At 45.0% G+C, this 71,414-nt stretch overlaps 3 protein-coding genes across 5 annotated transcripts; 1 reads left to right on the top strand and 2 right to left on the bottom strand.

Annotated features, from left to right (window-relative positions):
* Positions 1-959: 959 nt before the first annotated feature.
* FOXC2 (forkhead box C2) lies at positions 960-2,650 on the bottom strand. The gene has a single exon (XM_063141013.1). The coding sequence runs from the start codon at positions 2,583-2,585 to the stop codon at positions 960-962; it is 1,626 nt and encodes a 541-aa protein (XP_062997083.1). The 5' UTR covers positions 2,586-2,650.
* A 6,449-nt stretch (positions 2,651-9,099) lies between these two features.
* Positions 9,100-25,098, top strand: MTHFSD (methenyltetrahydrofolate synthetase domain containing). 3 transcript variants are annotated; one of them, XM_063141205.1, is made up of 8 exons: positions 9,100-9,218; positions 11,737-11,840; positions 12,157-12,270; positions 14,003-14,116; positions 15,196-15,286; positions 17,354-17,466; positions 18,651-18,776; positions 23,525-25,098. In XM_063141205.1, exons 1-8 carry the CDS (start codon positions 9,188-9,190, stop codon positions 24,023-24,025), a joined length of 1,194 nt encoding a protein of 397 aa, XP_062997275.1. In that variant the 5' UTR covers positions 9,100-9,187; the 3' UTR covers positions 24,026-25,098. The 3 variants fall into 3 exon arrangements, with proteins under 3 accessions (XP_062997275.1, XP_062997276.1, XP_062997277.1); XM_063141206.1 differs by lacking the exon at positions 12,157-12,270 and adding an exon at positions 12,005-12,118; XM_063141207.1 differs by lacking the exon at positions 14,003-14,116.
* Positions 25,099-39,198: 14,100 nt separating this feature from the next.
* FOXF1 (forkhead box F1) lies at positions 39,199-48,923 on the bottom strand. The gene is made up of 2 exons (XM_063141047.1): positions 47,966-48,923; positions 39,199-39,669 (listed from the first exon to the last, which is right to left on the bottom strand). The coding sequence occupies exons 1-2, from the start codon at positions 48,921-48,923 to the stop codon at positions 39,512-39,514; spliced, it is 1,116 nt and encodes a 371-aa protein (XP_062997117.1). The 3' UTR covers positions 39,199-39,511.
* Positions 48,924-71,414: the final 22,491 nt, after the last annotated feature.

Raw genomic sequence — 71,414 nt, 5'->3', positions numbered from 1 at the left:
GGTTGGTTCAGAGTGGAAACCTATTTTACAAAAATAAACACTTAAAAAGAAATCACCCAATCATTGTTTGTTTGTTCTCTCTCTCTCTCTCTCTCTCTCTCTCTCTCTCTCTCTCTCTCTCTCTCTCTCCTTTTGAAAGTATCAAATACTTTTAAAATGTGGGGGGTTCCCCCTCTCTCTGTCTCTCTACCCCCCTATCCATAAAAGTTCATCAAGGGGGGGAAATAAATTATTCATATAAAAAAGAATAACTTTAAAAGGAAATGACTTCTTTGATGTGTGTGTTTTCTACACAAAACTCAAGAAATGCACTTATAATTCATTTGGCAGTTGGAAGTAGATGGACAACATTGGGGGGGGGGGGGCAGGAATAATCCAGTGAACGCAACTTTAAATATTATATTAATGGCTCTCCACATAAGCCTGATTCGAAATCCACACATATTTACAACGCAATAAACAGAACAATCCCCCCACTGAAACAAAAACAAAACCCAACACCAGGACATATATTTTTATATAATGCATCTATAATAATTATTATTTTCCCCTTTCAAAATCGCATAAATGCTCATTGGGGAACTGGTGATCCACCATAACTTAACATTGCCTGAGATCACCAATGCAATATACATCGAAGTTTTTTTTGCCACTGTCTTGACTAATCTATTGGATTTTATTTTTCCCTTCCCTTTTTTCCTTCCCCGCGTAGAATTAACTTGAATGGAAAGAAGAGCAATAAAAACAAAACAAAAAAAGTGGGGGGGGATTTTAGGGTCCATAAAATTCTGTTGACTTTTTTTGGTGGTTGGGGGGGGAGTTAACCTCTTTCTTTCTTTCTTTCTTTTTTGCCCCAGTCTTTTTGTTTTAATAAGAGACCGTTCCGCACCAGGCGCGCTGGCGCGCAGCTAAATTCCTTCTAATCAGACTGAAGCGTTGCATTAAACCGGCGGCGCAGATCAATACTTAGCGCAGTCATAGGAATAGGGGGTGGCGTGGCGGTAAATGGAGGGCGCCGCTCGGTAAGGGATCTGACAGGTGGAGTTGGTGCTCACCTGTTGCTCGGCCAGCGCCGTCGAGGTCTCTAGCCCCAGCCGGTGAGTGTTGAACATTTCCCGGGCGTTGGGGAAGCTCTGCTGCTGAGCCGCGCCGAACGCGTGGCCCGGGAGGTGGTGGTTGATCTCCGAGCCGTGGTTCAAGTACCACGAGGCGGCGGCGGCGGCGGCAGCAGCTTGCCCGCCGCCGGCCTGGTGGTGGGCGAGAGGGGAGTGGTGGTGATGGTGGTGGTGGTGGTGATGCTGGTGGCTGGGCGTGAGGGTCCCTTCCTGCTGCTGCTGCTGCTGCTGCTGCGGCCCCGAGGCTAAGTTCATGGTGGCCAGGGGCGAGGAGGTGCCGTTGGCCGGCGGCTGCTCGGACAGGGAGGCCGCGGCGGCGTCTTCCAAGGTGGCGGGCGCACACATGTGCGCGTTGCGCTCGCCCGTGTACAGGCTCATAGCGCGCATGCTGCACTGGTAGCTGGCCCCCGCCGCCTCGCCCAGGCCGCCCTGGCTGCAGGCCTGGCTGTAGATGGACGAGGCTTGCGCCTGGGCGTAGCCCAGGGGCAAGGAAGGCACCAGGCCGGCCGGCCGGCCCCCGACGGCGGGGCTGACTTCGCCCGGCGGGGAAGTCCGCAGGGTCATAATGTTCTCCACGCTGAAGCCCGACAGCCCGTTGGTGGCGGCGGAGGAGGAGGAGGCGGCCGGGTGGTGGTGCGGGTGGTGCGGGTGGTGGGGGTGGTCTCCCGGCAGCGAGCCCTCGGTGGACACCGACGGCGTGGAGGCCACGCTGCACGGGCTGTCCTGCAGGGCGCTGCCGCTCTCCGGGCTCAGCGTCTCCACTTTGGTGATGATGGGCAGATCCGGGGACGAGGCCTCGCTTTTGATCACCACCTTCTTCTCCGACGGGGCGGCCGCCGCCGAAGCAGGCGTCGGGGCGGCGTTGCTGCCGGGCGCGTCCTTGGCTTGCTCCGCGGCCTTGGCCGACTCCTTGAGGTGCCGGTCGCGGAGCGCCTCGTCCTTCTCCTTGGAGACGTCTTTCTTCTTGAAGCGTCGCCGGCGTCGCAGGAAGCTGCCGTTCTCGAACATGTTGTAGGAATCCGGGTCGAGGGTCCAGTAGCTGCCCTTGCCGGGCTTCTTGTCGTCGCGGGGCACCTTGACGAAGCACTCGTTGAGCGACAGGTTGTGACGGATGGAGTTCTGCCAGCCCTGCTTGTTTTCCCGGTAGAAAGGGAAGCGGTCCATGATGAACTGGTAGATGCCGTTCAAGGTGATCTTCTTATCCGGCGCGTTCTGGATCGCCATGGTGATCAGGGCGATGTAGCTGTAGGGCGGCTTCACCAGGTCCTTGGGCGCCGTGGGCTGGTGCGGGTGGTAAGGCCCGTACGAGCGTCCCATGCCGGCCGCGTACTGGTCGGGGTGGCCCGAGTAGACCCCCATGGAGCCCGCCATGCTGCCGTAAGTCCCCGCCGTCCGATAGTAGTTCTGCTCGCTCAGATAGGGTACCACCCCCAGGGCGTTGGGGTCCGAGACCGAGTAACGAGCCTGCATTTCGGCGTCGGGGTCGGTTTTTCGCCTCTCTCCAAAATGATCCCCCCAAAAGTCAGATTAAAACAGACCGGATTTGGGGGGGGGGAGGAGAGAGAGAGAGAGAGAGAGAGACGAAGAAGAAGAGGGGGCGAAGGGAAAACACAGCCCCCTCCGTCGGGCGTCTCTCGGAAGACCAAATCGCTGTTCCAAATCTCCGCAGGGTCGCCTTCCTTTTTAAAACCAAGACACCAGCCCCATTTTCCTTTAATGTTTGTGGGTTTTTTTGGGGGGTGGGGGCAAAATAGTTGAAGTTTTCCAATCTCTCGGACTGCGCTCGCTCGCTCGCTCCTCTGTCACTTTCAATAATAATAATAATAATAATAATAATAATAATGATGATGATGATGATGATGATGTCTGCGGAGGTGCTGTTGGAACCAAAGAAAAGGGCAGGGGAAAAAGAAGAAAAATGAAAAGTCGACGGCCCCAAATAGAGATGGATGGATAGGGAGATTCTGGCGAGTGGAAAGGCGCGGAGGGGGCCCCGGCCAAACCCCCGCAAGCGGCAGACGGAGCCGGAGAGCCGGGCGCCGGCTGGGGCGCTCCCAAGCGCTGCTGCTGCTGCTGCTACGCCGCCGCGGTAGCGCCGCGTCGTCTCCCGGGCGAAAGTGAAGCCGAGCGAGAGCGAGAGCGGCAGCGCGTCAACAAAAACAACCGCTCCGAATCAAAACAAACTGCTCCGGCGGCGGCGGCGGCGGCGCGCGCGCCACTCCGGAGCGGTGCGCGAAGGGAGCCTCCGGGAAGCCCCGCGCGAGGCGCACTCCCCATCTAGAGAGCCGCGGCTGGGGGAAAGTTTCAAAAGTTCTCTTGCTGAAGGGCAGTTTTTACTCGCCGCTGGCCACGCCCACGCCCTCCGCTCTCGGCCAATGGCGGGCGCCCTCGGGCCCGGCCCGGCCAATGGGTGAGCCGGAGGAAGGCGCCATGAGGACACCACGACGCCGGGGGAGGAAAAGCGCTCCGAGGAGTCGGCGGCCCGGGGGCAGCGCCGGGGCGTCGTGGGGACCCAGGAGAGAGGGCTTCGTGGGGGTGGCGTGGGGTGGCGTGGGCGAGGAGGAGAGGGGGCCAAGGTGCGAGCCGCGTCAAAGCATTTCTTTTAAAAAGTTTCTGTGTAATATATTTAAAAACAGAAGTAAAACCAGTCAAATTTGAGCCCCTAAATCCGAATCTAGACGTATTTTTTTCTGCATGCTTTAATGTCAATTTCTAGAAGAATTTCCTTTTCAAAACATTTCGCTTTTAAATGCAGCCCCACCGTCATTTCTCATAGAACTACGACCACTAATAGTAGTAGTAGTGATACAAATAAAAATAAAGCGTGGCCTTCATCGGCTATTTTCTCTCTGTTTAAATTAAGGAGACCTTCGGGAGCACAGGCTGGGCTGCCAATTTGTTTTGGTGCTCATCGCAGGGGTGAAGAAGATAACAGTCCCCAAACGGTTTCCTTGGCCAACTCCATTGGAATGTCCCTCGGTTTTGTTAATGGGGTTTTAGGGATCTCATTGACACCTCGGTTCTAAACTCATTTAACACCTCAATCCTAAATACCCGGAATTAAGTTTGGAGGGAAAGAAGCGTGGTCACACGACTGGGGGTCCGGAGTGTAGTTCTGTGAGTTTCTTACAAGTTTTAATTAAATGTTCTACAGAACTTCGCAGATACTGAGTTTAATTTAAGGGTGTCGTTTATTATTATTGTTGTTGTTGTTGTTGTTGTTGTTGTTATATTGGCTTTAAACGGATTTTGTTTAAACCAACGAGTTTCTTCTGTTCCACACACCACACACAGAAAGAGACTCATTTCCCCCTCTAATTATTCCATTAGAGCCCATCAGACTCGGTTAATTAGGAACGCCAGCCTTTAGCCTAGGTGTGATCTTTCCGTATTTCCCGACTTGGCTAGAACCCCGTTAACTTGGCTATGAATAAGAATTGCAAAAGCAAACGGGGGCAGAAAAAAAATACAATTCTGCTTTCCTCCTTTGCCATTTTTTTTAAAACAACAACAACACAACGAAAAGATCCCACGGGCGATGTCATTTTCAAAAACAAAATTTCAAACCTTTTCATGTATTTATTCCCCCTCCTCACTTTTTTTTTTTTAATTTAGATTTTTGCTTCTGCAAACTTTCTGTCCCGGTTTTGAAATGAATGGTATCGCGTGGGGTGAGTATGTGTGTGTGTGTGTGTGTGTGTGAATTGAATGTTTTCCAGTGCAATCCTATTCGAATCTTCTCAAAAGTTCAACAGGATTCACCCCCACAGGTAAGTGGGCATTGGACTGCAGCCTTCCGATGCAATTCCTCTGAGAGTTTTACTCCGAAACAAGTCCCACTCCGATTAAGGGGGCTCAATTAAGCATGCACAAGTTTGCTTTCTGAAGCAACAGGGAAGGAGATGGTTAAACAGATAAAAAGAGCTGGTGATTATGGAATAGTTCGTTTTTATTTATTTATTTCTCTCCCCCACCTTCCCCAATGCTGTTTCCCCGGCGTTTTTTTTCATCCCGATCTGAGTTTGCTAGAAGTAACTGCTTTTCAATCTAATTGACTCAGTCTAACGTGCTTCCTCTCCAACGTAGTATGCCTTTAGAGTGCAATCCAATATGTGTCTACTCAGAAGTAAATTCCATTGAGACTCACTTCCAAGATAATGGAATAGGATTGCAGAAATTAAAAGAAAGAATCCCTTGCATTGGAAGATAACCGAGGACTGAAAAGGTTGGGGGCAGAAAACCTGCTGGCGGTGGACTTTGGTGGGGTCATTTGTGAATTTATTTGAAAAGGGTGGAGGTGGGAAAATCACAGAACATAGACAACCCTCCGGTATAAAATCCATAAAAGAAAAAAAATGATAGCCACTTCCAAGGAAACATCAAGGGAGACGTGCCTGAAACATCAGTCGTTTGAAATTTGATGACCATTTGCCTCGTGAAGAGGGTAGAAAATGAAAGGTTGGAGAAATTTATTTGGGAAGACAATTAATAAAATACCAACTGCCCTCCCATCCACCCCTTCCCCATTTTCCAGAAGTCCTTCTGGGAGCTTTCACAATACAGAAAGAAAGAAAAAGGTGTTAAGAAAATTTGGCGTATTAAATTCAACTCAAAGAATGCCAATATCTGAAACATTCTTGAAATAGCCTCTTCATATTTCTGTCTTGTTTAACCCAGTAAACAATCATAATTAAATCCAATTTTCCTATATCTGATTGAACGTTGACCGAAAATGTGTCGTACTGGATATGGTTTGGAGGTATTCAGGCAGGGGATTCAAACTGAACCTATAGCTATAGAGAAACTGGATCTCGTTACACCTCTAAAAGTATTTTAAAGAACATAAGAAATGCCCTGATGCTGGATCAGACCAAGGGTCTGTGTAATTCTGTTTACACTGGGGCCAACCAGCTGTCAACCAGAGACCCACAAGCAGGACATGAGTGCAACAGTACCCTCTCACCCATGTTCCCCAGCAACTGGTGTTCATAGGCTTACTGCCTCTGATACTGGAGAAATTGGAAAGAAAGAAAGAAAGGGAAAACCTCCTTCCGTTTGGGGATGATTGATCCTCTCCACCCTCTTGTGTCCTGCTGAAGTTTCTGGATCAAAACTGTTTATATAAGTTACCAAAAAAAAAAAAAAAAAAAGTAATCATTTATGGCTTCCCACTAAATAATACACACGTACAATTCCCCCATCTTTAAATTAACAACTGTTTTATTTTTCTGCATTGTTTGGGCACTTATTCATTTTAAAATGGCACCATCTAATTGCCTTTTTTAAAATAATAGTAATAATAATAATATAATGGAAGGGATATCATTTAATGCAGGAGCTAGTTTTTAAAATCCTGGTAGCAAGCTTTCCAGTTTCACAGAGCGCTTCTTCAGGCTTCAAGATTCAGATCAAAATAATTGTAAAAGATGTTGCATTGGTAAAGTAGCATTTACCTTTACATAGATCGTGTCCTCTTTTCCCTTTTTAAATATTCTAATTCCTGTAGAGTCTTCGGAGATAATGATGCACTATCCTGTCATTGTTTGTTGGAAAAGACAAACAGTAATAATGCCTATTGGTTTTTCCCTTGAAATATCATCTCGTCTATATAACGCTCACTCCAGGCTCACTCTCTGGAGTATGGTGCCGTCTATAGGCCAAAAGGGTGAATTAAAAACTGCCCCGGAAATACCTTCGGTCTATGGAACAGCTAAAATGGAAGCAGCGACACCTTGTGGACTAACCGCAACAGTGCATATGCTGAAGAATTTGACCTTTCCCACCAGCGCACCACCCACCCACTCTCTTTTCTATGAAAAACGGGAATATTTTAAAACAGAGGTTGACATCATTTGGCCCTCCAGATGTTTTCACCTACAACTCCCATCAACCCTAGCCTGCATAGCCAATGAGGATGGATCATGGGAGTTATAGGTCAAAACTTCTGGAGGGCCACAAGTTGCCCATCCCTGATATAGAAGCCATGAAGGGCTACTGCACCTTTAGTTAAAACTTTCTTTCCCAGTAACTTCAGCCCTTTTTATCGCTTCCCGTTCAGCGCAGATAGGGAATGTAGTGACAAATTAATTAATTATTAACTTATTTTTAGAATTAAATAATGATATTTGGGGGGGGGTTACAATTTGCTCATTCAATTTTAAAAGGGGGAAAATAGAGCCAAGAACTTCAACATTTAACAGATGCAATCCTAGATACCCTTACCTGGGAGTATGCCATATTGAACACAATGGGACTTACTTCTGAGTAGACATGCCTATGATTGTGGGGTTAAGGGGTGCAATCATATTCACTCAGAGAAGAAGTCTCATTCATCTCAGAGAAACTTGTGTCTGTTCTACCAAGGCATCTTCTGTGTTGCCAGATTAATTCCAGAGGGGTAGCTGTGTCAGTCCACAACCTGTACAGAACCTGTCACCCTCCAAACGTTTTGGATTACAGCTCCAATAAGCCCCAGCTAGCATACCCAATGATTGGCGACAATGGGAGTTGTAGTCCAAAACATTTAGAGGGCACTAGGTTGTCAACCCCTTTCTTCAGCACTACTGTTTTCTTCTTACTCATAGGAAAACGGGGTGGTTTGTCATTGCCTTCCCCAGTCACAGTTACCTTTCCCCCAGCTAGCCGGGTACTCATTTTACCCAGGATGGAAGGCTGAGTCAACCTGAGCTGGCTGCCTGAGAACCAGCTTCTGCTGGGATCGAACTCAGGCCGTGGGGAGCTTCAGAATCCAATATAAACTTCTCCTGTTAACTTTCAAAGCTTTTCACGGTCTAGCTCCTTCCTATCTCTCCTCTCTCATCTCACACTATTGCCCCGCTCGTGCTCTTCGCTCCTCTGATGCCATGTTTCTCGCCTGCCCAAGGGCCTCTACTTCCCTTGCTCGGCTTCGTCCATTTTCATCTGCTGCCCCTTACGCCTGGAACACTCTTCCAGAACATTTGAGAACTACAAGTTCAACCACAGCTTTTAAAGCTCAACTAAAAACTTTTCTTTTTCCTAAAGCTTTTAAAACTTGATGTTGTGCAGACTTCTACTGTTACTTTCTACTGTTAGTTTTTCCCTACCCTGTGCCTGCTTACCCTACCCTGTACCTGTTTGCATTCTCTTCCCCTCCTTATTGTTTTACTATGATTTTATTAGATTGTAAGCCTATGCGGCAGGGTCTTGCTATTTACTGTTTTACTCTGTACAGCACCATGTACATTGATGGTGCTATATAAATAAATAATAATAATAATAATAATAATAATAATGATTGATTTCAACTCATGCAATTAATCCACTATTTTTCTAGACACAGAAAAAAAGTCCCACAACTCCCAGCATACCCCATGCTGGGATTTGTAAGACTTTTTTTCTGTCTAAACAGGCATAGGATTGTGCCCTTTGGATGCAATCATATACATACTTACGTAACAGTAAGTTTCACTAAATGCGCTGAGGGTTACTTCTGAATCAGTATGTACAGGATAGCATTATAAGATTTATTTAATTGGGTGTTGTTATTTGTTATTATAGGGGTGTCAGGAAAGCCACTTCTGCTGAAAGCCTATCATAAGAACATAAGAAATGCCATGCTGGATCAGACCAAGAGTCCATCTAGTCCAGCACTCCGTTCACTCAGTGGCCAAACCAACCATCGGCCAGAGATGAACAAGCAGGACATGATGCAACAGCACCCTCCCACCCATGCTCCCCAGCACACAGGCTTACTGCCTCAAATACTGAAGATAGCACACAACCCTTTAATATTCTTTAATATTCTTCCCTTTAACATTCTTCCACTATTGGGAATCACAGATGGTCCGCCTGCCTGCCTGCCTGCCTCCTCCCTCTTGTCCCGTTCTATCCGCTCTGGAATTTGAACTGCTTGTAGCCATTGTCGCTGCTGCTGCTGATCCATCGTTCAGTACTGTCCCTTCCCGGTTACCGTAGTCAATGCGAAACACGTGGAGCAAACAGCAGCTGGATGCAGAAGGAGGAGTTACAATGTAACTGACTAGAGGGAATTCGCAGGTTCTGTCTGCTGGTGCTGCCAGTAGAAGCGACGGATGGAGAGCGGGGAGCAAGTTGGCAGTGCCGGTATTTTACTGTTACTATTACGACAGGGAGGAGGAGGAGGAGGAAGAAATTGCTCGCTGGTAGAGTCCTTGCCTTGCATGCAGAAGGTCTCAAAGCTTATTCCCGAGGGTCAGGGTGGTAGTCGAGATTTCTTCCTTTCTGAAACGCTGGACAGCCTGCCCAAACACAGCATTCCCAAGCCCTAAACAACTTGGGACCAGGATACCTGAGAGAGCGCCTTCTCCCTTACCAACCTGCCCGGTCACTGAGGTCATCCGAGGCTTTACTCCTAGTGGTTCCACATAGATCCATCCTCCGATTGGAGTCCAACAGGGGCAGAGCCTTCAGTGTGGTGGCTCCCCCTCCTGTGGAATTCCCTGCCTCTGGAGGTCAGGCAGGCGCCAACCTTATACTCCTTTCGGCGCCTCCTGAAAACATCTTTATTCCAAGAAGCCTTTCTTTAACATGCAGCCTTTGATTTCTGATTTCTGCTTCTTTTTAAATTTTGTTTTAACTGTTTTCTTCTGTTTTTATTTTCATTTTACCTTGTACACCGCTCCGAAATTTTTCAATGAGGAGCGGTATATAAATATTCTAAATTATTATTATTATTATTATTATTATTATTATTATTATTATTATTATTATTATTATTATGGGTGAGCTCAAAGGACAAATAGTCTGATCTGGCTTCCTATATTCCGATGAAAGGGTAAAATCCCACATATATCCTACTTAAAGTAGGCCCATTGAAATGAATAGGACTTGTTATTATTTATTTATTTATTTATTTATTGTGTTTCTATACTGTCCAATAGCAGAAGCTCTCTGGGAGGTTCACAAAAGTTAGTCCCATTCATTTCAATGGGTCAGTTCTAAGTAAGACACGGGTTGGATTGAGGGGGGGGATTCTGGGAGGAAAGAAGGGAATGGAGCCCACCTGGTTGTCATTACTGATTCTTCCTATACAGACTTAGGGAAACCAACACTACCTTGTTTAGGACCAACAAAATACAGAGAACCAGCTTTGGGGTGGGGGAGATGTGGTAGCAGGTTCTAGAGAAAGTAGTGTTCATGTACTCTAGAGCAGAGGTAGGCAGAAAATCGGTCTCTAGTTGTGTTGGACTTCAACTCCCAGAAGTCCCCTGCCAGCATAGCCAATGGTCAGGAATGCTGGGAGTTGGAAGTCCAAAAGGTCTGGAGAACCACTCTTTGCCCACCCCTTCTCTAGAGTCCATAGTAGCAGGTTGTTCTAGAGTCCTTCTGGGTAGCAATAATTGTGCCAAGTAGCACATTTCTGTGCCCCTTCTAATGCAATGGAATCTTTGGTAGTGGCTATTATTATTCTCACAGTGGGGACAAAAACGAAAGGAGCAGTAGATTAATCTGCAACAGCAGTGGCGCTGGGTAGAGTTCAAAGGAAAAGCATTTCCCCTGAAGGATCACATGTGTACCTTTGGGGCTGCATTGGATTTGAAGCTGTCTGTGGAAGCACAGACAGTGGTAGTAGCCGGGAATGCCTTTTACCAACTTTGGTTGGTACATCAATGATGACCCTATTTAGGGAAAACAGAGCTAAAGCCAGATCTGAACCTTGTGTCAAATCATTACGATCCTATCATGGTAACACTATGGGCATCACCAGTTGAATGTTTTAGTGCACAATTACTGGGCACTCATGAATTTTAGTGGGTCCTATTCACAACGTTGTCTGCGTGCTGCCTTCTTTGTGTGACAAAAAACAACAACCCACCTCATCAAGTCCAGGTGTGTGTTTGTTTTTAAAAGGACATTGCTGCTATCTCCTGCTGTGTGCAGGAGAAGCAGCATGATAAAACGGCCCACTGAATGGGCACATTGTTTACTTCCTCTTTCGAAAGAGGAATTAATGAGGGACAAAAGCGTGGGTGGAGAAGTAATGGTAAAGCAATGCACTTTTGCCTCGTGTGATGATGCGCTATATCCCTCTTGCCCACTTATACCTCGTAAAAGATGCAATGACATTTCTGGGCCTAATTGAAAGTGCTGTTTTTAACATTTAAAGCCATACATGGTTTGGTTCCAGCTTATTTGAAGGACTGCCTACACCCTGATGAATCTGCCCATGTGCGAAGATCGTTCTTGGATGTCCTGCTTGCTGGTCCATCTTTAAGATCTGTAATGCTGGTGGGCTGTAGAAATAGGACCTTCCCAGTGGTGGCTCCTGTTCTCTGAAACTCCCTCCAAGAGAGAGGGAGGTAGCTGGCTTGATCTGTTCTTATTCTTTGTTTTTAATATTATTATTATTATTATTATTATTTATTACTATTATTATTGTTGCTTTTATTAGTGCATTTTAAAATTGGTTTCAAAACTGAATTTATGATTTCATGAACTTGTTATACATATTTAGAGCTGTTTATGTTTTATTGTATACCACCTTGGGAAGCCTCCAATCTTGAAAGGTGGCAATTGAATGCATGAAATACTTGTCAACTGAAAAATCTACTTGTGTGCATATATCTTGACTGTTACTCTCCTCTTTCCTGCCTTGTGTAAGGAGTTTCCAAGTGGGACATCCGGCATAAAATTTGGGATTACATGGAAGCAAATAACTTGGCTGATTTCCCAAGACCTGTTCATCACCGGATCCCCAATTTCAAGGTATTGTGGTATTCAAAGCGCCCCCAAAATGGAAAATTAAAAGTACAGGATCTCCTATTGGACAGCAGTTCCTCTGGAACTGTAGCTCGGTTGCAACCCACCAGCCTTGCATGCAAAAGGCCCTAGGTTCAATCCCTGATGCGAGATCTGTCTTGCCAAAACAGGCCGCAACTTGTGCTTCTGCACGGCTTCCAGATTTGCAGGCGTTCCAAAATGCCAGAGTTGTTAAAGTCAACCCCGACGCCCCCCAGAAGAATGTCCGCTTTTTAATTCTGGAAGTGAGTATGCCGTGTTCCACCACTTTCTCCCCTCATAGGGATCTTTCCAGATGAATGGCTCCATCCAAGCATGCGATGTGTTTGATATAGCTGGGGAAGTGAAAGTAGATCCCGACAAACCCCTAGAAGGGATCCGGCTGGCTGTGCTTCAGGTAACCAGATCTTCTCTCACTGAGGGATGTTCCATATGTTTAGCCCTGGCTCAGATTTAAGTATATTAAGGAGCTCCTGCAGGACCAGACCAAAGGTTCTTCTAGATCTGCCTTCTCCAACCTGATGCCCTCCAGATACATTTATTTTATTTAAAGTATTTTTATCCCACTCCTAAGCCAAAAAGCCTCCAGAAGTGGCTTGCATGTAATCAATCAAACTAGAGAGTCCCTGCCTAGAGGCCTTCAAACTAAAAAGGCACGACATGCAAGGAAAGAGCGATAGTGAGGGAAGAGGTGGAAAAAATAAGTAGTCTTTCAGCAGAGCTGATGGAATGGCCCTCCTTCCCCCTCTCCTCCATAAAGCCTGCTGGAATGGCTGCTGCTGGTGATAGTTGAGGGAAAGGGAGCAGTCATAAGGGAAAACTTCCAGCAGGGCTGGGGATTATGGGAGTTGCACTCCAACACGTCTGGAGGATACCAGGTTGGGGAAAGCTGATTTTGTCCCACGGTGACCAAGCAGGTGCCCCTGAGAAGCTCATAAGGAAAAGCTGGGGACAGTGGCCGTGTGCTGTTTTTCTTCTCCTGCAACTGGTATGGAATAGCATACTGCCATTGAACTTGGAGGTTGCATGCAGCCATTAGTTGATAAATGTGACCCTTTTCTGGGAATTTGTCTAATCCCCTTGTAAAGACCCTCTAAAGATGCAATCCTGTGCATATTTGGACAGGGAAAAAGTCCTACATCTTCCAGCATGCCCCCCCACCCATACTGGCTTCGATGGCTCTAAAGAGGAATTAGCCAAATTCATAGAAGGAATCATAGAATCAAGCAGAGTTGGAAGGTGCCTACAAGGCCATGGAGCCCAACCCCCTGCTCAATGCAGGAATCCACCCTAAAGCATCCCTGACAGATGGTTGTCCAGCTGCCTCTTGAAGGCCTCTAGTGTGGGAGAGCCCACCACCTCCCTAAGTAACTGGTTCCATTGTCGTACTGCTCTAACAGTCAGGAAGTTTTTCCTGATGTCCAGCTGGTATCCATCTGTTGGAAATGGGCAGCGACACTTGTTGGTTGTTCAGAAGGGATTAACCTGCTTAACTTTCCTTTATTGGTCTTTATTGGTCTAACTAGTTCTGCCCTTTCTTCCCTCCTATATCTTGACCACTTCCCTTCCAATCTGGTTCTGCTCCTCCCTTTTCCTTATCTCTTACCATCTTGCTCTGTAATGAGGTTTTGTCTTCTTCTTTTTTTATTATCTCTAATAGTAGAAGTGTATGCTTTGTGTATGCTTTTCACTTAGAATAAAGCTATTATTATTTTCTTTTTTTATCTTGACTATAAGACTTAACAGACTGTTTATTGCAACTGTCTATTGAATGTTTTTAATTTTTGTGAACCGCCCAGAGAGCTCCGGCTATTGGGCGGTATAGAAATATAATAAATAAATAAACTCCTGTCTGTGCGCTCATTGAGCTATCCGGATATTACCTACACCATCGCCCCTTTCATGGGGCAGTGAGTTCCATCAGTTAATCAAGTCTTGGGTAAAGAATTACCTTTTGCCGGTCCTAAGTCCTAGCACCAATCACTTTCCTTGGAAGACGCATTCTAGCAAAATGTCTCTTTTTTCACCTTCTTCCCCTTTGTGGTTGAGTGCTCTAAAGGAAAGGCACTGTCGATAACCCGCATCCTGATTTGTAATTTGTCGCTCTTCCCTGACTCTTCTTCTTGCAGGCCAGGAAAACGCTGCTGGTGCCCACCCCTCGGCTGAGAACAGGGCTGTTCAACAGGATCATCCCTCCCCCTGGAGCAACTAAAGAGATCCTAAGAAAATGCGCCACTTCTCAAGTGGGAATTGGAAAGGAGGGCTGTGGGGGAGATGGGAGGGATTTGGTTTTGCAATTTTAGGCCTTAGCTAGACCTAAGGATTATCCCAGGCAAATGGAGGGGTTGTCCCTGCCTGCTCCCGGGATCCCCTGTGTGTCATTTGGATGCACAGGAACAATCTCGGGATATAGGCCTGGTCTAGCCATGGCCTCAGACTGTCCTTCCAAAACCATTTTCAGGACTTGACCTGTAAGGCATCCGTGAGAGCAGCTAGAAGAACGTAGAGAAGTGACCGACATGGGTTCTGCCCATTTGCTGGATCAAGCCAGGAAGTTCTCAACTCCGCCACATCACTTGATTTGTAGCAGCGGACTTGGTCTGCCAAATACCATAATATGACGCTTTGGTGCCCTCTAGTGCTGAAATGGTTAAAGGTCTTAAGTGTTATGGAAAATCTTTTCCCATGGGGTAGGATAGTTGCTGACACGTTTAATTATTTATTGTATTTATTCTGTTTTAATCTGCCCAAATAACAAAAGTTCTCCAAGCAGATTACATAAAGATAAATAATAAAATGCAATGAGGAGGTGGATGCAAAATGAGCATTCACAACAGCAATAATGAGGCTAACAAAAAGATCCCACCATTGCTGAGCTAATTAACACTTGCCAAGGGACAGGAAACCATTATCATGATTCAAGCCACAGGTGCTAGCATTGAAAATATATATATATATATATATATATATATATATATATATATATATATATTAAAAAAAGTTGCATTTTAACAGTTTCATACTGGGGCCTCTCTTTAAAGTTCCTTTCTTCAAGAGTGGGCACTTTCAAGTCAGCAAATGGATGAAAAAATGTGGATTAATTACTGAGGTAGGGTTTGGGATGGGATTTCATTCAGCCCCAAGTCCCAAAACTTCTCAGAATGTCTGAAGAACACCTTGGCAGGCTCCCAAAAATTGAACAGAGCCAGCTGTTGTGCGTGTAGAAGGTTTCTGATCTCTTTCAATAGACCAGGCGGGGATTTTTGGCTCGCATTTCTTAACTGCTCTCCTTCCCCTGCTCAATATTGCTTTTCTTTTTCAGGGTGTTAGGGATTACAGCGTACCTGTAGGGTTAGATGCGAAGGTGCACGTGGATCTGGTTGTGGTAGGATCAGTGGCTGTTTCTGAGAAAGGTATGTGGCACAAGAACATGTGATGCTGATATCAGCCTGGAGGGGAATACTGAAGGTTGGGTAGCTGCAGCACTTCTAACATTGGGCTCTTTCAGACAGGAGAAAATCACGTTTCCTTACCGTTGCTCTGCTTCCTGCTTCTCTTCCGGGACAGGGATGAGCCGAATCATACAGGAGGGGGGAAAGGGAAGCAGGCAGCAACCATGTGGCCCATTCAGTTTAGTCGGACAGCACCCTCTAGCGGGCATTTTGTAGCCAAACGTCTCCAGCGCACGCATGGCAGGAAATAGCGACTAATTTCGCTATAGCTCAGAAGGGTCGCATTTTCTTAGGATTATTTCATAATTGAAAAATGGCGGGCCGAGCAGGAGATGTTCAGGAGGATCACTGCATCATCAAAATGACCCGCGAACAATCGTGAGTGGCCAAGTCATGAACGTGCTGTAAAACGCTCATCTGAAGAAGTTCGTTGAAACCTTGGTACGTGGAGCTGCGGCAAAGAGCCATGCAGGGCCAGCATCAAGGGTAGGCACGGTTGGGTGCTTGCTGTGGGCCTACACCCCAGCAGGGGGGCCCTGACAAGAGCCCCTGGGACTTGCCCTGCCTCTTCATCATTGCAATTCGCTTGTTTATCTCCTCTCGCTCCGGACCAGAGAATGGTGGTGGTGAGAAGGAGGAGGGGGAGATGCCATGGCGGGCTTGCTCCCTGCCTGTCAAGCCAGCAAGTGGCAGCCGTGATGAGTGATGGGAAAGCGGATGAGCAGCAAGAGCAGCTAGAGACAATAGCGGTGAGAGGATAGAGGGGGGGCATTCAGAGTCTCTTCCACAAGCGCTCTCCAAAAACTGGAGCCATGACAGGAAAAGTGGACGTATGAAATTTAGCTAAAGGCAAAGTCAAACTCTGTGACTTTTGGTTTGGTTCTATTTCATATTTCACAAAGCATGGCCTGCTTTTATTTCATGTACAAATCAGGGACATACGGAGCACTATTTGTCAAAGCCGCCCCTCTGATTATGCGAGGAGACAAACAGGGTGATCCTATGCATGTCTACTCAGAAGTAAGTCATAGAATCATAGAATAGCAGAGTTGGAAGGGGCCTACAAGGCCATCGAGTCCAACCCCCTGCTCAATGCAGGAATCCACCCTAAAGCATCCCTTACAGATGGTTGTCCAGCTGCCTCTTGAAGGCCTCTAGTGTGGGAGAGCTCACAATCTCCCTAGGTCATTGGTTCCATTGTCGTACTGTTCTAACAGTCAGGAAGTGGTTGATGCACACTGCATATACTCAGGGGCAATCCCCACCCCACCCCAGGCTTCTACCGGCACCAATACATGATGCCCTGGCCCAGCCTTCATGAACCTGGTGCCTTCCCGATGTTTTGGACTGACTCCCATTAGCCCTAGCCAACATGAAAGGTGTTCGTTGGGAAGTCCTCCCAGGAAAATGTGTAATGGACTGAAGTCTAACTATAATTTGTTATTATGAAGAAAACCTCTAAGCAGCCAATGAATTCCATATATATTGTTGTTTATTCGTTCAGTCGTTTCCGACTGTTCGTGACTTCATGGACCAGCCCACGCCAGAGCTTTCTGTCGGCTGTCGCCACCCCCAGCTCCCCCAAGGTCAAGTCTGTCACCTCCAGAATATCCTCCATCCATCTTGCCCTTGGTCGGCCCCTCTTCCTTTTGCCTTCCACTTTCCCTAGCATCAGCCTCTTCTCCAGGGTGTCCTGTCTTCTCATTATGTGGCCAAAGTACTTCAGTTTTGCCCTTAATACCCTTCCCTCAAGTGAGCAGTCTGGCTTTATTTCCTGGAGTATGGACTGGTTTGATCTTCTTGCAGTCCACGGCACTCTCAGAATTTTCCTCCAACACCACAGTTCAAAAGCATCTATTTTCCTTCGCTCAGCTTTCCTTATGGTCCAGCTCTCGCAGCCATAGGTTACTACGGGGAATACCATTGCTTTATATAGATAGATAGATAGATAGATAGATAGATAGATAGATAGATAGAGATATTCCTTATTGTCATTCTGTCCTGTGGATGCTCCCTTTCTCGCTGTAGGCTGGCGGATTGGGAAAGGCGAAGGCTTTGCAGACATGGAGTATGCCATGATGGCCTCCATGGGAGCCGTAAAGGAGGATACAATCATCGTCACAGCTGTTCACGACTGCCAGGTAATGATTGCAGTACAGAAGAAGGCGACCGGCTTCCTGATTGGGACAGCCATGATGGTTCATGGGTGCACCGCTCAGTCTGAGCTGGGAAGCAATTAAATAAATGAGCTCCAATTCCCTGGGCCAAGAAGGGAATGGTGACTGCTTGATGGAATATGCAAAGTAAACCCTTTCCATAGTTAAATTCTGCCAAATTCTTGGTAGTGGTCAAGAGCCAAGCACGTGCTTTGTAACCCAGCAGAATGGAGCCCCATTCTACACAGAAACGGGGTGTTTGATACCCCCCTCTCTGCCAGCAGACTGTTTTGCTGCAAAAATGGCAATTCTGCTGGGAGAGAATTACAGTGGTAGCCATTTTGGATGGCCCGTGGACACCTCTCTTTGCGCTCACAAGGTTCCCTGGTTCTAATCTTATTTCTTCAGTGTGTTTTTTAATTCATTTCCCCCCAACTGGTATGCTGTAAAGCCAAATGCTGCCTTCTAGCACCACCTTTCTTTGGATTCAAAGGAGAAGTTATTGTTATTGCATTTATATTCCATCTTTTTTTTACTCCAAGGAATCCATGGTGATATACATAATCATCTCCATTTTTATCCTCACAACAACAACCCTGTGAGGTAGTCTGAGCTGAGAGTCTGTGACTGGCCCAAAGTCAACCAGTCAGTTTCCATAGAATCATAGAATAGTAGAGTTGGAAGGGTCCTACAAGGCCATCTAGTCCAACCCCCTGCTCAATGCAGGAATCCACCCTAAAGCATCCCTGACAGATGGTTGACCAACTGCCTCTTGAAGGCCTCTAGTGTGGGAGAGCCCACAACGTCCCTAGGTAACTGATTCCATTGTCGTACTGCTCTAACAGTCAGGAAGTTTTCCTGGCCGAGTGGGGACTAGAACCCGGATCTCTCAACTCCCAGTCCAACACTTTAGCCACTATGCCACACTGGCTCAGCCCTCCCTTGCTCTTAAGGTCCTTGGGCAAATTATTTTTATTTTAGTCCCATCAGTTTGCCTTCTGAGAAATGAGTGTTTAGTGGCTGGCCATGGGCCCCCGCAGCAGCCATTTTGTGAGAGCGCCCACAGCACCCTTCAACATTTCCCAGGTTGGGGAACCCTTCAGCAGTGCCTGATGGCCCTGGTATGGAAGCAACCTATGTACCAGTATGATTTCTCCTCCTTCCACTAGGTGGTGGACATACCAGAAGAACTGCTAGGTGACCATGATCTAACTGTGGATTACATCCTTACGCCAACAAGAGCTATCAAGACGGGGTGCAAGCGCCCGAAACCTCGAGGGATCCTCTGGCATGAGGTAGGATGCCTCTGCTGCAGGCCGCTTGGAGCGACCAGCAGTTCGGTGGGTGCAGAGATCCGCCTTTCAAACGTGTCTCTCGGAATTTGCACGGAGCGGAGCACTGTGTAAACGAACATGTCATTGTCGGATGTGGAAACAAACTTGGAACATATTATTGAATTACTATTTGCAGAGCTGCAACGTTTTAATCAGTTGACGAATTAGATCAAAATTAGCACTCTCTGTGCAGCCCTGTGGAAGCCCCATCCGTTTTCCCCGACAGCTGATGAATTCGTCTGGGGAGAAAAAAGCCTGCTCTAGTAGTGCCGGGAGAGTGATTCCAATTGGGGTCAATGGGGAGGGAGGAGCCAGGTTTTCCCATTGCTAATGGAGGCAGGAAAGCAGCAAACCCGATGTGGGGGGGGGGGGCGTCACTGAGGGGGAGGCGGAGACTTTTAAAGTCTGTTATATCAGAGGTGGGCAGAAGGTAGATGTCCAGATGTTTTGGACTTCAACTCCCAGGAGCCCTTGCCAGCCTGGCCAATGCTCAGGAATACTAGAAGGTGACATCCAGAACATCTGAAGATCTACATTCTGTCCAGTAATTGATTTTAAAAACTGTTAGAGCAGCCTTCCTCAACCTGGGGCGCTCCAGATGTGCTGGAATACAACTCCCAGCTGGCTGGGGCATTCTGGGAGATGCAATCCAACACATCTGGAGCGCCCCAGGTTGAGGATGGCTGTGTTAGAGGAAGGGTGCAATCCTATGGATTTTTGGAAAGAAAAAGAACTACAAAACTCACCTTTTCCCAGCCAGCCATAGCAACTGTAGGACTTTTTTTCTGTCTAAACATGCATGGGTTTGCAAATTAATCAATTAAATGTATTTAAAATCAACTTTAAAAGGTGTGCTTACTTAAATCAGTCACAAGCTACTTGCAAAGAGGTGTAACAATCACACAGAGGCAAAAAGCACACCTTGGTCTTAAGAGGCAAGCCCATTTCTCGTAGAATCATAGAATAGCAGAGTTGGAAGGGGCCTACAAGGCCATCGAGTCCAACCCCCTGCTCAGTGCAGGAATCAAGTGGGAAACTCTCTTCCGAAAGGGTGCTGGCTGCAACCAATCAGAGCCCTGATAACGCAAGTGTCCTTTTTGCCTCTGTGTGATTGTTACACTTTGTCCCAAACAGCTCTCCAATCGTCTTCACCGCAAAACGAAAATGATAGAAGATAGCAACACACGTACAGAAAATGCAGCTAACATGATCAAGGGTACTGGAGCATCTCCCCTACGAGGGAAGGTTACAACAGCTGCAATTGTTCAGCTGGGGGGGAAAGGAGGCTGAGGGGAGACAGGATAGAGGTGTACAAAATGCTGCCTGGTGTGTAGAATGGGGAAAGGGAGACGTTTTCTCCCTCTCTCAAAATATCCGTTTGAATGCCCATCTAACACACGAATACACATGGCCATCAAATGGAGCTGGGAGGAGCATATGAGCATCAAGTCCAGGTCTAAAATCGCAGATGTATCATTGATTGTACCGTGACTGTTCCTCTGGTGTTACCGTTCTTGGGCTCCTTCCATCTCTTTGGGGGGCTTTGATCTCTCGCCCCACCCCCCACGCTCTGGTGTCGGAATTTGGCTTCCATAAATTCTTTCTCGGCCATCTCTTGATTCTCCTGCTTCTAATCGCAAGTGATCTCTGCCAAGATCTGGCAGAGTCTGCCCCCCCCCCCGCCCGGCCCCCTAGGGACCCTTTCATCTCAGTGCCGCTTTTGACACTTTGGCAGACAGGGCTGGCCTGTGGCGAAGGCTGTTTATCAAAACGCTGCTTCCTTCTGCATTTCTTCACCTATCAGAGAGAGGAAGAGATGAAAGCCTGCAATCTAACCTGGGACAAAGGAGAGACCCCCTTTCTCCTCCAGGGGCTGCCATCTGTTCCCTCGATTTGAAATGACCCTTTTTAGCCTGGCACTGTTGTCTTCCGGGTGGGACACCCTCCGAGAGACCCCGTGGAAGAGCAAGGCGATAAGCATAATGAGCAAATGGTCATCCCCCTCCGCCCCCCCCCCCCCACAGCAATGTTAAAAGGCGAAAATCGCTGCGTGAAAGAAAATAAGAGCTATGCTAGATCAGGCCAACCCGATGCCCCAGTGGGAATCCCACAAGCAAGGCAAGCTTCCTGCCCATGTTCCCCAGCAACTGGTGTAGACAGGTACACTGCATCTGATACTGGAGGTAGCACATAGCCAAAATGATTAGTAGCCATTGATAGCCTTCTCCTCCAGAAAATTATCCAATTCCCTTTTCTTTCACCATCCAAGGTGGTGGCCATCACTACACCTTTTGCCAGCAAATTCCATACTTCAACTATAATAATAATAATAATAATAATAATAATAATAATAATAATAATAATAATAAATTATTTATTTGTTACCCGCCTCTCCCTCTGGATCGAGGCGGGGTACAACACAAATACAAACACCATAAAATACATACAACTAATTCAAATGTTTTAAACCAGTGCATCAGTAAAAGCAGCACATTATTTAAAAAGGCATCTTAAAATTCCGCTGGGGAGGCCTGCCGGAGGAGATCAGTCTTTATGGCTTTTTTAAATTCCGGAAGACTGTTAAGTTGACAAATCTCTCCCCGCAAGCCATTCCACAAACTGGGAGCAGCAGAAGAAAAGGTCCTCTGGGTAATAGTTGTCAGCCTTGTTTTTGTTGGCTGGAGTAAATTGTTCCCAGAGGACCTGAGTGTGCAGGGCGGATAGTACGGGATCCTGCAGGTAGCCTGGACCCAAACCATGTAGGGCTTTCAATGTGATAACCAACACTTTATACTTTGTTTGTATACTTTATACAAACTAATTGGCAGCCAGTGAAGAGATTTTAAGACTGGTGTAATGTGGTCACCCCTAGGTGTACCAGTGACCAACTATGTGGTGTGTGAAGAAGTCCTTTCTTTTATCTGTCCTGCATCCTCCGCCAATTAGCTTCATGGGATGACCCTGGGTTCTAGTGTTATGAGAAAAACGTCTCCCTATCCACTTGCTTCACATGCCTGCACTGGTATCCTATCTCCCCTTCCCTTTTTTCTAAGTTAAAGAACCACCAAAGTCCTGGTCTTTCCTCCTAGGGGAGTCATTCCAGTTCCTTGGTCATTTATTTTTCTTCTGCTAACCATAGAAGAGCTTGAAGTCAATGTTTGTTGGACCTGACAGGGTTGCAGGAGGAGAAGACCTCAGAAAAAAGTGGTGAGGAACAGGAGAGAGGGTGTCCACCGACAAAGCACAGCAGTGAATTCTTCCCGTTTTGGAAAGAAAAAGACTGTTGTGATTTGTCTAAATAAAGACTCCAAATACATGTATGAATTAAATCTGACTTGAGAAAGGAGAGGCGCTTTTTTTTCACTGAGTCCGAGCCTGATCAGTTATGTGAAAACAGGGAAGAAAACGTTTGGTCAAATTAGCGTGGAGTTTGTCCATTTCACAAAGAAACTTGACGAAAACCAGCAAACTGTTCTAAATTGGGGCTCCAGGGGAAGCAGAGCAAAAATGGCGTCAGCCCATTGGCACGTTTGACACGTTGACGTCACCGAAGGTTCTCCAGAGGGTGGGTTGCGCGGCTGAGCCTGTGGCGCCTTCTCACAAGTTGGCAAGGGTGTCCGTTCACACACAGACATTGTACGGCAGTTGGCTGAGAACTCTGCAGTTTTCTCACGCTGCAAACGATTGACCTGAGAGCGGCGATCCCGTTAGTCAGGAGATAGTGTGGTGTGGTGGTTAGAGCACTGGACTAAGACTGGGGGGAAGCCACGTCTGAATCCCCATTTGGCCATGAAGCTCACTGGGTGACTTCAGGCTGGTCACCGCCCTTCAACCTAATCTACCTTGCAGGATTGTAAGGAAAGGAGAACCGTGTACAACAGGGGAGTGGAAACATTTCCATTTCAGAGAAACCCTCAGGGGCCAAATTACAGCGGTGAGCGGGGTCAAAATATCCACACAGTGTAGCTCAAAGCTCTTCCTGCCAGTAACTAGGCCTTGAGAAGTGTTTCAACCTTTTAGGATGGGGGGAAATTGCCCCAAATCCAGGAAACTACCCAATGATTGGTGGATGAGGGAAAGGCTGGAGGAAGAGGCTACCTTCTGAGAGCCCCAGAAAGCTCCAGGAAGATAGAATGGTCTCCTGAGTCTGAGAACATCTGTGAACATCTCTATGATCTCCTTTGAGGGAAAAAGCAGAATATAAATTAATGAGTAGTACTATTTATACAGCACATTTATCAGTGGATATGGTGCATTATTATTATTGTTGTTGTTGTTTTCCTTCCTTTGAAATTGCAACAGAGAAGGTAAGAGAAGGCAACTGAGATGAAGGGGGTGCATCATCTTTGACAAATAGTAAGCAAATGATGTGTAGGCGAGATCATTGGCAGGACTGGAGATCTCTGGGCTTACTAATGGAAGAGTAGGGAGGCCCATGGAGGCAATTGGTGGGAGGGGGACAGGAGGGGGAATCCAATGAGGCCATCCTAATGTGTTTGTCTCCACACAGCAAAAACAGGCCAATGTACTGCAGTATTTGTTGGGAGTGTGTAGTACTTCTCAGCAGCAGCTTAGTCTTCTCAGATGTTAGATGTCTTCTGTGTATCTCTTGTCATTTGGTGATGACTGGTTCTCTCTCTCTCTCTCTCTCTCTCTCTCTCTCTCTCTCTCTCTCTCTCTCTCTCTCTCTCTCTCTCTCCTCATTTTAGATCAGTCATGAAACGCTTATAAAAATCCCCATTCTCAAGAGCCTTCGCTACAGAGAGAAACAGGAAGGCAAGGACGTCATCCTCAAAGATGAACAGCCAGATGTTCCAGTTGCTGACAAGCCAGCAGCAAGAGTAGCCAGGAAGAGTAGGCTGGAAAGTCCTGGGTTGCAGGGCGAGACTAGCCTGACCCCAGCGAGCCCAGGGAATGAATCTTTAGTGGGGAAATCAGACCGACCTGATGCACCTGCCACTGTGTATGTGGGTAACATTGCTCAGGGAACCAGAGTGAGCGAGCTAAAGGATGCCCTCAGAGAGCACCGCGCATCTCCCACGCGGCTCACCTGGCACGGCGCACAACACCAAGCGTTTCTCAGTTACGACAACAAATCTGCAGCCGATGATGCCGTCGCGGCTCTGCAAGGCTTAAGCCTCCGAGGTAGCCCCCTGCGAGTTGAACTGGCCAGGAACCAGTGCAGTAGAAGGGCACACAGACCCCGCTAGGTGGAGGAAGGAATAGGACAGCTGCCAGTGTAGCAACCAAGCAGAGTAGTGCAGCCACCGGGTTCCCAGTGCTTGGCAAAATCACTTGTCCTTAGTCTGTTCCTACAGAGGAACAGTCACTCTGTGAAGGCTGAGACTCTAGAACAGATTTGCTGTCATGTCTCCAACCTACACTACCCAGAGACTGGTCTACACGGTCAAGCAATAGGGATGCTGTTTCTGAATGCTTCCCCTCAAGTGGAAAGCTAGCACATCAAGAAGAATGGTTCTAACTCAGCCCTATCTGATTATTTTTCTACTTGCATGGTTGTGTTTTTTGAGGGGAGGCATGTTAGGGGTGTCTCGGGGGGGGGGGGTTACCTAATGAAGCACTGAAGAATGTGACCCCTTATCACCACCACCTGAAGTGGACCATGGCTTCTACCATCTCATGACTCTTAACACCACATTCTGCTGCACATGTGTAAACCAGCCCTGGGTTGAAACTGCTTCACCGATCCACTGTAAACATACCTTATGGGAAACCAGTTTGCCACTCTTGTGGCAAACTGGTTTCTTGTTTGGCCATACAATGGCTTGGAAAATCAGGAGCATGAGCAGCTCTTAAGTTAATCTTGCAGTTGTTGCCTTTATATCCTTTACTAGATGTCAGTCTTTCTGATTCTCAGTGTTTTGTGTACAAGAAGGGTTTCTCTTTAGGAAAGCATTGACGTGAAGTGTACATTTTGGACACGCGTGCATGCCCAAATGCTTTGGCAAAATCAAGCCAAATACATTGTTTTGATTGTGCAAAGTCGAAACCAAGAATTTGTCGAAACCAAGAATTTAGGAAACAAAGAAATATGTATTTCTTTGTCCCCCCTCTCCCCACCAAAAAACGAGTTGGATTATGGCTGAACTTCATTCTAAACAGAAGCACTTTTACAGCTGATCTCAAAATAAGCACTGAAATGTTCTCTTGCATTAAAAAACAACAACCCAAGAGCTGGAAATATTTTTCGTAGCTCCAGGGTGTACTACTAAGTATATTTTAAGCACATTATGTTGCCCCAAGAGAGGCTGGCCTTTCACAAAGCATTAAAGGAAACCTTCTCAAGGTTGTCGAGTGCTCTCTGTACAATATCCCATAGACTGGGTTGCCTGCTCCTGCTACCCTCCCTCCGGTTGTTTTTCCAAGGAAAGTAAAAGCTAGAAGTGATGACATTTGGTGCTCTCCAGATTGTTTGAAAGACACGGCCGCAATGGGAAAATGCCCCTTCCCTTCCCTTCTGGCCCAAGAGCTGGGTTGTTCATCTTCCAGAGCTAAAATATGAGCTCCATCAGACTTACTTTTTTTTTCCTGGCATGCATCTGCGATTTCCACCTCCGTTTCATTGGCGCATCAAGTGCTGGTCACTTTCCCGTGTGTAGGTTATTGTGCTATTTTGCCTTGCTTACCTTTCCACCTGCACTGGCTTGTGCTTCCTGGTATCGCCACCTCACTGCTTCTCCTTCCCCCTCCAGTTCATTGGTTCTTGTGCTTGATGGACATTCTGATGGATGTGGGCACCTTTTTATTTATTTATTTTATTACATTTATATCCCACCTTTTTCCCTCCAAGGAACCCAAGGCAGCGTACATAATCCTCCTCCTCCTCCTCCTCTCCATGTTATCTTCACAACAACAACCCTGTGAGGTAGTTTGGGCTGAGAGTCTGTGATAGTGTATAGTTTATTTGTTTATAGCACAAAGACCATTGCAAAATACAGAATTGCTCACATATAGCAACACACAATATTTGAAATATTCAAAATGTACAAAGTACAATCCTTGCTCAACCAAAGGATCAGTCAGTGGGTCACTCTAAGGGTGCACTGTTTATCTAAAGCACCCACCCTTGGCTATCGCAACAAGGACATACATGCCAAAGTCACAAGGTTAATTTCAGTACTTACCTTATAACCTAAAATACTAGCAGTCAATATCGGGCACTACCATGAAGGTGCGATCTCTGATGATAGTTTATAAAATACTGTTAAATCAAATGGTCCCCCTTGCAATCTACGCAGACTTCGTTTAGAAAGTTATTTCTGATTTTTGGGGCTGCTACCGCAAACTTTGCAACCTCAATTGTGATTACTTTACTATGGTCCACCAGCAGATCGCAGATAATGTCTCTAGTGTGCCAACCCACTCTTGCTAACAATAGTTCCTTTAAAAAACGCTCCCTGATCTCTTTGTACAGAGGGCAACGCAGGAGATAATGCGCTAGGTCTTCGATCTCCCCAGAGCCACAAAAACAGATCCACTGGGCATAGGGGACTTTTTTTATACTTCCCCTCCAAGAAAGCAGAGGGCATTGTCTGAAAACGAAGGGCAGTAAAGGCCTTTCTTAGGGCGGGAAACGATCGCTCAAGCAAATATTGTGAAAAGTACTGTCCTTTCTTAATAAGACTGAACCATGTTGAGAAGGCCTGTAATTGACTAGCTATTGCATTTCCCTGGGCATCTGCCTCATAGATTCTATCACCAATACTCCTTTTGTTATTTGCTAGCAATTCCTGCACCTCCTTGGCATAGGACTGGGACAAGGTTAACCAGTTATGAGCCCATCCACCCTTTTTCAACTGTTCATTGAAACATTGTTTAGCTAAGTTGTTTTCATCTAGATTCATTAACTTTCTCCCATAAAGTATAATGCTCTGAGAGTCTGTGACTGGCCCAAAGTCATTCAGTGGGTTTCCACGGCCAAGTGGGGATGGCCAAGAACCCGGATCTCCTGGCTCCCAGTCCAACACTGTAGCCACTACACCACACTGGCTCTCTTTCTACACACCCCTCCACTCTGGTTTTGTTGTCTAAAGTTTAGCAATTTAGCATTTCATTGGTTGAGCACCTTGTACATCAGGCAAAATAAGAGGGAAGTTGAAACGGGGTGGATGATAGAGCAATGAGAGTGGGGCTGGAGCAGTGAAAGTCCATTCGAACGACTCAGCGTGCTGGAGGAGAACCGCCCCTGCCCTCCTCGTTCATCAGCAAGACCACCCTTCAATGCAGACACCCCCAAGAAGGGAATTCTGCAACACAGCACAAGGATGGCAATACATGGGGATGGAAGGGCAGTTCTATCACAGAAAAAAAAATGCAGGGGAAGAAGCGACAGGGATGACATTATGTGAGGGTCGCAGAGAAAAATGGTAAAAAAAAAGGCAGGATGAAAGTGTAATAAAACACTGGTGTGATGGAGCTCTGTATGGGCATAATACCAAGAAATGTGCCCAAGGGGGCGTGTAGCCCAGGTATGTACAGATTTTGTAAAATCTGCTCCACCTGCATTTCGCAGTTCGTCAGGCGCCTTTCACTCCCTTGTCTGCTCATTGGCAGAATCGGATTTTCCCCCAATTTCCCCAATTTGTGCAAATTCACCGTTGTGAAAATACTCAAATCCCACCCCCCCACCAAGAAAAAGTCCCGGTCCTTGCCCAAAATGCATTAATCTACCCAAAATGTGTATTTTTGTGCTTTAGCCTCTGGGGCAAATGCATATTTGGGGCTGGTGTGCTTTTTTTTTTAATGCATTTTTTCTACTAAACTTGCAAGAAATTCCAGAAAGTGTTTTTTTAACAAAATGTCCACAAATCTGTGGAATCTGTACAATTCAGAAAAAGCAATGTCTGATGCAAAATTCCTAGAAGTCTGAACTCATTTGATTCTGTTTCAGATTTCTCTAACAACCCTATTGTAGCCTACTCCCTACTCATAGGGAGATGCCTTCTCCTGAGTAAGACCATGGGTCTATCTTGATCGCTCATTATCATCTGTATCTGCCTTGCCCAACCTGGTGTCCTTTCAATGTTTTGAACTACTTCTCCCATCAGCTCTGGCCAGCATGGTCCACGGCCAGGTGTGATTGGAGTTGTAGTTCACACATCTGGATCAAGATGGGGAAGACCGGACTAAAATTTCATTCATCGAAAACAGCCATATTTTTATTTTTATTTGGCCACAGAATACCATTGTGTCCTGAGACAAGTAGTGTCTGTCTCCCCTGAGAAAAGACGGTGAGTGTGGCAAGCCAAAGACAACCAGGGCATCAAGGCCTGACAAGGCTATCAGTGGCTACTAGTCCTGATGGCTACTAGTCCTTCCCAAGGCAGTATGCCCATCTATGCTGGGGAACATGGGTGGGAGGGTGCTAATGCACTCCTGTCTTGATGGTAGATTTCCCATGGACGTTGGACACTCTATGAACAGAACGGTGGACTAGATGGGCCCTTGGTCTGATCCAGCAGGGCTCTTCGTATGTTCTCAAGGGCTGAATTCACATCATGTCACACCGGTTGATGTGATCTCATCATCCCGAGGCAGGAAAATGAGTGTACAGGTCTTGTAAAAACAGAAAAGGGGGGAAAAAAGTGGGGGGAAGGACCTTCCTCATTTGAAAAAATATAGCCATTGCAATCTCAAGGAGCAATTGCCTCCTTCGAAGAGTTCTGCAACTTTGGACTGCTTAGTTTACAGAAAGCGAAGTTTTCATCTCCCAAAAGGAAATAATCACTCAGGCTGTTGATATATGGGGTCATTCTTTGCTACTGCGTGTAAACAGGCGCTGCAATTCCTATTGTACATCAACTCCTGGTTCCTTGCATATCCCTAGGGAGGCATTAATGTATCCTGTCCTTCCAGGTGTGGGCTTGTCTTCTGATCATGAAGAGTCAAGAACTTTTTGCAGAAAGGAGTCTTCCAATAAGCTAGGAGCTATTTTTGACATTTCAGTACTTATTTCCCATTCTAAACAGCGGTGGGACTGAAAATATTGAGAGTCAGGAAACCAAGGCAAAGCTCCAGCAATTATTATTTTTAACTGAATGAACTTTAACATTATGATGTAGGAGCATATATCTTTTGCTACCATTCCCTACCATCTCCCAGGGGTTGGGTGTGTGTGTTTTTTGAGGGGTGGGAGTGGGGGGAGAGTTGGAGACATTTACAGATCTGTGTATCAGCCACTTAGGGTGGGAAAATGTTAACTTTTTCAAATACTATTTTCAAAACATTACCGCTAGAATCCTACGCACACTTGCCCCTGAATAAAGTTGTGCCGGTTCAGGTTGTAAATCAAGCAATTTTCCAGGGCCATTCTCTCTTCTTAGCTTTCAGCAATGGTACAGGTGTCCAGCAGGTGGCAGAATTGGAGCATTAAACGTTATTCTAGGGAAAGCGACTTTGCCCATTCGCCTTCAAAGATGTCTCCCTTCCCAAGTTCCCAAAACACTTTTATGTGTATTTTTTATTCCCCCTCCACTTCCGCCCACATTTCCCAACTGGGGGAAAAAAATGTTTGGTTTGTTGGTTTGTGTTTATGATTTTTATATTTGATGATTTGTTTTATTGCAAGCCACTTTGAGTGGAAGATGGGTTAGAAATTACTTCAACCAACCAACCAATAAAATTGACCATACCAAGTCATAATGACTGAGAGTGTGCTTGTTTAAGTATTGTTCAAATCTGGAAAAGTTCAATGTTCCAAAAATGTGATGCTGAAATAATACTAATCTTACAAGAGCCATTTATTTATTTTTGGAATATATCAGCATCCAGAACAAGTAGTTATCGCATATATTATAATAAATATAATAATGTGATAGGAAAAATATACCCTTTTATGGTATATAAAAACATCCAGAGATAGTAGCCATCTGATGGTGGTGACCCAATCCCCCCATCTTTATCTGCTATTTTGTCCCAAATGGTGGTATTTGGAGTAATCCTTGCCCTGTTTTGTATATGGTCACGCTAAGCAGGGCTCCTGCAGCTTTAACTGTTGTGATGAAGAGAGGATTTCACCAGGTGCTACATGCATACAAATGACAGCAGCTGAACTTCCCCTTTCTATACAACTGTTAAAGATACAGGAGCCCTGTCTCTCTTTTCATATGGTCACTCTTCCTCTCCATTTTATCCTCACAACAACCCTGTGAGGTAGGTTAGGCTGAGAGTCTGTGCCTGGCCCAAAGTCACCCAGTGAGCTTCGTGGCTCAGTGGGGACATGAACCCAGGTCTCCTGAGTCCCAGTCCAAAACTCTAACCTCTATACCACACTGGGTCTCAAGTTGTAAAAGGACTGGCCGGCGAGATCACATTACGCCAGTCCTTTTACAACTTCATTGGCTGCCAGTCCAGGTCCGGGCCCGATTCAAAGTGCTGGTATTGACATTTAAAGCTCTAAACGGTTTGGGGCCAGGTTATTTGAAGGAATGCCTCCTCCCATATGTACCTGCCCGGACCTTAAGATCATCCACAGGGGCCCTTCTCCGTGAGCCCCTGCCAAAGGAAGTGAGGCAGGTGGCTACTAGGAGCAGGGCTTTCTCCGCTGTGGCACCCCGGTTGTGGAATGAGCTCCCCAGAGAGGTCCGCCTGGCGCCTACACTGTACTCTTTCATCGCCAGCTGAAGACCTTTTTATTCTCTCAGTATTTTAACACTTAATTTTAACTTAAATTTTAATTTTAATATTTTAACTCTGTATTTTAATTTTATATCAATTTTGCTATGTGGTTTTTATCCTGGTTGTGCTTTTTATACTGTATTTTGTATTTGTGCTTTTAACCTGTTGGTTGTTTTATTATGGTTTTAATTTTTGTGGACCGCCCAGAGAGCTTCGGCTATTGGGCGGTATAAAAATGTAATAAATAAATAAATAAAAATAAATTATTATGTTCAAGTTGATGCTTAAACTCAGTAGAGCTTCAGCTATTGGGCAGTATAAAAACATAATAAATAAATAACCATTATTGGCTTCAAAATGATCAAGAGGATTAATGGGTGTGTTCTAATGAAAGGTGTGCCTGTAAGCCCCATTTATTTCAATAGGATAGATTTTAAGCAATGTCTACTTGGTTGGAAGTAAGTTCCACTGTGTTCAATGGGACTTATTCCCAGGTAAGCAGATATAGAATTCCTTTCTTTGAAATCAGTGGGACATCTGTGTTTTTCATTATTACTAGTAGCTCACTTCCTAAGCAAGATCCTGAACAGTTTCTCACAATGCCACATTACATGGCTTGGGACCACAATACCTGATGGAACACCTCTCCCGACATGAACCTACCCGTACACTGCGTTCAACATCTAAGGTCCTCCTCCGAGTGCCTACTCCGAAGGAAGCTCGGAGGATGGCAACAAGGGAGAGGGCCTTCTCAGTGGTGCCCCCCCCCCCCCGTGGAATGATCTTCCCAATGAGGCTCGCCTGGCACCAAAATTGTTATCTTTTCGGCACCAGGTCAAGACTTTTCTCTTCTCCCAGGCATTTGAACAGCATTTAACAACGTTAAGTTTGTTTTTAATGGGCCCCAGAATTGTTGTTTTTAAATGGATACTGTTTTATACTGTTTTTTTATGTTTTTGATGGTTTTTAAATTTTGTATACTTTTAATGTTTACTATTTTTAATTGTTGTAAACCACCCAGAGAGCTTCGGCTGTGGGGAGGTATATAAATGTAATAAAATAAATAAATAAATAAATAAATTACAAAAGGCGAAAGGATCCATTTTCCAAAAGGTACTTTCCAAACTCTCAAATGTGGCCAGATTTTGAATTGGTATAAAAAATATCATTGCCTTCCTTGGCTCCACTTTGATTCTATGGATTTTTCCTTGACTCGTTTAAGGAAGACAAAATAGGGAGCCGGATGTTTTAGTTCAGTAGAAACAGAAGGTTGTATGTATGTATGTATGTATTTATTTATTTATTGCATTTCTATACCACCTAATAGCTGAAGCTATTATAAATTAAGCTGAAGATTATAACCCCATGCAATAGAAAGAGACTGTTAAGTAGGGTGACCATGTGAAAAGGAGGACCGGGCTTCTGTATCTAAGGAAATTTCAGTAGGTATCATTTATATGCATGCAGCACCTGGTGAAATTCCCTTTTCAATACAACCGTTAAAGATGCAAGAGCCTGGTCCTCCTTTCCATAAGGTCCCCCTACTGTTAAGACAGCTTTCCTGCCATTTTCACTAGGGGATTTTGAACTCACTCCTTTATCAACATGTACATTTCCTGTAGGTTGGTTCCATCCTGGGGCTTCTCTGGAATTTGATGTACAGGTCTTATTTAGGGAGAGGGGGAGAAGGTTAATCAATATTTTGCTTCTTGTGGGGGGGGGAGGTGGAATTCCACTACACATTAACCTGAGAAGGAGAAACATTTCTCCCTTTCCTTTGCTTTCAGTTTGATGAATGTGAATTTATTAAAAAGCAAAATCTAACACACACACACACACACAAAACAGGTATCATTGTATATTCTTTAATTTTTAATCTTGTCTTCTGCCTTAGCCAGTGGCATTTAGTACAAGAGCTGGAAATAATCCTTGAAACATGGAGAAACATTTGAATTTATAGACTGGACACTTTGACTCCAAACGGCCTTAATTTGGAAGGTAGCAACACCTCCCATCTTTCTCCTGCAAACTGGCAATTCCATTCACACACAGCACTCAGATTCTATGTCTGTTACCCCGGGGGGGGGGGGGTATTTTCATCTCTCGTACTAACTGTCACTGGTGAAGGCAAAAGCCAACACATTGATAAAAAAAATAAAGAATATACATTGGTTTCAGTTTTGCCAATTGCTTTGTTGAAAAATATAGATTCTTATTGTGGTTGGTCACATCCTTCAGAGACCCATGGTACGGCTGAATGCAGCAGTATTTCCTTAATTTGTCTATTACACACACACACACGCACACACACACACAGAGAGAGAGAGAGAGAGAGAGAGAGAGAGAGAGAGAGTCCCAACCCACAGAAATATCCAGATACATACCATGCTTCATCTGCACACAGCAAAGCATTTGTGCCATTAATTGCTTCAGTCGAAGTTATTGATAATTTCGCTGTAAACTGAGCGGAAAGGAATTACCCCTGGGCCCAGAATAATCAGGTTTGAAAAGAACCAGCTTCAAGAGAGATAGATCGGGGGGGGGGGGGCAACTGTGGTAGGTCCAGAGAACAGAAGAGGAAAAGGAGAAGAGAAATGTGTGTGTTTCGGGTGGGTGGGAGGAGGAATCTTGCAAATTTCATGCTAGTGAATTTCAGCTCAGACAGGCTTCAGTAGAAAGCAAAAGGACAAGAACCATAATTTTCCCAGATGTCGTCCTGCGCATTGTGCAGGTGGAGCAGAGGATATGTACTACTAGGTCCAGAGACTATACTGTTGGGATATATGAAAGATGTAAAACTAGAGCAGAAATGACTTATTATATTTTTTGCAGGCCATCAGCAACTCTTTTTTTTAAAATGCAACATTTTGGATATATCAGCAGTTTGTTTTTAATTGCTGAATTTTGGAAATATCAGTTAACTTTTAATTGCAACATTTTGGAAACATCCCATAATGAATAAATGGGAAACTGCAAATCTCATGCAAATAATGTATGCAATAAGGTTTGGAGAAAGGGAACAGCACATATACTTGATGAAAATTGGAGATTTTTTGTTATAGAAAAATGCACGATTGTTAAAAAAAAAAAAATGAACAAATTCTCCAGGCTTTGGACTATTTTAGGTCTAAATATAATGCTTAAAGAAAAGCAAGCTAGAACAAGCATAATTTTTAACAGCCTGTGTGAAAATCATTCCTGTTTTCCTTCCATCTGGGAAACTTTTGTCCCAGTTTAACTTCTACTCTTTTTCCCTCTGCAAAATATTTTAAAGTTCAATCAACTTGAGGCAATATTTGTAAAGAATCCCCAATCCCCCCTCTTTTTCACCCCCTCTCTTTCTGTGGTTTGAAAGGGGATTTAATATGGAGGAAGTTAGTTCTAATTCAGCATTTAGAATTATTATTTCCTTCTTCCTCTAAGATGCAGGATTTTATCATGTCAAAACAGAAATATATACACCACCCCCAACTACGTAAACCAGAATTTATTTTAAAGAAATTAATGCAGAGTTACATAATAAGCTTGTGGGGGGAAACAGAACAAAAGTGACAATGAATGGACTCAACTCTTTTAGGGAGTGAGTGAAATCCACTGGGAAGCAATCCTGTACATATTCCAGGAGCATGGATTGGAGTAAAGCTCCCATCAACTCCTGGCTGAAAATGCTAGGAGTTGTAGTCCAACACATCTGGAGAAAAAACAGGGCCTAATCTACACCAAGCAGGAAATTGCACTATGAAAGCAGTATATAAGAGGCAGGAGCCATACTACTGCTTTATAGTGGTATCAAAGTGCACTGACAACTGTTGGGGCCCATTGACACATAACATATACCACTTTCATAGTGCTATATCCTTCTTGGTGTGGCTCCTGCCTTTTATATACCACTTTCATAACGCTTTCATAGTGAAATATCCAGCTTGGTGTAGATTAGGCCCAGGTTGCAGAAGTCTGCAGCACTAGGTTGCCAGTGGAGGCTGTCCGGCAATAAGGACTAGCGATTCAGTCATCCAGGACACAGAAGAATGGCTAGACTTTCCCTTTTCTTGTTTGTCTTCTCTCTGCTGCTTCCCCCACCACCACCACCTTTCTTCCTAGACAGGAAGGGGTATAAGAGAGCTGCCCAGTTGTTCAAACTAATAAAACAGAAAAGCAGAGCAGACTCTGTAGCCTGCAAACAAAGATAGCAAGAAGCAAGCCATTTCGATTTGCAAGTTTGCGCAAGAGCAGATTCGGCATGTGTAAGGTTTACATGAAAGAAGCATGAAGATGTATCCTTTTGATGCAAATATATAGATATAGATATAGATATACTCTCAGAGTGTTAAAACAAGGATCCTAAAGAGTGAGAGAAAGAAAAAGCTAGCAAATTCCAGTGGTAAAAAGATCAGAAGTCAATTAACTATTAAGCAGTTATTTCAAGAGGTATATTTAGAGGGGGGATTTTACTGCCTCCAGTTTGCATCTCCATAGCCCAATCTTACTTTATTTATTTATATAGGGATTTATATCCCACCCTTCCAGTGCATACGCATTATCTAGGGTGGCTTACCATAGCTAAAACCACAACTTCGTAATATAAGAAGTGCATCTAAAAACAAGTCATGCAAGATAAAAATGCCAAGACACAGAGCAGAGAAAAAATAAAATCCTCAGACAGAAACGTTATCTACCTGGTAAGGCAGAAGCCTTTCCGGGGCTGCATTCCAATGGTGGGTGAGTGAGTGGGCGGAGCCAGAGGCAAAATTGGCAAGGCCAAAATACTCAGTATCCCAGAGTATTGCAGCTTAAAGCACTTCCTGCCAGTAACTACACCATAGGGGAGGCATTTCTAGAATGACCCTATGAAAAGGAGGACAGGGCTCCTGTATCTTTAACAGTTGTGATCATGAGGGAATTTCAGCCAGTGTCATTTGTATGCATGCAGCACCTGGGGAAATTCCCTCTTCTTCACAACATTTAAAGCTGCAGGAGCTATACTAGATTGACTAGATACAAAAGGAGGCAGGGCTCCTGCAGCTTTAAGTATTGTAATGAAGAGGGAATTTCCCTAGGTATTGCGTGCATGCAAATAACACCTGCTGAAATTCCCTGTCATCACAACTGTTAAAGATACAGGAGCCCTCTCCTCCTTTTCATATGGTCAGCCTAGGCATTTCAACCTTTTAGAATGGAGAAGGGGGACTTCACAGAAGCTGGGAAAGCACTACACAAGTGGTGGTTGTGGGGAAGAGAGTGGGTCTAGAGAAGAAAGTGGGGCTGGGAGCTCCAAGGAGGTCAGATTTGCTCCCCTCGGCCTGAACTTCTGCACCTTTGATTTGGCATTAATCTTACGTGTTTACCACTGCTGGGTGGTCATTTCCCAGGTTGCATCCACAGTTTTAAATGCACCAATTTTGTGACCCAAACATGTGTAGCTTCCATGCTAGCTTCTGTTGGGCATGTTGTTGATGACGCCTAGCACGGGAAACAGGTTCACGGTAGCTTGAAAGGCAGAGGTGGAGTGGAGCAATGGGGATATTGGGAAGGGTCCGGTGTTGGACAAAACCCAAATAACTCAAATCTAAATACAAATAGTCAGAGCTGTTGGCGTTTATCTAATTGATGAAATAACAATAATCTATTGGGTTGCATCCTGATGGGAGTGCAAGTCTAAGTATGTTTTCTTGGAAGTAAGCCCCACTGCATTCAGTGACGCTTACTCCCCTAAGGAAGTGTGTGTAGGATTGTGCCCATGTATTAGTTGAACTTAGGCCTCATTAAAATCAACGGGGCCAGGTGTCATGACTTCAGTCTCATTGGTTTCATTTGGAGAAAAGGCCAACTTCATCAGGATCCAATCAGGAGCGGCTCCATATTTGCGGCAAATGGGGCGATGGCCCTCGGCCTCTCCTCCACTGATTTGTGGCAGAAAAACCCCACCACAACCAAGGACATTTGCTCTCATGCCCAGTAGGAAGCTGCCATTGGCTATGCTTGATCTCTTCCTGCCCTCTTCTAAAAGTCTCAGTAGAATATAGTGCATCTGTCCTGTCCTCTGCCCTGCCAACCCCAATGGGCATCAGTGCACAAGCCAATGAAATTTATTTATTTATTTAAAAAATGTCTGTTTCAAGCTTCTCAGGGGCTTTGTGCTCCTCAGACAGAATGCTGGAGGGAAGAGTCGCATGTAGTATTGAGCACTTGGGTTACAATACAGTTTGGGTGCTGGTGTTTTTCTTGTACTGGAGACAAAAATCAAGAGGCTTCTTTTGAAAAAGCTGAAGCTTCAGCAGCAAGTGATGGAAGAGAAGAACATGGATTCTAGTCTTGCATGGAACATTACCCCATGATGTCGAGTTGACCCACGCGATTAGTGCTTTTTCTGTCCATGTTGGACACACAGCTGTGGCTTGGGGCAGTGAAGGCGCTATAAAAGGAGTACATCAATAGAGCCTGCATGTTATTAAAAATAATAACAATAAAAAGGGGATATTTGCCAAATAGGCTCTTTGTGTGAAGTTCCGCCGTGACTAAGGGCCTTTCTAGCCTGGCCTGAGAGGTTGCATGTCCAAGAATGAGGTGATGTAATTCTGAACTTTACACTCCACAATACCATTACAGAATGCACACGTACACACACAAACACAAAACCTCCCTGCAAGTAGAACAAAAACGAAGCAAACAAAAAACCCTACCACACCAGAGAGGCTAGATGAAAAGTTTTCCTCTGATGTGCTAAATGACTCTGCTCAGGGACCCTTGTTCTATACTATATAAGGGAGCGTTAGAAAATGCAGCCAGAAGTGGTTTTGCTCACCCTACCACCCCTGAATTCTTACCATTTCATTCTGCTGCATGCAGTGATCAGTCCCAGTCCATGAATGAGGTGGTAGGCTGAGACAGTCTAGAATTCTGGATTGTGCCTTTTGAGATTGCAATTAGCAGCCACTATATTTTTGAATGGCATGTAAGGCAGGGGGTGGGGTGAGGAATATTGAAACAGACAACCCTGTACGTACCAAACAAGGACGTCGGGAAGAAAAGGGTTTCCATAACTCTCTCTAAGATATGCTAGTTTTACCAGAAGCAAGGAATTTCAAAGATTTGACACCTCTTCCCACACTTTTTGCAGTTTAGAATGGCGCCGTCCAGAATTCTACCACTTCAATCTACAATGACATGGTGCATGTCACAGAGAAGAAAGGCTCACCGCTAAAGACCGGTATGGTCACTGTGAGAGAAAGCAAGAAGAAAGGCGGAGTGGATCAAACCTTCTCAAGTCCCCTAAAATTCTAACAGTCCTACAATGGGAAACAAGAAAATTCTACAGTTGGAATATTTGGAAGCCATGATCCGTGGGAAGCATCCTAAGATGGTGACCTAGACTTCTTTCACTTTGATGTTTCGTTCTCAACATGCCATTACACAGGTTTCTATGCCACACACTGGTTTATTTACGGTTTATACAATTTGTGAAGGCCGTGTACGAATACCATACATTTTTATTATTATTATTATTATTTGCATTCCATTTTTTTTAAAGGACAAACGTACACAAAAATAGCCCCTTCTGCAATAATTACACTTTTATACAGTGCAGAATGAAATTTAAAATAGGTGTGTTGCCCGAACTGTACAGTCAGGCCAAAACAAAATAAAAAAGACAAAAGCGTCCTTCATTTATATTTATATTTATATATATATATATAATTATATATAAAACATAGGGAAAATTGCTTTGCCACACTGATGTTTGACATTTGCAATGGTTATTTAACACGCACACAAAGTCTCTATGGCAAATATTGCCAACACATTAACCATATTAATACTGATTGACCAAGGCTGCTGTTGTGTTTTATTAAAAAAAAAAAAAAAGTTTGAATAAATAAAAGCGTGAGCCTTGTTAATCGTTTCCGTTTTTAACCTTTATTTCTCAAAGTGCTTTTCTTTGTAATTTTGTACTTAATATTTAAAATAGGCGTGGGCATGGTCAAAGGAGAAATGGAGGAGCTCTTATCTCAGCCTTCCTCAACCTGGGGCGCTCCAGATGTGTTGGACTACAACTCCCAGAATGCCCCGGCATTCTGGGAGATGCAGTCCAACACATCTGGAGCACCCCAGGTTGAGGAAGGCTGTCTTATCTGATCCTAATCCTGAACAAGCTGGTCTCACGCCCTCCATTCTGTATTTTTTTTTCCTGTGTGTCTCATTCCACTTTTCAAATTCCCACCAACCCCTGACGGTATGGAAAAATTTGGAAACTCAACACATTATCACAATTTAGGGACGAAGATACAGAAAGGACATCTCTGCATTCACTAGATTTTGGGGAGATTCCTCCATTGCCCTGAATCAGAGGTAAAAATATACAATGAACTACGTATATTTTATGCGCAGTCCTAAACATGAGAAAAGAAATTACAACTAGAGGCCAAGTCCCATGGCTGAATGAATGATTCAGAGACAGAAGAACGGCCATCTCATGAAACTAACCTCTGCCAACTGCTGACCCCATTAGGATTAGCAGAGTTGCTTGGTTTCTTCTGTGTATGGCAGTCCTCCGTCCCTTAGATTTTAGAATCCATTTTTGTAAAGGATCGTTTAAACTGGGAAAATTACATGTTGGGATTTGGGGCAGGATGTGTATCTAAAAAAACACAGTTGATTTGAATCCCGGAGGAGGAAAAGAAAAAAGGAAAGCACCTAAAAATGGCTCCTGAAAAATGTTATCAGATCACAATTCAGGATGTATGGAGGCCCAAGATGAAGGAACAACAGAGTACTTAGTGTTTGGCCAAGATGCGTCCCCCACCCTCAATGGCACACACTATGCATTCATGCTCCTCTTCAATGTTTGCACAAGGCCAGAGTGTTCCTTTCTGTAGATGTCTTGAATATGTATATACCTCATGAGCAACTATCAGTCTAGCTTCTGGGAAGGTTCCTTGGCTCTCAGAAGACTCGTAGCGGGAAGTTCCATCGTCCTACATAGTTTTCACTTGGGTCATTGGGGACTTGCTGTCCCCCCGCCCACGCCCAAAGAATGTTTCGCTTCCCAGCCAGCCCTATTGTCACATCACACACGGTTTGATGTCTTGGTATGTAACTTGTTGGTGGTAGTAAGAACCGCTGCCTGCCGAATGCATTGAAGATGACGCCATGGCATTGATGGAGAAGACAAATTCTTTCCGGTCACACATGCTTGGAGACTGGGAATGGTACCGGATTCCTGAAAGAAAACCAGAGAGCAGATTCAAGCAGCTGCTGTGCTGTGCAAGAGGAAGAAATATTATGTCACCCTGGAGACTTTACTGGTTCAGCATGCAACTGCTGGATTGGAAGATCAGATCACGAAGTTTGATTCTGTCTGTTTGGGCATGAATAGAGATAACGGTTTCCTGTCCCACCATAGGTATTACTTAACTGAGCAATGCTAGAGTGGCTGCACTATTACCAATTATTACCACTGTTGAGAATTCTCATTGTGTATATTTTGTGGCACTTATTAGGGGTGGAGGGTATATAAGTTTGAATGGCTATCCCTCTGGTGGTGAATACGAACAGGGACCAGAAGGTTCGAACATATAAGATCAACTCTGGCCCACTTGCATTGGCTGCCTGTACATTTCCAAGCCCGATTCAAGGTGCTGGTTTTAAGCTATAAAGCCTTACACGGCTTGGGACCACAATACCTGACAGAACGCCTCTTCCAACATGAACCTACCCACACACTATGCTCAACATCTAAGGTCCTCCTCCGGGTGCCTACTTTGAGGGAACGATCTCCTCAATGAGGCCCGCCTGGTACCAACATTGTTATCTTTTCAGTGCCAGGTTAAGACTTTCCTTTTCTACCAAGCATTTAACAACATATGTTGAGTTTTAACTGACTCCAAAACGAGTGTTTAAAAAATTGTTTAAATTTTAGCTGTTTTTAAGTTTCTGTTTTTAAATTTTGTGTATTGATTTTTAATGTTCAGTCTTTTTAATCTAATCTTTTTAATCTTTGCCCAGAGAGCTTCAGCTATGGAGCAGTATATAAATTAAATAAATAAATAAATAAATAAATAAATAAATAAATAAATAAGGGACAGAGCATATGCTTCACATTAATGAGGTTCAACCCTTCCAGTGCAAAATGGATTTTGACCTGACCTCCTGGAGAGCTACCATCAGGTAGAGACAATGAAACTGATGCTGATGCTTAATAATAATACAGACATAGAACAGATCTGTGTAGACCGTGAGCCTCCAAGCTGAACGCAACTCAACAGACGTATACTGGGCCTGTTCAGACAACGCACTAAGCCATGGTTAGGCCACTAACCCTTCTGCAGCAAGTAGTTAGTGAGCGTGTTTAAACTGTGTTTATGTAGCCACCATGGAATGCTTCACATGACACACTAAGGCCATAGCTAGACCTAAGGTTTATCCCTGGATCGTCCAGGGGTCAAACCTGTTCACCTAGGTGACACACAGGGGAACCAGTGCTCAGGCAGGGGTGAACCCTGGATGATCACAGGATAAATCTTAGGTCTAGCTGTGGCCTAAGTTGTGGTTCACATGACAAGCTAAGCCATAATGTTTAGCACAAAATGCTTAACCATCATGGTTTTGCGTGTTGTCTGAACAGGGCCCTTGTGAGCAGCCAAATGCTTCACAACTTCTTGGGGGTGGGGGGTGGGGGGGGTGGGGATGGGGAGGGGTTGTTCTTTTGTTTTTTTCAGTCCCAGTCAGGGAGCAAAGGGGAAAAACTTATTGAGCCATGAGTTGGCTAATCAGCTGTGAATGAAGAACACAAGACATGTAGGCCTGGGCTAAATAAAGCAGTAGTTTGGTTCACTATACAGGCAGAGTACAATATTGCTGGGATTTACTTTAGCAAGTCCAAGGGGGTTTTGTGCGTGGAATTGTCAAATGCTCATTTTCCTTAAACCAGCTTTCCCCAACCCGATGCCCTCCAGATGTGTTGAACTACGCTGGCTGGGGGATGATGGAACTTGCAGTCCACCACAACTGGAGGGCATCGGGTTGGGTTAGGCTGCCTTAAGCAACAGAACCATAGCACAAACTGCTTTTCAAATTCCTTTCTGTAATAACATTTTTTAAAACTATATAGCTTCTGTTGTAAAAACAACAGATCCACAGAACCGGTTGGGTGTGTGCAGAACTACTCGCATGATTCACATTTGAATTTTTACCTTGTTGTATCTTATCTTATTGTTACACAGCCAACTAAACCAATCTCTCTCTTGGGGAATATGGAGTTCTGTGCTCCATCAGCTTGCTAGGTCAACTTTCCCCAACCCAGTATCTCTTGGACTACTACGTCCATCATCCTCAGACAGTGAGATAGTGGGATTTGTAGTCTGACACATCTGGAGGACATCAGGTTGGAGAAATCAGCCTTAGATTCTGCTGGACCCAGATAGGTGATGTTATTAAGTTGGACGCTGCAGTGCTTAGGCAGAGGAAATTCCCACTTGATAGGAACAGGAATTTTGCCCGAATGCGAATTGCAGGATGGGATGGGACAGTCTGTTTCCTGGCCGGCCAAGGAAGGAGAAGGACTCTATTTTTTCTTCTTCTTCTTTTGTACTAGTAGTATGCATATTCTTGATAAATTGGGGCTTCATTCATGTGAGTGGGGAAACAACCCTTGCATTTCAATTTATTTAAGGGTTAAAATAATGTTGTGCCCTCTTCTGTACCCTAAGAAGGACTTATAATGAACATGAACAACACTTTTAAAATGTTGGGTCATGAATGTGCATTTTATTAAATGCAGATATCAACATTTTTCTCCAGAAAGATATTTTCCCTTGCATGGCTGATTCTGCAAAATCACTGCATGCCTTAGTAATGGTTATCTAGCACAGTTATCTACAAATACCCATATGCTGACACACCTGTTGTAGATACTTATTTAAAAGACAAAGTGAATCAATCTTGAACATTTGATTACTACATAACACATTTAAAAAATATTTCCCAAATCTTAACAGATTATTCATAAAATAACAAAAAGTCTTGCAGCACCTTTAAAGACTAACAAATTATTCTGCCATAAGCTTTCGTGGACACTATCCACTTCATTGGATGCATGAAACGTGTCCATGAAAGCTTATATCAGGATAAATTAGTTAGTCTTAAAGACATTGTTTTTTCCGCAACAGACTTACTCATCTTGTCGCTCTAGAGATTATTCATATGAGGCTGCAATCGGGAGTAAAACCCAATAAACTAAGCAGGACTTACTTACTACATAGACCTGTACAGGACTGCACTGTTAAGGGCTTACAACTTTCAATCAACAGAATTAGTATTCCTCTCCTATTCAGAATGCTGACTCTTTACAGGTCTGTACTCTATCCATTCATAGTGCAGTAAATTGATACTGAAAATCACTGCAGCTAGACTTGGCAAGGGATTAAATTATTTTAAACTACAGTTTTAAATTTTCACATTTAGGTCTACACACGTGTGTGTGTGTGTGTGTGTGTGTGTGTGTATGTATGTTCTTTTCTTTCTTTCTTTTCAGTGTGATTTGACAGCATAAATCCATGGCAAATATATGACTCTTGCACTTTTCTAGTTGTTTTCCATATTCTTTTCATGACAACGTTTTTTGTTTTGTTTACTGGATTCTCCATTTTCTGAGCATATTTCACAGAAGTCAAAATTATAGATAGATAGATAGATAGATAGATAGATAGATAGATAGATAGATAGAGATAATCTTTCCAAAATTCCATACATCCTTTATATACCCAAAGTGTATTATTAAAAAAATCAAGTCCCAGGTCTGTCCACCCTGTTTTAAAAAGAAGACGCTGAGCCAAAGTGTTGTTAAAATGGCAGAAAAGTTAAGAATCATTAGGACAGTTTGTTTGTACATTTTGAAGGTAAAGTGGTTGTGATCACTTGCTTGAGTGTGCAATTCCTCCTAATTTTGATCCCCCCCCTCTGTCTGTCTCCATTGTGTGCCTGCATGTATGCCTTTGTTTGTTTTGTATTCGTGTCTCTTCTTTACTCTGTTAGATGAACCTAGCTGAAGACTTGTCACATCAACACCCTGCTCCACTTAAAGCCAAAACCACCTTCTGAAATCAGAGCAGGGACAGAGGTTTTTCCAGGATGCAGTTGGGAAAATTATTTCAGATTTAATGGTCTCCCCTACTTTTGCCTCTCTTTAGATGGCAATGTGTCTTACTTTACTTATTTCGAAATGTGGCTGCCCAGACCTACTGAGTTGTGTGACCCTCCTGTTCCTTCTATTCAGTGGGTGCTCTGGACTTCTGCCCTCAAATCCTGCCCTCACAATACCGCTGGGTTTGTTTAATAATCTTCTCACTGGCCTTCCTTCTTCTCACATCAGTCCCTTGGTTTCTGTTCACTACTCTGCTGCTAAGATCATCTTCTTGGCTCACCGCTCTGACCATGTTACTCCACTTCTGAAATCTCTTCATTGGCTTCCAATTCACTTCAGAATCCAATATAAACTTCTCCTGTTGACCTACAAAGCTTTTCACTGTCTAGCTCCTTCCTATCTTTCCTCTCTCATCTCACACTACCCCGCTCATGCTCTTCGCTCCTCTGATGTCATGTTTCTCACCTGCCCAAGGGTCCCTACTTCCCTTGCTCGGCTTCGTCCATTTTCTTCTGCTGCCCCTTACGCCTGGAACGCTCTTCCAGAACATTTGAGAACTACAAGTTCAATCGCAGCTTTTAAAGCTCAGCTAAAAACTTTTCTTTTTCCTAAAGCTTTTAAAACTTGAATTGTTCTGACTTTTATACTGCCTGTTTGGTGCATTCTCTTCCCCTCCTTATTGCTTTATTATGATTTTATTAGAACGTAAGCCTATGCGGCAGGGTCTTGCTATTTATTGTTTTACTCTGTACAGCACCATGTACATTAATGGTGCTATATAAATAATAATAATAATAATAATAATAATAATAATAATAATAATAATAATAATAATACCTTTATAGTTTCATATGATTTTCTCTCTCCTGCCTGGTGCTCCAACTCTAAAATCTCTTGAAATACACATGATCACCCCCTTCCACACCAAATCAACTACAACAAGAAGAAGCACTTTCTATCACAAGCAACACCACAGGAGTCCACCCTCAAAAGGACACAAAGATGTTTGTGCAACATAGCCGAAGTGTTTGCTCTTTCTCTAGCCAGTTCTAAACATCACATCAGACTACTTCTTGTTTAAATCACAATCTCTTCTTCTTCTTCTTCTATGGTGATTTTATAAACATTATATTAAAACAACCCTTTCCTCGTCTCTGGACACTTCTGCAGTTCGTTTTTTACTGTTTTGTTTTGTTTTTAATAAATATTATTTGTCTGCTGAGAAGAAATGTTTCTTTTCCGTTACCAGGAAAAGAAAAATCACATTAACTGTCTTTTTGACTCTAGGCCTTTTTCTCTCCCCCCACTCCTACAAAGAGAGAGACCTTGCCAATTTCACGTTGGAAGTACTGGTCAGTTTCAAGATGGGTTCCCCTCCTGGGAGTAGAATCATATTAAGTGGCATTTTGCCCCTCTCTAACTTTTCCAACCCACTCACCCCAGTGAGAACGCGAGCAATTCAAGAGCCTTTTTGCAAAACCGAAACTAATCTCTGAGGTTCTATTTTGCTCTTTAACCCATGTCCATCACCGAGGCAGCGACGGTGCCTCGCCCTAACAGAATGCAAAAGAATCCAGCTTGCACCGAAGTAAGCAATGCCGAGAATAGAGGGGGTTATTGGGTGTTGTTAAATCCAAGATCAGGCAGACCAAATTTTAAGAAAACCAATTAAAAGTACCAAAGTTGGTTGAAGCAAAGAAATATGTTTTGTCTACAGATGAGAGTTCAAAAGGGCAGCTGGAATTATACAGTCCATAAAAATATTGGCGGAGAACTCATTCCTTTACATAGACCTGCCCCGGGAGGTTTATAGTTTAAAAAGCTCTTGTATGAGGGGAGAAGGCGGCATAAGAGCTGGAAGTTAGAGCATGAGAATAATAATAATAATAATAATAATAATAATAATAATAATAATAATAATAATAATAATAATTCCTGCCAAAGCAAGCATTGTCATAGTCCCACTCATTTCATTGTATGATACTTTTGAGTAAGTATATTAGCGGTGCTGATTTTATTTAGATTGTACCAGCTACCATGTTCACCAGCAATGGCTGCAAATGTATTATGTTTAATTTTGGCTGGATGGGAGTAATTATTATTAGACATGTTCTTCTTACAATTATTATTGCTATTTCTGATGTCTCAAGGGGGTAACCATCTGGTAGCAAATAACAAAGAGACCTGTGGTACTTTAAGGCGAAGCAATTTTGTGTAGCATAAGCTTTCCTGGGTTACAGCCTTTGTAGTCAAATTATTCCACGCTTACCAACACAAAATGATAGCATTTCAGGCACCCCAGACTCATTATCGCTCTTAGTTTTTCTTTTCTTTTTAACTCAAACAAAGGGGTAGTGACAACAAAATAAAGCAAACCACCTTTTTCTACCTACGCAAAACAAGATTCTTCTATATATAAAGAACGGTTTAGCTATAACGTAAATAGGTGCCTCAAGGAGAACTACAAAAAAAAAAAAAGTTTTATGCACCACTTGGAGTAAGACCTAAAGATTATTCTGAGATGTTTCTTAAATCTTGTGTGATCTTCCCAAAAAAATGAACTTTTGCCCTATTTCAAAATCTACTGGTGGTTTGCTTCAAAATGACCTTTAGGGAATAAAACCGGGTCATGTTTATTAGGTAATCAGAGCTAGGACATACTGTAAAAGTGACGTAATAGCTTATCAATGACTCACGCCATAGCATTCTGGGCCGGTAGGTTTTTGAGAACATTCTAGGGGGTCGTGTACATGGAGGTATATTAGGGTAGGTATACGTAGGTATATTAGGGCATCTTGGATAGATGAATCTATGTAACATTTAGTCTACTCTGTTATTAAAACCAATGAGAAATTCCCTACTGATTTCAGGGTTACATTCATATAGCATATCTGTTAAATCTAGAAAACAAATGTTTGTTTTTAAATAAATCTGTAATGGCTGTTCTATGGATTATACTAGCATTCAAACTATCATAGTATCTCTAGGGCTTGTAGGTAATCGTGTTGGTAAGACCAACGTCTTATTATCCACAACACAATAGGTAACATTACACATAATAGTACTGGCATTTGGTAGGATCTAAGCAGTTTTAATTAAATCTAAACCCCTCCTGTGCCCCATCCGTGTGTAGACCTCTATTTTTCTTTCTATAATAAGGTGGGCTAGAAAAGCAGGCGGGGAGTTGCATTACTGCCACGAATCTGAAGTCCAGAAAGAGATTCCAATAATATTTATGCACATTATTGCAAATTACATCAAAATAGCTGACCTGTATTTCTGGGAGCTGAAAAACCAGTACGACTGACTCAATTCTTTCTTTCTTTCTTTCTTTCTTTCTTTCTTTCTTTCTTTCTTTCTTTCTTTCTTTCCATCACGGACAAAACTATTACAGGTGGGTGGCGAGGAGGTATATAGGACCCTGTTCGCCTTTGAGCCCTGACTTTCCATCCATAATGGCTCACTCCCTACGCCCGGCTGACTCCTGATCCTTGCACTTCAAGGCCTTTTCTACACCTAAGGGTTATCCCAGGAAAATGGAGGGATTCCCTGTGTGTCATTTGGATGCACAGGAACGATCCAGGGACGATCCTGGGGGGAAAGGCAGGTGTAGAAATGGCCCAACCCTTTAGACCTCTGTTATTTCTCCCTTACCCTCCTTGATCCCATACAAAATACACCTTTCCTCTCTTCTAAATCCCAATAGCCCTAGCATGGGACAGATCCGAACTCGTTCCTAAAATGTACAGTTCCCCCCCTGATCCCTCATAACAGCAGGACAAGGCTCTTGGAGTCTCTGATTCTCTGGGAGTGGGTCAGGGTCCCCTCTTTTAGATGACATTCTGTATAATCCCAGTTCACTGCCCTCAGGATTCCAGACAGCGCCTGCGAGGGTGAGGCCCGGCGAAGGAACCGCTTGAATGAAAGCCAGTATAAAGCGAAGGGGGGGGGTGTGGAAGTGTGGCAGTTGCTCCGAGTTAACTCCCACGGTCCAATGATCCGGTTCGGGCGGCAAACAGTACAACCGACGTATCCGGCACAAAACACCCACAAACGAAAGGGTTGCAGCTCGGGTTGAGCCCTTTCCCCAGCGTTCCTCGGTCCTCCATTCCCTATAACCAGTGGGCCACTCGCTTATAACTGCGATTCCCCCCCCCCCCCAATAGTTCTTCCTTAAACTTTGCAGCCAACTCGCCTCCGCTGCGTGCCATTCTCACGGCTACACAAGCGCCCTTTGTCTTCGGCTCCACGCCCCGCACTTTCCACGGTCCACGGCTTCTCTCCCGCTGGTGCGGTCCTGATCCCTCCTCCCCCGTCCCCGGCCGGGCCTGGGCGCCCCCTCCCCACCCCACCCCTCCGCCGGCCCACCGCTTACCTTGCAGTTCCGCCGGGTTGTGGGCGTTCTGGTGCAGGTAGGGCTGCTCCAGCGAGTGCGCCGACAGGCCGGCCGAGAGCGGGTTGCCGGCCGGGTTGCAGGGCGACAGCGGCTGCTGCTTGATGTAGGAGGCGCCGCCGTTCAAGCCGGGCGCGGCCGAGGGCGCCCAGGCCGTCGGGGCCGCGCTGGGGTAGACCGAGTGGGGCTCCATCCCGCCGCCGCCGCCGCCGCCGCCGCCCGGCAGCAGGGGCGAGGCGGGCACGGAGCCGTCGTGGTGCCCGTAGTCCGCTCCGGCCGGCCCGCCCGCGCCCGCCCCGCCGCAGCTGCCCATGTAGGCGTGGTGGCCGCCGTTGGCGGGCAAGTGGGGCACGCCGTGGCCCGCCAGCCCCATGCCGTCCACGTTCATCATGCCCAAGGCGCCGCCGTCCAAGGGCAGGCTGTTGGGCGGGCAGGGGGGGCCCTGGAAGCTGTAGGTGTCCGGGAGGTGGTTGAAATTCAAGTTCATCATGCTGTACATGGGCTTGAGGGCCTGGCATTTCCGCCTGAAGCCGCGCGGGCGGCGTCGGAAGGAGCCCTCCTCGAACATGAACTCGCTGGCCGGGTCGATGGTCCAGTAGTGGCCCTTGCCGGGCCGGCCCAGCCCTTTGGGCAGCTTGATGAAGCACTCGTTGAGCGAGAGGTTGTGGCGCACCGAGTTCTTCCAGCCCTGGTACGAGCCGCGGAAGAAGGGGAAGCGGCTCTGCAGGAACTGGTAGATCTCGCTCAGCGTCAGCCGCTTGGAGGGCGAGCTCTGGATGGCCATCACGATCAGCGCGATGTACGAGTAGGGCGGCTTCTCCGGCCGTCGGATGCCCGCGTTGGTCTTCTTGGCTTTGGCCCCGCCGCCGCCGCCGCCGCCGCCGCCCCCGCTGCTGCTACTGCTGGGGGTCGAGGAGGTGGTGGAAGAGGCCGACTCCATGGCTGCGCCCAGCTGCTGCTGCTGCTGCTGCAGAGGCTTGTCGGACGCTGCAGACATCGGGAGACTCCCGGCCTCGGCAAAAGGAGGAGGAGGAGGAGGAGGAGGAGGAGGCGGGAGAGGAGGAGGAGGAGGAAGAGGGGGTCGAGAGGAAGGAGCGCGCAGCAGCCCTGCGGTCATCGACGGCTCCCGTTCGCCGCCCCCGCCGCCCCGCCACCCCCTCTCCGAAGGACAAGGCTCCTGCGATGGACCGGAGGGGGCGGCTCTCCCCAGCCCCCCGCCCAGCCCCGCCACTCCAAGCGCTTGCTCTCCGCAAGAGTTCCGCGCGGAGGAAGGGGCGTCGAGCCCGAGGGGAAGGCGAAAGACGCCGAGGCCGATTCGCGCTCTCTCCTTGGTTCCCTCTCTCTCTCTCTCTCTCGCTCTCTTCGCTCCCGACGGCGCGGCTCCTAGCCCCTGGCTAGCTTCGGGGAGAAAGCCCAAAGCCGGGGCAGCAGGGGGAGGCGATGGTCGCCCGCAGCTCTCGACAGTCCCGACTCCGGAGTCGAAGCCCCCGGCTTGTCAAAACGAACGCCTCCAAAAGCCGCCCAGTCCGCTTGTCCCGACGATCCAAGCCGGAGGAGCGGCGGACCCGCGCGCGCCCTTTACATCCAGGGTTCCAGGAGAAGCACTGGGCGCCCGACGAAGCCTGCCTTCGCCTCGGTTTACTTTCAGTCTCCTTCTTCCTCCTCCTCCTCCTCCTCCTCCTCCTCCTCCTCTTGGCCCTTCCCCCTGCCCCGGCTTCTCAGGCTTCTCGGGAGGATCAGGCCTTCTTCTCAGCCCCCCCCCCCGTTTGCACACACACGACTACCCGGGTGTTTCCTCCCAGCCCCCCCCCCTCCGGGGTCCTGCCAGCGAAGAGCGCGACTTCTGCTTCCCAGCCCGGTGAGTCGCAGCTCTGTTCGCCACGGGAGCGGTTGCCTTTAACTTTATCTCAAGTCAGCGAGCGCCTGGCGGCTCTTGACAGCGCGACGTAAGAGGCAAGAGGAGTCCCCGCCTCCCCCCGAGGTGCCCCCCCCCTTTCCGCATCCCAGCTCAACATTGGTGGGCGCTGAAAGGGACGCGAATACTCCAACACCAAAAGGAGTGTCACCCCCCCACACACACTCTCCCCACTTTGGACTGATGGAGAAGAAAGATCCCCCCCCTCCCCACACCCGGTCCCACAGGATCCCTTCACACAAACATACACGCGCGCACTTGTTCAGCCCCCCTTCCGCCTTACCCTTCGGGTTCGCTCAGACTCATCACCCCAAATCCTAAAGCTGCAATACAGAAATATCTTGGGAGTTTTGGGGTGGGTGGGTGGGTGGGGGGCGTTTAGTCTTTCCTTGCCTGTGGATTGCCGTAGAACTTTACTCCCCCGGAGCGTATCTGTGTCGGCGTTTTAGGCCGCGATCCACGACCCTTTGGAAACTCTCCGTGGGACTTGCCCCCTTGAGTAAACCTGGGCTGGATTGATGTAAACACACCGGATTATATCTTCCCCGGCAGTGAAGCGCGTTTTATTTCACAAGATGAAGTTTTGCTGGTGAATCTGCACTTGCATTAAATATTCCGGCTTAAGTGGTTGATGAATTGCCACCCAATCCTTCCTCTCTCTCTCTCTCTCTCTCTCTCTCTCTCTTTCACACGCAGAGAGATATAAATAAACATAAACACACATCCCAATCCTTAACTCTTCTAGGCGAGAGGAGGCAGGAAGACTTTGCCTTCCAAAGTATCCAGAGACAACTTTGGCTTGTCCGTTTTCAAACGTGTTGAAAGACCACACTTATATCTTAACCTTCCCCAACTACCCACATACCCCTGGCACTTTTCGCTTTCCCTTTCATCTCTTCGCTCCGCAATTACTATGCAAAACCCGCTGGGGAAACTCGTGAGAAAAACCAGCTTTCCCGTGGGCATCATTTTGCAGAGGAGAAAAAGAAAGTAAAGAAAAACAGAAAAAGTGGAGACATAGAAAGTGCGTGAGTAAGTGAATTTGCTTATCCCTACAGGCATAAGCAAATTCGTGGAGCTAAAGGAAGTATAAAGATGTCCATTTCTCCCAGTGGAAGAGGCATGTTTGTTAGAAACTGGCCAGTGAATTGAACGCCTTGCAAAAACAATAATAATTAAAAATGCAGTCTTGTTTATACACAAACTGGACGCGCGCGCACGGACACACCAAAAATAAAGCGATCTCCGGACCTCCCCCCCCCCCCAAACAACCAGGGCATCTCTCTTTAAAGGCGGTAGGTTTGGAACTCACCCACTTTAAAAAATCAAGTTTCTGATTTCTTTGCTAGATAGACACAGACAAGGGGCAGGATGTTTATACAGTGCAACATAAACATGTTCCCGGGCCTTCTTTAATAAAATGAAAACCTCCCGGAGTTTCTTCCAGTGCCCCATAGCTTATATTGCTGATTGTTTAGGAGTTTCTTCCCCCTCTCCACCCTCCCCACCCCCACCCCCCCGTTATCCCAAACATTTTTTTTCTACAAAAAATAATCCACCGAACTCAATGGTTATTATTTGATTCTCCGGAGCAACGGGAGGCTACACGCACACGCATACACACGTGCTTGCTAAAGGCTACACGAACACACCCGGGCTTCCCCACTCCCAACAAAGAAGAGTAGATGACCAAAACAGGGTTTATTATTATTATTATTATTATTATTATTATTATTATTATTATTATTATTATTTATCCCTCCCCCCTTCATCTCTTTATTTTATTTTTATTTTTAAAACTCTCCGGAGAATCTCCCCATCCGCTTTTCAGCTTGTCACTCACTCGTCAAGGTAAGTCACTTCCAGATTTTGTCACCCACTTTCCAGGCGCGCGTGGTAAATTTAGCACAATTAAGTTGTTAAAGGAGTCTAAGTGTGTGCGAGATGGGAGGAGGGGGGAGGAGGGAGGGAGGGAGGGGGAGAGTTTAACTTTCGCACTTAATCGCTAGCTGTGGGGGTGGGGGGGCGGAATCTACAGATCTGCTGCCTTTGGGGGGGTTTTCTTTATTTTCAAAATGATCCGGGCCTGGGATTCTAAAGGGAAGAATCTAACAACATCAAAAGTGCCTCAAAGAAAGAGAATCTTATGGGGGGGGGGAGGCATGCATTTCACCTCCTTCTCTGGCCCTACCTCCCTTTTAAATTCTTTTTTTTTAAAAAAAAAACTGCTATCATTTAATACCTTTTAAAAGAAAATTTAAGATTCCAATCGGCGAATTACAACCAGACGTTACCAGTCTGCGGGGCGCCTCGCACGTCTGTGAGATCAACAAGAGCAATTTCACTACAGAAACTGTTTCTCTCCCCCCCCCCCACTCCTTCCTTTCTTCCATTCCATCCTCGATAAAAGAAGAGGTGAGGCAGCTGGGGGTGTTTGGGAGTGGGGGGTGGCGGGGGGGAAGCTTGGGGGGGATTAGCATTCGCAATTGCAATAGAAAATATGTGGATACGCAGATATGTCTCTGAGGAGGGGGGTGTTGTACGTGAAGGAAGATTAAATGGTCGATTGATATTTATCCCCCCCCCCCCCATGCACAGACACATCTCTTTGCAATAGAAGGATAACAGCATGTGTATTCTTCACTTGCAAGGGCACGATCTACCGGGAAATGAATGGAGGAAGGATTTGGGGAAATGTGCACGACAGTAGGTTGTCACACACACACACACACACACACACACACACACACACACACACACACACACACACACGTTATCTTTCCTGGTGTGGTCCCCAAATCGAAGGAAGGATGGTCAATTCTCTTTCCAGATGCTTAGCAAAGGATCTGGTGATTTAGGGCTGCAACCTTAGACACACGTACAAAGGAGTAAGACCCCCTACCTTGACTTCCAAAGGACTGGTTTCTAAATAGACTCCTTTAAGATTGGGCTGGAAGAGATGGGTCGTTGGGGAACCAGAATGGTAAGAGGGCTAGACAAAGGTTGCTACTTCGGACTGACACACACACACACACACACCCCTGTTACATTCAGAGAATGGCAACTAGGGAGAGGGCCTTTTCAGTGGTGGCCCCTCAATTCTGGAATGATCTCCCAGACGAGGCTCGCCTGGCGCCAACGTTGTTATCCTTTCAGCGCCAGGTCAAGACTTTTCTCTTCTCCCAAGCAGTTAACAGCATATGCTGAGGTGTTTTTTTTAACTGACCCTAGAATAGTTGTTTTAAACGGATATTGTCTGTTTTTATTTGCATTTTATGCTTTTTATGGTTTTAAATTTTGTATATTTCTTTTTAATGTTCACCGTTTAAAACTTTTGTAAACCACCCAGAGAGCTTGGGCTATGGGGCAGAATATAAATGTAAATAATAATAATAATAATAATAATAATAATAATAATAATAATAATAATAATAATAATACATCACACACACCCCAAAAATGTGTGTGTGTGTGTGTGTGTATAAATATATTCCAATATATCCTTATTGCACCAATACCAACCCAACCCAAGGTATCCTTACTGTGCAGTAAATAAATAAATAAGAAAGAATTAAAAACCCAAAGACTAAACATTGATAAGTCATTGCGGCAAACATTGCTTTGGAGGCCAGGAGCTTTGGGAATCCAAATTGGCCAGAGGTGTGTGCGCTCACTCTTGTGCTTTTCTAGGAAAATCTCACTGCAGGGCAGCGAAAGAAAGGAGCCGTGCTTTAGATTAGGGCATTTATCCACACAGAGGGACAGATTCTCTATTATCTTAAGGACTTCTGGAATAAACCAGTTTTGTTTTTTTTCAAAAATGGGGAGTTTTAAAAAAGTAATTTGCTAGGTAATGGTAAGCAGGCAGTAAGTCTGGCTGAATGCAGAAATGCGTTTAGGATTGCAGGCTTCTCGGGGCAGAGGCCTGGGCGCATTCTCTGGCTTTTGTTTTATGATTATGTAGAACGCCATGGGCGGTGATGAAATTAGCAAGGGGGGTACAGAATGATAATCATAATAACGAATAATTGTTTTAAAAGCAGCAGGGATCACCATGTGAAAGCACCTTCTTGGAGATTTCCTTTTCCTTAGGAAAAAAATGAAACGGGGAAGGGTGTGTGTGTGTAGACGATGCCTTTTCGTAGCCTTTTCCCTCGTGCCCAACAAAACCGTGATTTCTGTACTCACGGGGGTCGCCTTCTTCCATTTCTGTAAAGTTACAGTCCCAAATGCCCTGATGAGTTGGAGGTAAGTTCCAGTGAAATCGACGGGTCTGTTTCCGGGGGGGGGGGGAGGGAGGCAGGAGGGCTCCAAGGCCCCAAGTGGCTAGGAAAATCGGGATCTTGGCTCCCCGAAAACGATAGGTTTACAATCTCTGCCGGATCGTGAGTACATTTACTCGTGAGTAAATCCTGGCTCACCAAGCCTTCATTTAGAAAGGCTCTCAGGCTTTTAGAAAGGCTCATGGTTTCCATTGATAGCTTCCTTATATAGCTTACGGATCTGAGACTTCCTGAGAGCCGCCAGGTTGGAAAATAAAACAAATCGTGGAAATTTAAGCACATTTATTTGCAGAAAGTCGCTAGAAAATCTGCGGGGCTTGCTTGAAAGTAAAAACGGGGAAATGTTTAAGGCCCAGGCTTAGGACACGAATGGCTGGATCTTTCCTTACCCTGTGTCCTAAGTTGGAACTAAGGGCTCATCGAACCGAATGTATTTTCCAAGTGGGTGTGGACACGATCCAGCCAGGCCTGAGCACTTTTAAGTTCCCTTCAATGGGTGAGTTAAACTCTGTTTATTTCAGGTTGTTGTCCTAGGCGCACTTACCTGAGAGCAAGTCCCATTGAACTCAACGGGACTTACTTCTGAGTAATTCTTGTGTAGGACTGCAGTCCCTTCCATTGAAATTAATGTGGCTTCCAGGATCCGCTGTGACCCTCCCCTTTCTACCCCAAACGCTGACCTTTATTTGAAAGTAGGTTCCATGGGTTTCACTGAAATTTACTTCCAAGGAAGCCTACTTAGAACCATTATCAAGAATTTCATGGGACACGTAGCCCCTGCCCAGGTGGTGATAAGTAGCAGTGGAATAGCTGGATCCTCGCCCCACGAACGCTGTAATACTTGCCTCTCTCTCTCTCTCTCTCTCTCTATATATATATATATTCTTTTAAGGCTTGTTTATTGGGATGGCACAAAACCAGGCCGATTCTTAACAGTCCTGAGTTTGAAATAAACTGCCAGCGAGCTTTTCAGTGTGTCGTGTCAATCTTACTTGGCAGAGAAGGAAAGGAGAGCAGTGAAATGAAAGAGAAGTGGGAAAGAGGCATTTGTTTGTGATTAGGCAATGGAACAGGTAACTGTATTCTTACAATCATGAACTCACATCTCTTTTGGATTGTAAGCTCTTCGGGGCAACGATACCTCTCTGTTTTTATATAGCGTCACAATATTTTTTTCCCTCCAAATCACCTTTCAAGCTGGAACAGAAGGCAAGATTTTTCTGGCAAGAAATGTGCAGGTTAAAGACTAGAATTTACATGGTTTGGTTTGGTTTTGAGACGTGTCTTCCAAAGTTGCCACCTACCTGGCCTGCCTGCTCTCGAGGAGCCCCTAAATAGATGCCATTAAATGAAATGGGGGGTGTCCTTATGGGATTGGCTCTCCCGTAAGTGTAAGGGATAGCGGTATTGATAACTGCTGGATCTCAAGACACCCCTTTCATAGTGTTATTTCCTGCTTTTTATTCCACATTTGTAATGATTTCACACAAAGTGTAGGTCTGGCCCTGGCTGAAGAAGTTATTCTGGAATTCAGCCGCTCTCGGCCTCCTCTCTCTTTCTGCCACATACTATTTGGGGTGGGATGGGGGGGGGGTCAGACGGCGTGCAGACCAAACAAGACAAATATAGAACTAGAACGTTTGAAATCCAAATATTTCACCTTAAACCGGTTGGAGAAAAATGGGCTGTCCTCTTTTGATCCGCCGAGGGATCAACCCTCTACGTGTCTACCTTATTAAGCAGGAGAAAGGTCACCAGGTTTACTCACGAGGAAGAGAAAGCCTTCCTCGTGAGTAAACTTGTTGGCCTTTCCCCTCCTCATGGCATTCAACTTGCTTGCTTAAAGGCACTACAATCCTATACACAGTTAGTCGGGAGTCAGTCCCATTGAACGCGATAGGGGTTTACTTCTGAGTAGACATGTAGAGGATTGCACTGTCCCTGGGGAGGAAGCCTCACTGAATCCAGTGGAACTTAATTCTGAGTAAATATGTTTATAATTGCCCTGTCAGTGTTTCAGACAGTTTGCTAGAGGGTACAGTGTGTGAATGTGGATGTGTGAGAGGCAGAAAGACAGTGGGGACCCTATGCTTACGAATTTAGGTGAAAATTATTTTTTAGATTCTGTGGAGGAGGAAGTCTCTCATATATATATATATATATATATATATATATATATATATATATATATATATATACTTTATTTTTCCAGATGTGGGGGAAAGTAACCATCTGGGGCAATTTTATTTTTGTATATTTATACGTTGGTGCAGCGTGTCTGTAAGACCCACCATTGGTCTCTCTCTGTCTGTTTCTCTCTCTCTTTCTCTCTCTCTCTCTCCCATCCAAAAAGAGACATCTCCGTCGACTGGCAGGATTGGCAAAGAGACCACTCCGAAGAGACATAGAAAAGCGGAACAGACCCCTACGCACACACACACACACACACACGCACTCCTAAATACGAAATAAATAAGGAAGACAAATAAATGCGTCTCCCAAGCGTTTGCAACGGCTCTTCTTCGCTCTGTAATATTTTGTGCTAAAAAGAGTCGAAGCAGAGCAATTTCTCTCTCCCCCCCCCCTCTTCTCTTCCCCTGCAGGTATTTTTACTAGCTAATTGCTTAAGTGAAGGCGTCTTTGCTAGAAAGATTGGGGCGGTGGGTGGGTTGTTGTGGGGCGGGGGGGGAGTGTAATCCGAGGCTGAAAATGTATCTGGCTAGTATTGTCAAAAGCAGACTTTGCAGGGAAAGGAAGGACTGGGCGGCGGGGGGGCGAGGGGGGCCCTTGCTTCTTTGGAAAGGGGCCCGCTTGTTTATCAAAGGTCAGACCACCCACGGGGCGGATAAAGTCAGACGCGCGTCCGCGCTCGCTCCTGCCCCACACTGCCCTGGTTTTCATTAACACCAGCGAACTGGGCCCGGACGAAAAACACGCCCCCTCCCTCCCCCTCTCCAGCCGCTAGCCTCCTCTTCTGTACACACACACACACACACACACACGGGGGGGGGTGGGCATTGCGAAGTGTCCCCTAGCAGTTTACACAAGATATGAAAGTGAATGGCACAATCCAATTTGACCACTTGGTTCATTCATCTATCTATCTCTCCGTCTATCTATATATTCCAGCTCCAAGGTGTTGACAGGGAGTTGCAACCAAGCAAGGGGGTGCGGAGAGGTGGGGAGTGGAGGGTTGGACAGATGTTTGGCCGGGCTCTCCAGAACAGCTGTATCACGCTTTCCAACAACAACAAGAAGACCGTACTCACCATCTTCCTGGGTTAACTTTGATCCTGTGTGTGTGTGGGGGGGGGGGGGTTCCGCTTGAATTTCATTAGCGACTGTTCAGAAGAGATTGAAGGATCTGGAAGTCCTCAAAGCAGTATTCCCCCATGTACCCCGGATTAGTTAATCTGGAATAAGTGCCTCTGCTCGATTCCACACTTTCTATGACCGGGTCTATCAGCTTTTCCCAACCTGGTGCCCACCTCCAGATGTTTTGGGCTACAACTCCCAGAATTCCTGACCATTGGCCATGCTTGCTGAGGGTAATGGGAAATGACATCCAGGACATCCAGGTTAGAGGGAGGCAGATCTACCACATAAATGTCTGATTCCTGTCCACACGTTTTTCAGAACTGTTCAGATGTTGTTTGGTGGTGAGATGGAGATCTCACCTTTGGGATCAAATAAAGATGGGTCACACAACACACACACACACACACACACACACACACACAGAGAGAGAGAGAGAGAGAGAGAGAGAGAAAATTCCCTGTTCTCTCTGAGCTTAGCTGAAATTCTCACAGTAGCTAGGGATATTGAATTTTCCCAGGAACAATATAATGCCCCTTGTAATGTAAAGTCATTTGTGCTGACTTGGCCTTGAACACACAATTAAGACTTGTGTGTTCAAAAGTCTTGTTCCTGGTGAAGAGGAGAACTCCTAGAGTTGCTTTGTTGATATGGATGAACACAGCTGCCTGCATTTTTGGACTCTCTCTGGGCTATAAGGAGTGTTGTGATGAGGGTCTGCACTTCAAAGTTACCACGCTGGTTTATCCAGAAGCAAGTCTTGCTGACGGACATGGTGCTTGCTGCTCCAGAATAGCTCCAGGAGCAGAGTGTGGGATGGACCAGAAGTCCTGACTCCACAGGAAGTGAGGCAAAGGAACTATGGGGTCAGGCTGCTTTTGCTGGGGACCATGACAGGATGCGCTTGTTACGTGAACTGTGTGATCCTGGGATTCATATTCTGAAATAATTGAAATAATGAATGACTAAATAATTCTATCAAGGGCTATTAGTTATGGTCCCCATATGGAACCTCCATGTTTTTATTTTACTTATTTATTACGTAAATAAAGGTGGACCATACATTTATAGCCAAACTTTTTTTCCTCTTGCAAGGAACCCAGTGTGGCGTACATGGCTGTCCTCTTCTCCATTTTATCTTCACAACCATCCTGTGAGGTAGGTTAGGCTGAGAATGAATGGCTGGCCCAAAGTGAGGTTCATGGCTGGGTGGGGACTAGAACCCAGGTCTCCTGAGTCCCAGTCCAGCTTTCTAACCACACTGGCGCTGAGGTCAGACAACACGCTAACTCACCCTGCAGAAAACACACTGCATTCAGACAACATAACCCACAGTAGGTTAGGGCTTTGTATGAACCCAGCCTGGCTCTCAGTTATGGTGCTGATATGGAACCCCAAAGTTTGGGGGCAGTATACCTCTGTAAATATAGGCTGCTGGACAGCAACAGTGGGAGAAGGCTATTGCGTTTGTGTCTAGCTTGTGAGCTTCCCTGAGGTAGGGTTGCCATACATCTTGGAAAACTAGGAATGTCACGGTTTCCAAGAATTTCCAAAATGTCTCGGCCAGTCAGTCAAGAATCCCACATTCCTGTTCCAGCTGGCTGGAGAAATCCCAGCCTCCGAAATGGTGCCTTGAGCCTGCTCAGTGGAGTGTAAGTCTCCATACTGAAGTCTCCTCTAGCTTTTGAGAACTAGTGGAGAAATGTAATTTAGCGTCATTTTTTTCTGTTTGTTTGCTTAAACTGTTCTTTGCCTATTATTTATTTGCAGGTGCTTAAGGGATTTAGGCTGCAATCCTATGCATACTTGCTTAGGAATAAGTCCTATTTAACTTAATAGGATTTGTTTCTGAGTAGCCACACATAGGATTGCAGTGTTAGATAACTAAAACTTAGATAGCTTTCTTTCTTTCCCTAGACCTTTACATATTGCCCAGTTTTTTTAAAAAAAATCCAACTCACCCACCCTAAAAAATTGTCCTGGTTTTGTGGACTCAGAATACAGCAACCCTACCCTGAGGCATCTTCTGACCTGATCACAGATGCCCAACTATTGGTCCCACCCAGTGAAGCTCTTATTTTCTATGTTCTATCCAGACACCAGTGCTACATATGGCCATAAAAGCAGATGAGAGACACATAGTACAGCGGTTTAGCAAAAAAATTGTGCACATTGTGATACAAGTGTGAAATTTGGTATGGTGGTATTTATGACCATGTAGATTAAAATGAGATATAGGGGCATCTTGGGAAATCATCTTGGCGGCCGCCATCTTGGAAAATGGCGGCCAAAATCCAATTTTCGCACAATAACTCTGTTATTTGTAATCTCACAGAAAAGATGTCTCAGTACAAAATTAAAGAGCATAAAATTTGCTACAAAAAAAGGCATTAACAATCTTTTCATAGGAGCAACCCTCGTCAAGATATAAAGGTTTTATTCCTACCCATTTGTTTGAGAAGTCAACAAGATGCACTGCCTCACCCACATTCCAATCTTGCACTTTGTGTTGCAAGCCTGAAACTGTCAGAGGTTTATATCTCAACGAGGGTTGCTCCTATGAAAAGATTGTTAATGACTTTTTTGTGGCAAATTTTATGCTCTTTAATTTTGTACTGAGACAGCTTTTCTGTGAGATTACAAATAACAGAGTTATTGTGCGAAAACTGGATTTTGGCCGCCATTTTCCAAGATGGCGGCCACCAAGATGATTTCCCAAGATGCCCCTATATCTCATTTTAATCTACATGGTCATAAATACCACCATACCAAATTTCACACTTGTATCACAATGTGCACAATTTGGCCAGAAATTGTCGTTAAGCCGCTGTACTAACGTTAGTTAGCCCTTCTACATCATTTTCACCATGACAATGCCTCTCAGCTCTTCTCTGATGACAACAACAACAATAACAACAGAAACCTATACTTAATCAGAAAAGTGCCGTTTTTTCATGCAGCAGTGAAAGGAATGGACTAACTTCACCGATAATCCCAGCCTCCCTCAACACATCAATGTCTGTGTGATGGATGCTGTTCTTACCATGAAAAATATCCCCAGACCCAATCAGCTAAGCCTTATTTGAAATTGGGTGTGCACATTAATCCAATGTGTGTGCACATTAATCCAATGTGTACACACCCCTTTTCTTTTCTTTTTACAATGGGTGGCTCACAAGAAGAAGTGTAGAGTTGTTGTCTTCTGATGAAAACAACTTAAATATTTTATGTGTTTATTTAGGTATTTTTCAGGCAAAGCCTTCACAAGACAATCCTCATAAAAACCATTAGTGTACAATCATATATACAACATCACATATCAAATATAAGACCAAGCTCTAGAAGCAAATCGCCATTATGAAAAAAAAATGTGGTTGATTTCACAACTTTTGGTTATTGTTGATTTTTGCCTTCCCCAATTAGGCGTCCTCTCAGATGTGTTGGAATACAATACCCATCATCTCCAGGCAGCATGGCCAATGACAATTATGGGCATTGTAGGCCAATGCATACGGAGAGGACCAAGCTGGGGGCACACTGTCTGTAATGTAAGTATTATCTTCTTTGAACTATTGTCTTTGCGATATGTAGATTCATTAACAGCAAAGTGTCTTGTGGCACTTTAAAGCAGCTTTCCCCAGCCTGATGCCATCCAGATGTAGCTCAGTGGTGGAGGATCTGCATTGCATGCAGGTTTGATCCCGGCTTCTCCAGGTAGGAGTGGAAAAATTCCTGCCTAACACCTTGGAGAGAAGCTTCTGCCAGTCAGTGTCAACAACACTGGGCTAGGTGGACTCTATAAGGCAGCTTCCTATGTTCCTATGCATTGGACTGCAGCTCCCATAATTCCCAGGAAACAGCCATCCAGGTTGGGAATTATGGGAGTTGTAGTCCCACACATTTGGAAGGCACCAGGTTGGGGAAAGCTGTATTAAAAGCTAACAGATGTATCATGTCCGAGGCTTTCACAGACTAGAGCCCACTTCATCAAATACATGAAGAGTAATCCTAAATTATAGGTGTCTATTATAAAGTGGATGAGGAGGAGAAGAAAACAGCGGGGCTATAAATGTTTAGATGCAATGTCAAAAATAAAGCCTCTGACTGTTCAACTGTTTACTTGTTTGTTTAATATATTAAACAAAATATTTATTTATTTATTTATTTATTTATTTATTTATTACATTTCTATACCGCCCAATATACCGCCCAAGAGAGGCGTCGTGCCCGCCATTTTTTATTTTAAAAGGAAGATTTATTTTATTTTATTTTATTTATTACATTTCTATACCGCCTAAGCCAGAGCTCTCTGGGTGGTTCACAAAAATTAAAAACATTCAAAGTATAAAACAACAGTATAAAACCATAATATAAAATACAATATAAAAGCTCAACCAGATAAAAACAGCAGCAATGCAAAATTACAAATTTAAAACACCAAGTTAAAATTTATTTATAGACTGTTAAAATGCTGGGAGAATAAAAAGGTCTTCACCTGGCATCTAAAAGCATATAATGTAGGTGCCAAGCGAACCTCCTTAGGGAGCTCATTCCACAGCCGGGGTGCCACAGCAGAGAAGGCCCTCCTCCTGGTAGCCACCTGCCTCACTTCCTTTGGCAGGGGCTCACGGAGAAGGACCCCTGAAGATGACCTTAGGGTCTGGGCAGGTAAATATGGGAGGAGGCGTTCCTTCAGATAACCTGGCCCCAAGCCGTTTAGGGCTTTAAATGTCAATACCAGCACTTTTAATTGGGCCCAGACCTGGACTGGCAGCCAATGAAGCTTGAAAAGGACTGGCGTAATGTGGTCTTGTGGGCCAGTCCCTGTTACTAAATATTACAGTTCGTATTATATTTTAGTGGGGTTTCCAGGAATGGCAGGCAGAAGTAGATCAGGATCTGGTAGCTAGTAGATTTCTACGTGGATTTCTGAGTTCCAATTGTCCAATCATAGCAACAATAATATAGGCGGCAAGCCTTCCTCAACTTTGTCCTCTCCAGATATGTAGGACTACAATGCTCATAATTCCCAGTCAGGCTTTGGCTATTGAGTGGTATAGAAAGAAATGCAATAAATAAAATAAATAATCTCAAACATCTGAAGGGCACAGGTTGAGGAAAGGGTGTTACAGGCATCCATTTGGAAATAAGCTCCAGTTAACACAATGGGACTTACTTCTGAGTAGACATGCATAGGATTGCACTATAAATGTATGACTTTTGTATCAGACTCTGGTTGGGAGATCTCAGAGCTCTACAGAAAAGAAAAGAAGTAGATTCCACAAGCCTAAGCTTTGACCAACCCTGATTAAATACAGCAAATTAAAGCTGAAATGTATGGAAAATAAGCACAGCAACCATTTACAACCATAGTCATAATTGATGATAACAAAATCATCCTAGCATTGCTAACAGTTATGGTGGTGAGACAGGAATCTATTGTCTCTGTTTAGGCCCAGATGGATAGAACACAACTTGCGTGCATACAAACTTTTGATCTATGCCATCCTTCCTGAACCAGATGTTTTGGATGATAACATTCATGACCGTTGGCCATGCTGCCTGATGGGAGTTGGAGTCCCAAATCATCTGGATGGGAGTTGGAGTCCCAAATCATAGGCTGATCTATGCTGTATTTTCCCCTCAAGCGTAATTGGCAGCAGGGATTCTGTACCACTGGAAAGCTTGAACAGTTATGTGCTAAGAGAAATGTTGGTCTGCTGAAAAGTGTATCTACACACACACACACACACACACACACACACACACACACACACACTTCTGGTTCCAGGGTAGATAAATGTGGGCCCACGCAGATGTCTTTGGGAAGCCCAGGCTGAAAAAGAAAGGTCTGGTAAAGCTCAGGAGGATTTTATAGACCTGGGATGAGGACGACAGAGCGATTAGAGTCAATGAAAGCCATGCAGAGACCTCCACTTCTGAAGGCCTCTGCTGAGGCTGCCCGCAGGCCCTCTCTTATCTAGCTGTGTTTTGGATCCCTCCGGGAGCATCCCAGAGCTTCTATCATTTGCAGCATTGGGCAAGGAGTTCAGACTTTTGCTCAAAAGACAAGGGAAGAAGACTGGGGTTTTCCCACTCCCCAATGCAAAACCCTTTCCAATAATCTCACCCCAATTGCCCATTCATCATCATCATCATCATCAACAACAACAACAACAACAACGGTGCTGCTGTCCATTTCTGTTTCTTCCCCCATCCCTTGCTTTTTGAACCACCTCATCAGATGAAGAGTTCTGCAGAACCCGAAAGCTTGCGTGGTTTTGCGGCATTGGGGTTGGTCCTAAGAAAGATATTGCCCAGCTGTGATTTATTCATTCCCTCCTTGATGGGCTAGTACAGCTACCTTTGTTTTGTTTGTTTGCTTGTTTGCTTGTTGTTGTTGTTGTTGTTTATAGTTTGGCAACAGTTCAGTGTCACAGCAGAGATGGACATATTTTGTGCTGGGTGGGAAATGGGTGCCTGTTTGCATGCTACTTCCTTGCAATATCAGAAAGGCTGTTCCAACAGGGCATCTCCTTCCTGCCCCCCACTTTCCACCCTCTTTTAATCTCCCCCCCTCTGCCTCTTTCTCTTTTCTCACCCCCACCCCCACCCCAGGTATTTATATCCCCCTGATTATGGGGTTATCATAACTGGAATGCTTCGGAGTGTTGTTGGCTGCATCCCAAATCTCTGTTCCATTCAAAGGCAAAGAGAGAAGTGGGGAGGGGAGGGAGGGGGATTGCGACAGAAGTGGGGATTGAGAGTTGGGAGGAAAGACGTTCCTCTGAAACGCTTCTCCAAAAATTGCGCCCATCTGTGTGTGTGGGCCACAGGGCTTTATCTCCTTCCAGCTCCTGGAGCTTAGCCTGGAATCCTGTTTTGGGGAAGAATGGGAGCGGGGGAGGGGAGGAGGGATGGAGTGTCGATAGGCAATGAGGTCCCTCCAGCAGCCCTTCTGAGAGCCTGTAAAAGGGATCACCCACATTGATCTCCGAGGAGATCTCTCTTGAGTTCCTGGGACCCACAAGAACATCAGAAGAGCCCTGCTGGATCTGACCAAGGGTCCATCTAGTCCAGCATTCGGTTCACACAGTGGCCAGCAGCTGTCAATGGAAAACCCACAAGCAGGACCTGAGTGCAACAGCACCCTCCCTCCCATGTTCCCCAGCAACTGTTGTACATAGGCCTACTGCCTCTCATACTATACATACAGCATAGCCATCAGGACTAGTATCCATTGATAGCTTTCTCCTCCAGGAATGTGTCCACTCCTCAATTAAAGCCAACCAAATTGGTGGCCATCTCTACACTTGTGGAGAGGAAAAGACTGGAATATCTCAGCCTTCCCCAAAGCTGGTGCCTTCTGGGTGTTTTGGACTATAACTACCATCAGCCCCAGACAACACAGCCAACGGTCAGGAATGCTGGAAGTTGTCATCATCCAAAACATCTGGAGGACATTAAGTTGGGCAGAAAGATCTCCAGATGTTTGGGGGCTTCAACTCCTAGTATTCCTGACCATTGGCCATGGTGGTATGGGCTTTTGGGAGCTGAAGCTCCAACCTTTAAGGTGGATTCCTGCATGGAGCAGGGGGTTGGACTCGATGGCCTTCCAACTCTGCTATTCTATGATTCTATGATTCTATGACTTTCTGTTCCCCACTGGAATAGGCGATCCTCCAGCCAATGAAGGAGTCAGCCCCATTGAACTCGGTCAGTCTTATCTGTAAGTAAAGGCACCTAGGATAGAACTGGCCCGGGTCAGGCCACTAGTCATGGGACTAAGACTATAGAGATCACACTTCTTTGAGAGTAAGTGTCAACTGAAGGCCATGGACTTTACTCCTGAGGAAGCATACATGGGATAGGGCCTGTCTGTAAATCAGTTTAACTCCTGCTTCGCCTCTTTTCTCCTGCCCCAAAGTACTCCGGTTTCTGTGCGGATCGAATTGGAAGCCAAAGCCAACCACTCAACTAAGTGACATTTCGTGTGTCAGGTGCTGTACAGACCAAAATAAACAAAGAGGCCAGGAGCGAAAGACACACAAAACACACACACACACACACACACACACACACACACACACCTGAAGAGGCTTTCCACAGCCAGCACAAATTTCCATGAGAAAGTGACAGCCCGTGAAAAGTTTTAATCGGGTTTTGAGCTGGGCTTGGTGTTTTGCTTTGTGCGCGTGTGTTTAAATGACCAATTAATTCGTATATTATCAGCACGTTGATGGTGAAATCTTGTACTACATACCAGCTTGAATCTCGTGAAGGAAAAGACCCCGGCAAGCAATGAAGACAAGGGTTTCATTGCACAGGGTGGGGGTAGAATCCATATTTAAAAACACTGAAAGGACCAGTGGGAATGATACCCAGCCATGCACCCCCACTGTGAAGCCGCAGCTCCTAGGGAAACTGCTGTTTAGACTGCATCCCCAAACCCACCGGCCCTCAGGCAGGTATAGGATAGCAGACAGGTATAGGATTGCCCGGTTAATAAGGAAAGAGACACCTTTTGCACAGCCATGAAAGGAAGAGACTAACTTCACCGATTAACCTAGGACAGATCTACACCAGGCAGGATATAACACTCTAAAAATGGTTTGAAAACTATCTATGTAGCGTGTCCTGGGCCCCGACAGTTGTCACTACTGTTATAAACTGGTATTAAACATAGGCCATAGCTAGAGCTAAGGTTTATCCCAGGATCATCCCGGGTTCATCCCTGCCTGAGCACTGGATGCCCTGTGTGGCACTTAGATGAACAGGTTTGACCCCAGGACAATCCTGGGATAAACCTGAGGTCTAGCTATGGCCATAGTGAAGATTCTGCCCTAGCCTCCTCCAAGCTCCTGCCTACCTAGATGTGTTGGACTACAACTCCCGTGGATGACTGGGGGATGCTGGAAGTTGCGGTATAACACATTGCAGCCCATTTATGCTGCTTTACTACCGGGCAGCAGCCTAAACCGAGGAGATTTGGGGTGACCTGTGGGGACTGTAAAAGAAAAAACCTGTGTTGGTGTTTTTAAGAGAGGTCTTCAGTCTTCCGTTTCATCTTTCTTACCCCTCCCTTCTCCAAGCAGGTGCCTTCCAGGTGTGGTTGGAGTGGACTACAACTCCCATCATGCCCGTGTCGACTGATGGCATGTGTAGTCCAACCACATCTGAACGGTGCCCTGTTAGCAACTCTTCGTGCTTCGAAGCATCTCTGACCTGGCTTGTTTATTTTTGTCTCTTTAATTTTCTGTCGTCTCTCTAAAGTTTCCTAACAGTTAGGGTCACACATTTGAACTTTTTAGCTATCACCTGCTCATCAAATCGTGTAGCTCAGCAAGACAGGTTAATAACATTATTATCATTTTAATATTATTAGTATTCTTCTTCTTCACAAAGATGTACCCAAAGCGACTTACACCACAAGGGCAGCAATAAACACTTATTTTAAAGGGTCTACTTAACAGGAACTACGTTTAAGCCGTGGGTGGGTGTGGGTGTAAATAATTGGATTAAAAATAAATATTTCGGCTGAATTAAATGGTGGATCACGCTGATATTTAAGTTTCTTTTTTTAAAAAAATTAAACAACACAGAGACCAACACACACACACATTGTATATATGTATAGGTGGATAATTCACATGTCTGAAGATTTACATCCTAAATCTAGGTACACTTACTTGGAAGTAAATTCCACTAAAATCGATGGGTTTTACCTCCAAGTGCGTTACATCGAGGCTTCAGTTTAACGCGGTTGCCGGGATGTGTGTGCCACCAGAAACCTATCTTGGAGGGGGCGGGAGGGGTGTTAGGTCTGAAAATATGTTCCTTTGGGAATTGTGTGTACGCTGAATTGCCCCGTCGAGAGAAGTTTGACTTGTGATATGGAAGGAAACTCTCTCAAGCCTGTTTTAACTATGCAACAAGAAGGTGCCGGTCGCCCCCACCCACGCCCAGTTTAACTGAGGATTTTCTAACTTCCACTAAATACACCTCTGAGGAAAGTCTAGGTGAGTGAAAAGGAGGAGAACGTATTGGTCATAAGAAAACATGCATACTGTATATGTATGAATCCGTTAAGTTGATGTCTTTTTAGGGAAAAGGAAAGAGGGTGTCTCTTTTATAAAGGTTTCCAATAAATGGCACCTTCACGTTTCTCATCGGTTTTAAAGGAAGAGACTGTTTTGCTCCCTGCTTATTGTCAGAACTTATTTGAGAGGGTAGTAAGATTGGCCTCCTTTAAGGAAAGTTGGAAATGCTATTTGCTGAAGGGGTGGGTTGGGGGCTGTTGTTTGCCGACCAGGGAGGTGATTTGGATGTCACACAACTTGCAGACTCAACTTCTGCCTGCTTGGCTTCTGAACGGAGGAGGAGGAGGAGGAGGAGGAGGAGGAGGAGGAGGAGGAGGAGGAGAAGAAGAAGAAGAAGAAGAAGAAGAAGAAGAAGAAGAAGAAGAAGAAGAAGAAGAAGAAGAAGAAGAAGAAGAAGAAGAAGAAGAAGAAGAAGAGATATCTCTCTACACGTCTTGCACCAGTAGGCTGTCTGTTACTGCCGTCACAACCTCCCTGATTCTCGCTTCATTGATATCTCCCCAGCATCTATGTATACCAGCCTTCCCCAACATGGCTGAGGATAATGAGAATTGTAGTCTAACGGAGATCATCACGTAGAGGAAGCCTGAGCTGTAAGCTGTAACCTCCTCGGGGCTTTAAAAAAAATCCTACTCTCTACAGAGCCACGTATATTGAAATAATAATAATAATAATAATAATAATAATAATAATAATAATAATAATAATAATAATAATAATAATTAACAACAGCAAGAACATTAATATGTTTTGATTTCGAGTATTATTATTATTTCAGCAAAATAATTCTCCAAGTCAGTTGTGTATGGCCTCAATGGCATGGTCCAGCAATTCTCTTTAAGTCCAGCAATTTTTTATATTACATTGAAATTTTGGAGGGAAAACGTGTCCTTTTAAATCATATGTTAGATAAATCAAGTGCAGTATTAACAACAAGAAAAGTATGTTAAAATGTTGTTTAAATGATAATGATAATAATAATAATAATAATCAATTTAGTGTTAATCAAATCTACAGTATAGAAGATAAGTAAAGGAATTATTGGCATCTATTTTAGGAATTGATTTGTATAGTGGTATTCTATATTATATTATATTATATTATATTATATTACTGAGTTAGACTGCAATCTTATATAAGCTTTTACCTGGAAGTAAACCACATTGAACTGGATTTACTTCTGAGTAAACATGAACTTCGTATTGTGAAGTGACGGGTCAGTTCTTTTGAAGGGGAGGAGAGAAAGCCTGTATCGTTATCCTGGATCATATGGAGTTTAAACAGTGGAGGAAGGTTTAATTCAATTATTTTTTTGTTTAAAAAAATGCTTTTCAAACTGCAACAAAAACAGGCATTGGAAGGAGAGAAAATCAAAATATACCTGGTTCTGATTTTAAATACCAACAATGCATTCACAATTCTTCTCTTAAGAAAAGATATATATTTTGATCCGTTTTAATTTAGAACTTTGGAACCTCCAGGCGTAATATTCTGCATTCGGTTCAAAACCCACTTCACAGTCTATAAAAAAGGGTGTCCAAATAAATTTGCCAAGGATCCAGGTGCAAAATTACTATTTTAAAGGGGTGCTCCGGAAGATGTATGCAACTGGAGAGTCTTCATAAGAAAAGAAAAATGTCCCGTATGAAATGTGGTCTGTGTCTCGGCCACCCTTGGGCTGCAATCCAAAACCTGGGATTACGTCCCACTGAAATCAATAAATTTACTAGTGAGTAGACATAGCTAGGATGGCACTGTTCATCGGCACCCAACGTTTTGTCAAACAGTAAACCCTTAAAAAAAAACCCTCAACATTCTAAATATGTCTCCTGTGATAAGATTGCTTTAAATAAAATAAAATTAAATTAAATTAAAAAGGACCGGTTGCCATATTTTAAGATAGAATATCATTGCCTCAAAGGAGGATTAATCAATGAATCCTTACAATGAATCCGTTAATTCATGCATCACAGATCAAAGGCTGTGATTTTATCGAAGCAATTTCTGGAGACGGCTGTTCACCGCTGATAACATATTTGGACTCTGTGATTGATACAGATACATATACTCCAACAATTATTATTATTTAAAAAAAAACAAACCCACATCAGACTATTGTATAAGGTCCGGATTTTTCTTTAAAGCTCCTGAAAACTTCACGAGTACCCACTGTTAACTGCTTGCTGGGATTAAAGCTCAGCGTTCCGCTGATAATTCCTCTCTAAACAAAAGTAAGTTGAAGCAAATTGGATAGAAATTGGCGAGAGTTAACTTTCCGTGTAAATATGTTTAGGATCGGGCTGTCAAATCCTTTAGTCGATTGATATTGGGGGTGGGGGAATCGTGATGTGACCCATTCTGTAGATTTTGAATACGCCTTGGACACCCCACCCTTTGGGGAGAGCCGGATTGCTTAGCCAGCATTCAAGAAAGCAAGAAACGGACCCAGGAATAATATTTTGCAGTCCATCAAGACTCGAAATTCCTGCTCTTTTTTTGGTGGGGGAGGGGTTGGCTTGGCCACACGCAATTGCAGAAAGAGCGAATCTGCAAATATGCGAGACAAGAAGGGTGTTAATAAAACGTGTCAGTTCCCTCTCTAAGCCTGTGTGCGGAGACTGGTGTGGGTGTGAACACGCGCGCGCTTATCTTAAGAGGGGGGCTTTCCTTGCTCCACTTTCTTAAAAAACCAGGCAATCTGACAGAAAATATACGCTCTTCATGTAAACCGCTTAGAGATTTTATTATATTGTGTAGTATAGAAGTATTATTAGTGAATTAATAAAACAAATGCATCTGATGAAGTAGACAGTGTCCCACGACAGCTGATGCCAGAATCAATGCATTAGTCTTTAAGGTGCCACAAGGCTCTTCGTTGTTTTTGCCACAGCAGACTAACGCGGCTACCCCTCTGGAAACTGACACCCTTCTGATGCTCACCAAAATGCCAAATATTTTGTTGAGAACGGAGTTTTAAGGAGAGGAAACTCTCTCTCTCTCTCTCTCTCTCTCACACACACACACACACACACACACGCACACACGCACAGACGGTTCTTTAGTAACTAGCCCAATGTGCAATATAGTGTGTGTGTGTGTGTGTGTGTGTGTGTGTGTGTGTGTGTGTGTGAGAGAGAGAGAGAGAGAGAATATTGGACTAGAATGGAACCGGCTGTGAAACTGCAACACAGAGGATTAATGCCAGGGTTTAAGGAAGAGCCACGGCCTTCAACCCTAACCCCATTTTGAGCCATTCAACCCCACATCCGTACAACGGGTTTATCACACGGAATGACCCACCTGGCCAGGTTGTCCCGTGACATCAAGAGGCCTGCACTGCAGGGTGTTGTCAAGGCTCTCTCAATAGGCTGCGAGGGCTATCGAAGACGGAACCGATCCCCCGTTTAAAATTCCAGGCCAAATCCGGCGGAGGTTGTATTCTTACACTTCTAAAGTAGAATGTGTCTGATGGACAGCTCTGTGTATTCGGAAAGCTTGCACATCGACGTTACTCAGTGTACGCGCCCGCGCCTGTGATCGCTTTCTCTCCATCTCTCTCTCTCTCTCAAAATCAGCTTCTTCTTTGTAGGACTTTACCTTTGGGGTTGGACGGGGGTGGGTGAAATAGACATTTGCCTTGGGTTGTTGTCATTGTTTACAAAACTTGTCTATATCTCCTCGCCTTTGGTATCTTCTCTTATTTAATGAACGTTCGCCTCCCAGATAATACGGTCATCTACATTCCTTTAGTCCTTGAGGGCTGCTGAGCCGATAAAGGCGATTTTCTTTAAAAGCTAAAGCAGGACAAAGTGGGGGGG

Source organism: Elgaria multicarinata, chromosome 14, assembly GCF_023053635.1.
Source record: "Elgaria multicarinata webbii isolate HBS135686 ecotype San Diego chromosome 14, rElgMul1.1.pri, whole genome shotgun sequence".
Lineage (NCBI taxonomy): Eukaryota > Metazoa > Chordata > Lepidosauria > Squamata > Anguidae > Elgaria > Elgaria multicarinata.
This window is presented reverse-complemented; position numbering and strand designations above follow the sequence as displayed.

Excerpts from the sequence above, each read along its gene's own strand:
- FOXC2 (XM_063141013.1), bottom strand. The coding sequence starts at position 2,585 with ATGCAGGCTCGTTACTCGGTCTCGGACCCCAACGCCCTGGGGGTGGTA.
- MTHFSD (XM_063141205.1), top strand. The coding sequence starts at position 9,188 with ATGGAGAGCGGGGAGCAAGTTGGCAGTGCCG. Across the intron at positions 9,219-11,736 it reads GGAGCAAGTTGGCAGTGCCG|GAGTTTCCAAGTGGGACATC; the intron begins GTATTTTACTGT and ends GCCTTGTGTAAG. Across the intron at positions 11,841-12,156 it reads ACCGGATCCCCAATTTCAAG|GGATCTTTCCAGATGAATGG; the intron begins GTATTGTGGTAT and ends CTCCCCTCATAG.
- FOXF1 (XM_063141047.1), bottom strand. The coding sequence starts at position 48,923 with ATGGAGTCGGCCTCTTCCACCACCTCCTCGACCCCCAGCAGTAGCAGC. Across the intron at positions 39,670-47,965 it reads CAACCCGGCGGAACTGCAAG|GAATCCGGTACCATTCCCAG; the intron begins GTAAGCGGTGGG and ends GTTTTCTTTCAG.